The 72,089-nt window shown below is 33.4% G+C and overlaps 2 protein-coding genes across 2 annotated transcripts in view; both read left to right on the forward strand.

Moving 5' to 3' along the window:
* LOC129740164 (uncharacterized) overlaps positions 1–799 on the forward strand; it is a 5,509-nt gene extending 4,710 nt beyond the window's left edge. The window contains exon 3 of the mRNA XM_055731773.1: positions 1–799. This exon is cut by the window's left edge and continues 1,091 nt beyond it. The gene's annotated coding sequence lies outside the window, so the exon portion shown is untranslated.
* Positions 800–26,517: 25,718 nt separating this feature from the next.
* Positions 26,518–56,874, forward strand: LOC129739755 (uncharacterized). The gene is made up of 3 exons (XM_055731273.1): positions 26,518–26,937; positions 56,220–56,375; positions 56,456–56,874. The coding sequence occupies exons 1-3, from the start codon at positions 26,640–26,642 to the stop codon at positions 56,632–56,634; spliced, it is 633 nt and encodes a 210-aa protein (XP_055587248.1). The 5' UTR covers positions 26,518–26,639; the 3' UTR covers positions 56,635–56,874.
* The last annotated feature ends 15,215 nt before the right edge of the window (positions 56,875–72,089 follow it).

Raw genomic sequence — 72,089 nt, forward strand, 5'->3', positions numbered from 1 at the left:
ATCACCACAGGCAAATCATCACTTAATGGCTTTCCGTTCTGTTGACTTGTCGCCGCCAGGAGGCCGCTCTGCCGAAAACTTTCGCCGCAAGCGCCTCTAGCACGACGAGACCTTACTTACTATAATTTTCCGCGCCAGGTGCGCACGAGGCACGTGCGTATTCACGAACGCACCCTCTCTGTTCTCCTCAATATCCGTACCAATCTGGAAAACTCATCACATTTCCGAAGAACGCAACACCATATCTCTTCCGATTGTTTTTTTTTTTTCACTCCAGTTTTCCTTTTAGTGTGTAGTAATTTATTTGCAAAAAAAACAAAACAAACGCGCGCGAGCAAGAATGATGAGAATCTTAAAAGTTTAGAAAAATCGCGAAGGAAAACCGATCCCAGCGCCAGCGAAGGCGATCGAATGTGTAATTAATTTATTTTTTTATTTATGACCCCCCTTAATAAGTAGAACGTGAGTGAAATGAGTAAAAGTAATCTTAGTGCGAAGGAGAAACGAACAAGAATCTTGCGAGAGCAACTGAGAATAACGTAAATCCCAACAACGCTTTAATCGCCCCTGTTAGCAAATAGGAACCTCTTACCCTGTGTAGATAACGATGAAAGAAAAAAAAATCCGAGTCCATACCATAAACCGAGAACCGAAAAATTCTGATCACCATAAATAGAGCTTAAACGATAGGAGTCAATAGTTTTAATGCAAATCGAACATAAAATATTGTTGTTTCAAAAGAGGTTTCAATAAACTAAAGAGAAGATTTGATTCGAAAAGAGAGAGATTTAAAAATATAGATTGCTGTTTTTATTTGGCGAATTCCAGTTGCTATCCGAAACTTCTTATGACAAAATGGTAAAGAACAGTGGGATTAGATGCAACGTTTGTATACCTCAGACCTCATAATTGTTTTTTAAATGTAATTTAAAATGTTATCTATTTATCATCTGGTGATAACAAACGGCTATTTTTCGTATCTCAAACAAGCGGTTTATAATCTTATATGCTCTTTAGAAATTTATTTATTTATTCAACAAAATATATAGAGTAAAGTAATTCAATTCCTTTTAAATTACTACATTTAGTTCTGCTAGGTTTGCTTTGAAGTTTCGATTATTCTATACTAACTATTCTCTTGGTGTTTTTCTGATAATATTACCAACTGGTCCCCCCATTGAAAAAGCTATGAAACTCTATGCAGAACGATTTTAAAGATCTACTTGTTTTAATACTGTTTGGAAGGTCATGTCAAGCAGCTATGCCCCTGGGGATTTTTTTTAATTATCTGACGGGTTTGCGCCGGGGGTCTTCAGATTTTCCCCAAAATTGAAAATTTGGTTCATTTTTGCGACTTAAAAACACATGTATTTTTTTCAGATTTCTAACATTTTTATTTTTTTGAGTTAGCTTCGGTTAGATTTTTTTTGTACATAAATAAAAAATAACCATTTTTCAAAGCTACATAACTCTGTCGTTTCTCAACGGAAATTATAAAATAGCACATCAAAATGCATTGAAATTTTATCAGTTTTCCAAATAGAATAGTTGAAAAAAATAAAATAATGACCCTCAACATGCAAAGTTGTAAATAAACTTTATATGGCGTCTAAAAGTACCGTCTGCACCACTGAATATTTAGCAAAAAACACCATTGTGTGGCTCGATTTATGATGCAACTTTCATCTGAAGACACCAAAGTGGGCCATCAACACCTTGAAGAGTTATGAAAGAAATAATGACAATAAATCTCTTTTTTTTGCATCGAAAACAAACAATGGACAAACAACTGCACTCACATATGGAGATAGCGCGCACTTCTAACAACATGGAAACAAAAGAACTTATCAAAACTGGTAAAAAAACACTATTTTTTCGTCCTTTTCAGACTGCCCCTACTCGCATAACAGTCCCATATGAATTTTCGTCATTTTAGGTCAACTTAAGGCTTCAACATAAAAGACTAAAATAAGAGGTTTTTTTCTAGAAATTTCGAAAAAAAATATCAATTCCTATGTCCTAATATCCTGTCCTATATGAAATATACCTGAATAACAGTCCCATATGTGAAATACCACGGATTTGGATACTTTTCAATGTTTTTTTGGCGAAATAGTCTTTGGTTTATTGCTGTGAATCATTTAAACATTTTTTTAACTCACTTGATGTCGAATGATGCACACTAGTTTTCGAAGGCAGGTCTGACTTTCTTAGGAATGACTTCCTGAGCGAAAAACTATCGGATGCAATCAAAAATCGTAAAAAGATTCAACTCACAATGTGGAATTCATGATATTTTTTTTTGCAAAAGTATGTTTCTTTTTCTGACAATTGCATTTAGAAGTTAAAAAATGATCAAATTTAAGTCTTAGAAAGTAGCTTGATGAGAAAAAAATATTTTGTATGGGTCTGTTATGCTAGTAGATTCGAAAAAGGTTTCAAATATGGTCGATTAACAGTCCCATAATGAATAAAAAGGGTGCTCTCGACCTTACCAATAACCCAATTTCGAAAATTTTAGGCCTAACGATTTATTATGACAACCTAGAAACGATTTTCGTTTATGCTGAAAGTGGTGGTCACAATTTAAAAATATATTCCAAACAGAAAAAGCTGATTGTTTCGCTTGTTTATTTTTGTATATGGGACTGTTATAAAAAAAGGGGCGGTAGATTGTTGCAGCTGTTGACTTCATGTTATATCCAAAAATCTAATAACGTATTCGTTTATACCCAGTTTTGCACCAGGTCACAACAAGCTATGCACATTTTACTGTCATTTTTAGAAGTTTATGCGCTAAGTTTAGCATCCGTAATTCCCCAGATTTGATTTAAAATGGACGGTGGAACACTGAAAATTCGTGTGTGAGCGATCGAGGTAGCAAAACACTACACTGACGACGAATTATGTTCGTTCTAGTATGGTAAACCTCAAAACTGGCCGAATGTAGAAAACGAATACGGTAAAAGTATCATATTTTCATCATTTTACAGCCTGGGCTGGCCATACTGAGCTCTGTGATTATTTCTACAACATTTGTGCCACTTTCTCACACTTTTTTGATCAATGGGAAAGGATTTTGGTGTCCAGTGCTTAGCTCCCGATATAAAAACTATGTAAAGCACGTCTGTATATCAATTTTCTAATCACATTTTTGTGATCCCAAACACAGGGACTGAACCTTCTACTATTGGCATTGATTATGCTTCACAATGATCTTTGATCGAAAAATTAATAAGTTATATAGTATATGACCAGGTTGTAAAAGCAACATTCCCATTATTAGTTATGTCACTTAAACAATACGATACTCAGAATTTTGGTTAAAATTTTAAGTCAGTTTTGCTGCAAACACTCTACAAGGAACGAAAAAGTAGTGTTTTTACCTGCTTTGGTAAGTTCTTTTGTTTCCATGTTGTTAGAAGTGCTTGCTATTTCCCAATGTGAGTGCAGTTGTTCCACCATTGTTTGTTTTCGATGCAAAAAAAGAGATTTATTGTCATTATTTCTTTCATAACTCTTCAAGGTGTTAATGGCCCACTTTGGTGTCTTCAGATGAAAGTTGCATCATAAATCGAGCCACACAATGGTATTTTTTGCTAAATATTCGGTGGTGCAGACGGTACTTTTAGACGCCATATAAAGTTTATTTACAACTTTTCATGTTGAGGGTCATTATTTAACTTTTTTCAACTATTCTATTTGGAAAGCTGATAAAATTTCAATGCATTTTGATGTGCTATTTTATAATTTCCGTTGAGAAACAACAGAGTTATGTAGCTTTGAAAAATGGTTATTTTTTATTGACAAAAAAATCTAACCGAAGCTAACTCAAAAAATAAAAATGTTAGAAATCTGAAAAAATACATGTGTTTTTAAGTCGCAAAAATGAACCAAATTTTCAATTTTGGGGAAAATCGGAAGACCCCCGGCGCAAATTGTCAGATTATAAAAAAAAATCCCCCCCTGACAAAAATGGTTTTCCCGTAGCTTTCAGTTACGTGGAATTAAAAAATTAGTTAAACGCTTTTTAGCCGAATAAATTTGTTCACTAAATAAGATGGATTCCTTGAAGTCATTATTTTATGAATGAAAATAGAAGATCTTATTTTATAAAAATTCTCAAAGGACGTTCCTAAAATTTGTGATTGATGGTGACTAACTCTATACGAGATAGATTGAAGACGTAGCGGATGCAGCTATGCAAAGCAACTTTAACCCGATTCATGATAACCAAAGGTGCACCTACTAAAAATTCGGCACCAAATATTAAATGCGGTATAATGAGTGTTTTAACCAGTTTTCATTTTATTTTCACGGGTAAGAAATATGAAGTAGTTTTAAGCGTAATACGCAGCGTTTTGTAAATTTTTGAACATTTAGAATTTACGAATAATGTCCATTGCAGGTTGTTTTGATTCACTACACCAAAATTAGTTAGGCTTTCTACGTAATGGATAACGTCATTACCAACGCTCAACAGTGGTAGATTAGAAATATTGTACGATGCGGGGAAAAACATAGCCTTAGTTTTATTGCTGTTGATGGGCAATCGATTCGTTTGAGATCAACTATGAACATTTTTTAAGTCGGTATTCATGATATCTTTTGTATTTCCTGATAAATTACGAGCAGCACAGAAATAAATTTGAACATTGTCGGCAAACATTTAAATATTACTACTTCTACAAGACGCAGGCAAGTCATTTATAAATAAAGAGAAAAGTATTGGTCCCAGATTTGAGCCTTGAGGAACTCCTGATATAACCGGACCAGTGCATGACCGAGATTAATTACACGAAACAAATTGAATTCGATTCTTCAAATAGGAATCCAAAAGCGAAACCGCACTTCTTGAAAACAAAAATTGGTGCGACAGTAGACTGACCCAAATTTGTATGGTAAATTTAAAACCTGTGAAATGTTCTGCGCTGCAGGCTAAAATTGATCCTAGTCCTAGTACAAGATCTGATGCAAAATTTGGAGCAGATCGGATCACGGGAAGGGGTCGCTCAACGAACCTGAAGTTTGTATGGGATTTTGAGACATTTTGTTCGGCAGAAACATGAAAAACCAGTTTTTCATCAATAACTTTGGTTTCCTTCGAACGATTTCTTTTAAAAACATGTTTTCTTAAAGGCCAATTTATGACAAATATTTTCCCGACGACTGAAAATCGATTCGAGTTGAAATAAAAAAGTTATTAGGCTTCAGAAACCTTTGAAAATCTTGGGAATTCTAGAAAACTCCATAAAATGCAGTTATCTATTCAAGTAATTCGTAGAAGCATGATTATTCACTTTTACACGGTAAATTTTTAGAAATAATCTTGTTTTTGTTGAAAAACATAAGTGGTGCTATTCTTATTTCGCACCCTTTTTCCATAGTTTTGGTCCTCAACGCCAATTGCAACGTCCAAAAAAAGAAAACTTATGCTTGATTTTTCCGTTAAACAATTGAAAATAGTATAGAGAAGAAGATTTTTGTGATTTTCAAACATTCATATTTTAACAAGCAAAACACATAATGGTGCTATTCTTATTTCGCTCACTGTAGTATCTTCTTCTTTATTACTAAAAATTTTGATTTTCAAAAAATCGTTTAATTACAAATATTATGCTGATATGAAATATTAAAAAAAAATCACTTTCAAATTTATTTTGTGTTTCTTGTTTTTTTAATGCTTAACATCACATTCAAAAAAGATTTGATAAATTACACAAGGCCACAAAATTGACATTCTTCCGCACAATCGAAAGCTATTTTCGACTAATTTTGGTGTCCTGAATCTAAATATGCAGTTTTTCAATCAGCTTTTGTTATTGAATTTACTTTAAAAAAAAAGAAAAAATCATTTGAGAAATTTATGCACATTCATGAAAAAAAACATTACATTAAGTTTTAGCCCAATTATCAACTTTCATCAAGACTTTATAATTTTGTTATTTTTATCTGCGAAAAATGTTACAGAAGTTTTTTATTTGTTCACATTTCCTCATTTTACGAATTTTCAAAAAATGTTTTCAACAAAATTGAATTTTTGATAGATTATAAAGCACAAATCTAATCATTTAGCAGGTTTCAACAAATTTGATTTTGAAAATAAAGTTTTTTTTTATGTGTCTGCGGAAATGTCAGAAATACTTGTAATAATATATTTTCAAACTTGCCTAATCTATCAAGTTTAAATTTTTAAGATTATCATCAGAAAAATATTATTCCTTAATTGAATGAAGTATGAAACACAAATTCAGAATCAATTTTTTTCTAAAATGTAATTTTTTTTAAATAATCGTCCAGCTAACGCGGTAAACTTCGTTTTACCATTTAATAAATAAATCACAAACAAATGTTAAACTTCTTCTACACATCTATAACTAATTCGTACTCGAGAAATCATCCTAATGTTATTCGAATTGTGTCCCATTTCAAGTTGGTTTTGTATGGGAACTTACCTTCCATAAAAAAAGAGATTCTTGAGGCTATTATACAAACCATCTCTGACCCGAAAATCCCTCGGATACCAAATTTCACTTCATTCCGACCGTTCGTTTATACGTGAAGGTGTTACACAGAAAAATATCTATCTATAATCGATATCACTAAAAACTAACTCATTTATATATATATATATATATATATATATATATATATATATATATATATATATATATATATATATATATATATATATATATATATATATATATATATATATATATATATATATATATATATATATATATATATATATATATATATATATATATATATATATATATATATATATATATATATCTATATATATATATATATATGTATATATATATATATATATATATATATATATATATATATATATATATATATATATATATATATATATATATATATATATATATATATATATATATATATATATATATATATATATATATATATATATATATATATATATATATATATATATATATATATATATATATATATATATATATATATATATATATATATTTATATATATATAAATTTCAAATCACCAAAACTAAAAGTGATAAACCGAATCAATCATTAAAACATTGATGTTAGCTGAGGACATTGAAGATTCTTAAATGTTTAAAAACTTATCTTTTCCATCTTCCTATTTATTTTTTTTAATTTTCAAATAAATTTTATCGATTTTTCAAAGCAGTTTTTTTTTATTTAAAAAAAAAATTAGCTAATTTTAAAGTCGAACTATTTAAATTTTAAAAAATATTTTTAATAAGTTAGTCGCCGTTTTCAAATTAATTCTTTTGTGTTCTGAAATCATAAGCCTTTGAATCAAAATTTTGAATTTAAAAAAATTGTTTCTAGCTTCTGTTCTTTCCAGGACCCAATATTTCAATTGAAAATTACAAAATCTTAAGAGCTTGAAATATTCATGTTATAAACCCACGATTTATAAACTTTTGTTTTTTTTTATAATAGTTAATCATGTTTTTCGAATCGATCATGATTTTTGAATTGATCTTTGAAAAGTTCGCAAAATGATTCGAATTAGTAACTTTTAAGCTAAATTTTAATGCGCAAAATTTACTTAATTTGCATTTGCTTTGTGCTTTCAATATTTATTGGAATTTTTTATTTTTATTTTTTATCAGTTTATTTTTTTATTTTTTATTCTTGACACGACATATTATTTGTCAGTATTATTGAACATGGTGTTTTATTAGAAATATATAATATATATTTTAATCGTCCAAAATAAACTTTAAGCTTTTTTTTATATCTGTAAGAATTTTATTGTAGAAAAAGTTTTTATCTCTCACTTTGATCACTGGCACTTTCGAAGTCATGTCATATATTTTCCTTTTTTTATCACATTGAATTCAATCATCAACTACATCATCATCGTATAGCAATTCGTGATTTTTTTTTTCAAATTCCAAATACTACAGTGGAATTTTAAAACCAACCCTTCAATTGAAAATAAAGCAAAGAAATGTAAATTATGATGAATATTCAACAACAATCATTATCATTTTCTTAACAAGTTTAAGTCATGGATAATTTTTGACCTGATTTAACATTTTTTATAATTCGATTTTTTATAATCTGTATTTTATACATATTTATTCCAAATTCGAAAAGTAGTATGCTTAGAATATATTTTGTAGCAAATTTCTAATTCAGAATAATGAATATCATTTTGATAAAAATACCAATGACTTACAGGAAATAGCATTGGTTCAAAACTTCCTTAATGATTTTTTTTTTTAATTTTTATTTAATTTATCAGTAGGATTTTTAATTTTTGAGCTCGTGTGATAATCATGAGTAAGAAAAAATAATTAGAAATCAATTTCTTTATTTATTGTTTGTTAATGTATTGTTATTATTTATAGCTAAATTTAAATTTAAAAAAACAAACCTCATATTTGTTTGTGCCTATACCAACACTGTTGGTGAAATAATATAGTTTAAAAAAAAGTTGCATTTTTTATGTGTTTAAATGTTTTATAATGGAGTTTAATATCTGGAAAACATGTTGTAACATTTAATGCATTGTCAATTATTATTCCAGTCGTTTTTACAAGCCCTAATATGATTTTTTTTGTTACACACGCTTGTTAACAGTTAAATTTCAACCGTTGAAAATTTTGTTCTAAGGTTTCAGCTACGTAAATCAGTTGTTGTTTTTTTATAATGGTTACCCCTAAATGTGGCACATTTAAGCATTTTCTTCTGTCAGCTAAAGCGACAGAAAAACTTTAAAATTTGGTTCGGACTGAAAAATCAAATACTGTAAACAGTGTTTTGAAAACTCATGGCCCTCATGGCACATTTATGCGAAAATTATTGAAGGTTTTCATGAGGCTTCTCGTTGAAATACCGTCAAGCGGGGCATCTTGCAACAGCGGAGATAGATGCAACATTTATATAACACCACACTTAATCAATTTTTAATAAAATTTACTTTTATAAAGTTATCTGTTAATGAATACAAAATGATGACGACATCATTTATCGAGCAATCGAGCAATAAATGTACAAATTTTATCATTTTTTGATGCCTTCCTAGTATGACGGATTAGCTTGTTAATACTACCTGCAAACTTTTTACTGGTTTCCTCAAGTTATACCAACACTGTTTCTGTAAAAAAAATTCAAACAATCTCTCAATTTTTTTAAATAAATATTTTTATAATTCAGCTAATTGTCTGGGGTAAAATGCAACAAAATGCAAATCAACGAAACACCTTGTAAATCTTGTTTCCATTTGCTGGAATATGAATGTTTTGCTTCACGCGTTTGTAAACATTGAAATTTCATTTATCTAATCATTTATTTTTATGATTTCAGCTTGTAGAATTTTTTTTAGTATTATTTAACCCCTAAATGTATGCAGCATCCTTATTTTCAGAAAAAAAATATGTAAAATAATTTTTACAGACCAAAAAATTACTGCATTTGGCGGTTTCATGCGAAAATAAAAAAAACTTAAGAAACCTAATATTTTTTTTCTGACTGTGTCAATTTGATGTTTCATCATCCTTAAAACTTTTGATGCATAAGGGGTTGGATTAACTGTGGACATAAGTTTTTTAGAAGCCATTGAAGTTGAAAATTGTTGCAAGTTGCCCCAGTTGACGGTACAAAGTCTGTTGCATGTAATCCTTTTCTCTAGGTATGGTGACAACCAATGTTTTCGAGTAATCAAAATACGGGAAAAACTTATAATTTTTCGGAAAACGTCAATGTGATGTCCATCAACCTAAAAATTTTTGATGCATAAGCTGTTTGATTATCTGCGGACATAAAGTTTAAATAATGCAAATAGCCCGTCAAATTTGTATTGAATCAATACAAAATTTGGGAAAGATCTGGTCCGGTCAAGAATCCCGGATATTGTTGGAAAACTCCCTGATTTTTGCCTAATTTTTACACTTTATTCGCAAAATACAACCAAAAAAACTTAAAATGAATTGGAAATTATCATTTTTCATATTTGCGTCCAAAAACAAAATTTTCTTAGCAAGTTTTATCAAAATAAACTTGGCCGGATATTTGTAAGGCGAAAAAACGATTTGAAATCTGTTGTTGTGATGAAAAAATATGTTGTTCTTCTTGAATTTTGTTGAATAATTCCAGAATTTCAATAAAATTTGCTTGGGTATTGATCGGTTTTTGAGTTGCGAATTTAGTTATCGAATGCCAAGATTTCGCCAAATTTCTAGATAAAATAGCCTAAATTTGCCTGGCCCGTATACATGCGCGAAAAATTCTGGCAACCTTATCTTAAACTACAACGATACAACCATTTAAAAGCGTGTATTCTTGAAATGTACTGATACCTATTTGGCTCCAAGGGCCTCATTCGATCCTCAATGTGGTAAAAGGAATTTTTATTAACTAACTGACAATTTGCGCCCAACTCCAAACTCCCCCAAAATTTCAAATTTGGTTCACTTTTTTAACCTTCAAACAAATTTGTTTTTTCAAATTAAATTAAAAAAATTCAGGATAGATTAGGTCAGGTTTTTTGGTAAATAAATAAAACCATATTACAAAGTCACAAAACGTTGTCATTTTGCAACGGAAATCATTACATCAAAACGCATCGAAATTTTATTAGTTTTTTTTTTAAATAAAACTCATGAAAAAAAACTTAAATAATAACCTTTAAGGCTAGAAGCGCACACTACCCACACTACTATGTGCAGTTGTATTTTTGCAGAATATTCGGTGATGCAGACGATACTTTTTAACACCATTTGAGACTGAAATAAAAACAATATTATTGTTAAAAATATAGCTGAAACTTTTTCCTATACGATTTGGACGATATTCGACACCATATTCATACATACTGAAAGAATGCAAGAGAGCACACGTCTTTCTCTCAACGCATGCACGCTCATATTTTATTAACCATTAATGGCTTTTCTTGAACCATTTTATGAGATTTTCGATAAAACTGCCATTATTGTTGTTTTTCAAACATAGTGTACGGTTGAATTTCAAGCATTTTGGAAGTTCTGACAAAAAATGTTGAAAATGGTTAAAATTCAACCGCAGTATGTAAGAAAAAACAGTTGCCATCTTTGGACGCGCAGAAACTTTTTTGTTTTTAACTGTTGTGCGTCGGATTGACTGATTGTTTCAGTTATTTTTTCACTCCAATTACCTGATTACCTGTAAGTATCTGCTCGATTAAACCAAATTGGTAAACATTGAAACTATCTTTCTGACATCCTCCAAATCCCAATGTTACTAACATTTTTTTCTCTATCAGAACAATAAGGAAATTGTCCACTATTGTACAATGGGTCACCGGCTGCTCCACATTGATCCGGATCAGGAGCTTCCAGTAGAATCCTGCAGTAGCAGGCAACAGCAAAACCAGCGACAGCGATGCGAAAGGAGTCAAATTTTCCGATAAGGATGATTCCAATTCCAATAGCGGAGGTGGTCCCAAATTCCATCCGTGTTCCTCTGCTGAACACCGGAGGGGATACGAAAACGGTGTTTTTTTGCTTGAGACCAGTATGCTTAGATTGTGGCATTTTCCAAAATGTAAGTCTCCATGTTATAATGGATTTTTTTAAATTTTTGATCAATCTAAACATTTTTATGTTTTTTTTTTTCATTACAGCAATGATAAGAAAAGGATTTCCTCTCGTTCAGCGGTCTATCTGGTTCGAGAAGCTGCAATTGAATTAAGGCACTAAACCATGGGAGAAGCTGTCCCCGGATCGGGTGCTTTGTAATTACCGGAAAGCAGCGGGGCTTCATTCGTAAATGATGGCAACAGACGAGGCAATCAGGACAAATTCTATAAGGATTACAATTACGATAACCATGTTTTACAATAAAACCTCTATTTCTTAAATTCAGATTGATTCTCGTCATTCTACGTTCATTCGGATCATTTTTCCCTGAATTTCTGCTCATTTTTTCTTTTTTTATAATGCTTGAAAAATAACCATTATCGAGGTTCTCCTCAGAATCTCATTTTATGAGTTTTCACTGAAAACTCATAACACGACTTGATCCACAAAACTTCGATAATGGTTATTTTTCAAACATTTACGGTTCAATATGGCCGAGCGTGTGCGAACCGTTGTCGGAGACAATATTTGCTGCCTCTGTCATTAGGCAATTCTTGCCAATTCATCATCTGATTTTTAGCAATCTGGTTGCACTGATGATCACAGAGAGAACAACAAAGCTGTTCTCTTACTTGTCCCACGCGGGAGAAAAAAAGGAACGAAATCGTCTACAAAATTTGCAAACATGGCGGACTTTTTATCATATCCGATTTAAATAAATTTGGTTTGCTTATCATTCCCTTGTGAAAATTTCATGACATCGAAATGGCTGCGATTTAAATAAAAAATTTCGAAGGAAAAAATCGTTACGTACCGATGAGCATACGTTACTTAATAAATAGATGCCCCCTTACTATCTATATGAAATTTCTCACCGCCTTTTTGATACAAAGCATAAGAAATTGTTTCATGGGAAAAATGGATTGTATTTGTACAAAATGGTCAATTTTTTTTCTTGTTGCTTAGGATGTCAAATATCAAATGGCTGTGTGAGTGAATTTGTTTATTTGTTTTGATTTCAATGTGGAGGCATGCGACGAATTCACGCCCATTTTAAGTTAAGCGAATTTACGTGCGAAAATTCAAAAAGTGGTTCAAAATTCAGCCAAAAGCTAATGAAAATCGTGTAAAAAGTAAATCGGAAAGGGTAACGATAGATCTCCTTCCATTGAAAACTGTGCTTCAACGTTTCTCATACTCTTATAACTTGGCCCGTCTTTATCCGATCACTGCATTCGCGACTTTATATTAACGTTGCAGTTGGGGAACAGTTATTGAAAAACTTATCCAGTACAACTGTGTTCGATGTTTACTTTTGGGCTTGATACTCGCGGACATCGGCTCAGGAGGCAACTGACTTGCCATCTGAGCTACATTTATCACAAACCCAGTTCTTTCACGTTTGCTCAAATTTGCCACACTTTCCAAAAGATGCAAGTTTGTAAATGGGATTTACTCATCCATCCATGTATAGATGATGAATCAGCTGTGATGTTAGGTAGGAAGTAACATTATGTAAGCTCCAATGGTCTTTAGAAGATGTAACTAAGGTTTATTTTGGGGTTGGACATGATTAGTGAACAAATGAGTGCTGTCCAAAGATGTGCTCCATATGAGTGAACGAAAGTTCACGTTAAGATGCTAAAAGGTTGAGTGTTGAGGAAATCATAAAACTGTTACATACTAACTTATGTGTTGGCGAAGTACTTACTTCCTAGCGTGCTCATCCGCTTTCAGCTAAACGATGTAAAATTTGATAGAGTTGAGGTTATTGAGATGTGTAGCATACATCATCTTTCCCATGTTACGAAGAAGTGTTAACGGCATTGCATCAATTTCGAGATAAACCCAATTTTCGTTCGATAAGAACAGCTTCAAAGTTATTAGCTTTCTTCTAAATAGTCTAAATGAACGAATATTCTATTTTCTATTATGACCTGCTTAACCCCACCAATTTATTCAACGAATTTTTGGTGAAGTGTGTTGTCATTAGAACCAAGAGTGCTAGAACCACTGAAGAACATCATTTTTTTCAAATGTTACTCCAACTCAATTCATCCAGCAGCAAACAAACAAAAAACGTTCCTACCAACGATCAATCATCGTCGACCAAATGTGTGCGACAATTGGCACATCCGATCGAAGGTGCCGAATCGAAACGAATTTCTCGTTCCGGAGATTAAACTCCGATTAGTTTAGCCTGATGTTTTATTTGCTGGCGTGAGAAACTGTGCGATAATTGGCAGACCACTGACAGTGAGTGTTTCATCCATCAAACAAACACACACTTAATACCCCCTAAGTACCCTAATACCTACTTCTTGAGGAGCCAGTCTCAAATTTAAAAGACCGCCAACGGAGATGTTGAGGCTGCCACGGTTTTGCGAACCGACGGAAATTGCTCGAATGCCCATTCTCACTTTCAACGCGATTCGCATCGGTACTTGCGAGTCCGGAGGAAGATGATGTGGTTGTTAGCTCAACTGACAAACGAGGAAAATTAATTGTTCCGTTATAGCGAACATGTAAGATGTTTTTAAGAGACATCGAAAAATTAGGATAAAAGATTGATAAATCAACAAGACAACAAGCGGTTTTATTTGCATTAACGTTGCTTTTTTGCCAAGATATAATGGCAGGTCAGTTATAGAATTAAATTTAATAAATGACTATTTACAAACATGTATTCCGTCCATGCCAAACGTTGCAGATTTCTTGAGAATGATTGTGCCGTGTATATTTTTCATCTTTTTAAAATCCGTAGAATATTTTCCTATGTTTCTGTCTTTTATATTCACCACGATCTTTGTAATTTCTAAAACTTTTACTCTTGAACTTCATTTTATTTAAGGTCAACCAGAGCTGAATTTGAAGATACTGGCGGAATATGCCAAGGTTGGATAACCCAAAACATTATTTCCGGCACCATTCATTTTTTTTAAATATGTCTTTATTTGTACCAATTCATCTTTACATTTGTATTACATTATTATAAAGAGAACGAATCTCTTTGATGGAAGACTGCATCGATTTGCCTCTGAAGATAGAAATGGTTTTATTGGCCATCTCTTCGATCGATTCTATTCAACGCAATTATCATCGCGTTTTCTGTTACATCCGGGGTTTGGATGCGAAACAGTACGGTCGATAGTCTGATGGTGATCTATCACTGATGCTATGATGTCGTGTTTTTATTTCTTTTTGGCCAAAGTTATTTTAATATTATGACTTTGGCCAAAAAGAAATAAAAACACGACATCATAGCATCGGTGATAGGTCACTATCAGACTATCGACCGTACTGTTTCGCATCCAAACCCCAGATGTAACTTACAGAAAACGTGATGATAACAAACTGAGAAAACTATACATCGATAGATGCGTTTCTGAGTTAAAGGGAGTATATCTGAGCGATCACATCCCAAGTAACACAGATCAAGCTAAATAACATTTCGATGTTTTATTATGGTTTTATTGTGTTTTTTTTTGTGCAGCTCTTTTTATGATAGTTTTATTATGGTTATGCAAAATGCTTATATTCTTGAATCGACCATCTGTTTTCAGATAGTTTTGAAAACGCTCGTAAATCTTCCATTAAACATACTGTTTTAGTTATTTAGAAAGAGTGTTTAGATGGAATGCTATATTTAAACTATAATAAAACACAAACTTAGAAGTTTGCTCCAAGCTTTCTTTTGCATGTTTTATAATAGCACTCAGTGCATGATTATCAAGGCCGGATTAAAGGGGGGGCAAAGGGGGCAATTGCCCCGGGCCCCCCGGCTCAGGGGGCCCCCCGAGGGAAAAAAGTTTTAACATTACTTTAATCATACTACTACAAATCCATGAAAAGAAATCAAAACTAGCAAATCTGGATGAAAACTTGAAATATAAAAACTAAAGAGCCCCCGTGAAATAATATCTAGATTAGTTTTCGTCTTAAAAAAGTTAAGGGGGCCCCCTAGAGTAAGCAGTGAAGAAGCTCTCCCACATTTTGCAAGCTGAGAATATCAAAACCTTCTGGACAAAAGCGAATTCGAAAAAATATTAAGAAAAATATGAGGCAACACACCTCAAATTTTTATTTTTTTTTTTTTCGAAACATATCAGTTACGATATTCTGTACAGAACAGGTAAAATAAAGAAAAAACATCTTTTCATTTTCATTACATTCAAACGTCTTGCACAACAATAAAGTTTGTTGTTACGTTAGGTTTCTAAGTTATGGTTTACTGCGCTAAAATAGCAACTAATTTTGCTTTATGATAAACATTTAAGAATTTTACCCGGGTAGTATCCAGATTCATACCGCGTATTATAATAACTTTTCACCTTTCAATCATTATTTTTGAAATTTTCATTGGTTTATAAATTCTAAACCCTTTTCCCTCCCTATTTTTGAAAGTAGAGTATTAAAAAAAAACTGTAGTTGCTTAAATTGGACCAATTTCAGTATTGAATTTCCATCCCAATTTCTGTCTTAGACTTGAAATTTGTATTGGAACATTTTTAACTGATTCAACCAAAATTTCACCATCTACTGAAGTGAATATCCTGAATTCAGTATATCATTTTCCATATCATCATTCTCAAATTATCATAAAAACGATCTGATAGTTGAGTTGCTAGTATCATAGCGTGATTTTCTCAATATGAATATTTCTCTGATCTTAATCTTATCTTTTTCCAGATTGAATTCATTGGGATTTTCAAGTCTTGTGTTTTTTCTTCAGTTACTGAAGTTCAGTTTCATGATTTTCCTGAATTTTTAGGATCTTTGTTTAAGGTACTAAACTCATTTGTATTCCTTATCTGATTTTTTTCAATGATAACTGATTCTGTGTTTTAAACATTTAATCTTTATTCTCAATTTTTTCAACCGATCATTTTTGCACTAATACCCCTTTGGCTTTGAGGGCGTCGAATGAAACTTTCGTAACATTTAGAATAACTATTTGATAAAAAAAATTTATCTGATGAGAATCATATTCAAAAACATCTCAGGAACAGATTTTTCTTGTAATTCGAAGACATAAACATTTGTGAAATTTCTGCTTTTGCTCTGATTGTAACTTTGTACCTTTTTTTATATTTAACTAGCTGACCCGGTAAACTTCGTTTTACCCGTTACCTAATAAATCGTTGGAAAATTTTTACAGTTCTATAACTTTTCGTGCTCGTGAATCAGTTTTCATTAAAATCGTCTACAAGTTGTTCGAGTTTTGTCCCGTTTCTAGTTGATTTTGTTTAAGAGCTCCCCTTCCATAAAAAGTTAGATTCTTGAAACCATTATACAAACCATCTCTGACCCGAAAAACCCTCGGATACCAAATTTCACTTCATTACGACCGACCATTCATACGTGATGTTGTTACAAAGAAAACGCCTCTATTTTTATATATAAGATTCATATTTTGATTCTCAAAACTTTATTTGAAATTATGATTTAAATTTGAAACATTGAATTTTGGTTCTGAATATAACGTGATTTAAAATTCTGAATTCTTAAACTCTTATATCTGTATCTCTATGGAATTTAATTATTTTGTTTACTTTTTTTTTAAATTTTGTTTTCTATGTTTTGAATCTTCATGATACTTCCTAATTGTCAGTAGGTAAATTTTTCTCGAATAAGCACAAACCAAACGATCAATGATAATATGAAAATCATTTAAAATATTTATCCGTTATTTTTTTTAAATTAGGGAATTTTAGTTGGTGATAAAGGTTTAAAAAAAATGAGAATTAAATTTTGCAGCTTTATTAAATCAGAGTTTTCATTTCAAAGAAATTTCTAAACTCTTACCCAATGTTTGCACGTGATTGATTACCAATTTTTATTTGAAGATACCAAAAACTATGTTCTACGCAAACAACATGGCTATTTGAAGATAGTAGGGGAAAGGTTTCCTAAATGGGCCTATCGGGTTAAATGACCCTACGGCTGTTTGGCGAAATGGCTAACTAGACAGCTTATCTGACCAATGTATTTTGAGGGTGATACGCTTAGAACATAAGGCAAGAAAGAATTTTATGAATTTATAAACTTAAAAAAATTTAAAAAATCATACAAGGTTTTGATACATTTTGATGTAATATTTCGACTTTTAAAAATTATACGTAAAGAAGCTTAAAACAAAAACTAGGATGGTTTTTGTTTCTTACTCAAATGAACCTTAGAAATTAAACATATTTCAGCTTTCGTGGACGTTTAATAATGATTATTTAGTGGAATAATAGAGTGTTTTTGTATGCCCCTGTCATGTTTGTAAAATGCCTCCATTCTAAAATAACAGGTTAAATAGAATAAATAAATGATTTTTATCACTGAACCTTCAAATCTAAGCTCTGAATGACATCTTAAGAATGAATTGAAGATCTAAAGACAGATTTGATAAAGTTTTTCTCATGGATGATCTGCCTCCATAGTATGGCAACCCTAACTTTTGTTTTATTCCACAAAATTATAATATACATAGATTTTTATAAAACTTCAGCTTTGTCGTACGGAAATTATTACTTTCTAGCAGTTTCAATGAAATTATACGGAAATATTGCCCAAAAAACAGAAATTTTGTTCAAAACATAAATAGGCGCATTTAGCCCGCACGGTTTGAGGTTCGGCATTTTAGACAACACTTACAATAAAATCGTTTTCTTGGAAACAGAAGAAAATTTTAACATAAAAATTACTCCATCGTATAGAAAACAGATGCCTGCACACGTGTATATAGTTTTTGTACACATATTCGACGTGATATTTGATTAAATCAGTGTTCTGCTTAATAGGCGCATATAGCCCGCTCCTCCCCTATACTGCACTCATCTCCAGTTTTTTTACACGTTTGAAAGGTTTTGTATTTTCTGGGCAGCATTTGAAAGAAAATCGGATTATTGGGGCCCCCCGAGTAAAATTGCCCCGGGCCCCCCGATGGCTTAATCCGGCCCTGATGATTATTAAACCGCCATAAAACTTAGTAACTGTTCTCGATCAAGATGTCAAAACAGGACACGCTCAGATTAGATAGCACATATTTGAATTGGAATTCCCATTTTTACACATTTTTGATGAGTTCTGTGTGTTGATTTTGAGTTAAAATAATAAATAATTATAAAAATCTATGAAAACTTCAAATTACCGGAAGTGGAATGAATAACTCTACAATATGAGTATTGAGTGAAAGGGTTCAAATAGGAGGAACAAAATTTTTTGCTTGACGCCATGATTAATTCAAGATGGCGGCTTCCGCTTTTATTTTCAAAGTTGTAAATTACTGAAAATATCATGAAACCTTCTTAATATTGTTATTAGGTGAAAGTAATAAACGAGTAGAAGCCAATTTCTGTCCGTCTCTTTTCGTTTTACTCTGAAATGCTGTAAGTGACCCAAAATCGCACAAAACAACCACAATACAGACCCCGATCGTTTTTGGCAACAGCACTGGTTTGGTGATGACTTGTGTTTTTTACTGCTCGTTCGAATTGTCTAAATTAATATGTAAACTTAAATTTTAATTATACTTTTGTGTTCCAAAACATCGAGTAGTGTGTTAATGTGAATTTTAAATTAACAGTTTTAGTGATTTTTGTGTTTTTTTTTAGTTTTCTTGCGTTCAAAAAGTTCGCCAGTAAAGAACTGGCTACACAATAGGGGCTCACTGACAAAAGTCGAGTACCCGAATCAACTGTGGTAAACCTATTCTCCCTAATAAGAGTCTCATTAGTGAGTATAGTACGGTGAGGTAAGCGTCCAGTAGTTGTTTTCTATTCTTTGGCTCACTTGTAATATTTATTTGCAGATTTTTTGTCAATAAATAGGTGTACATCAGTTCCAAATCATTGTTTGTCTGAAATGTGTTAATTTATGTTTTTGTCTCAACGTATCACTACAGTGGCTTCAGAGCCAGTTCAGATCCACCGGAACGTAAGTAATGCTGGCGCAGATTTAGCGGCCTAAACCCTGGTAGTACGTACAACGGTTCTGTGACCAAAATAAGGCGCAGATTTAGCAGCCAAGCTCTGGTAGCACGTACAACGATTCTGTGACCAAAATAGGCTATTATTTGATTGCTGATTGGATCTTTTTTTGGGCTTCTAACTTGGCTAGTAGATTCACGAGAATTATTAGTAGATGGAACGTGATTGGAGTTTGTCTACTAGCACGCTGCAGTGAATTTTGTGTTGTGCATGTTTTCTTATATGTTTATTTATTTATTTGGTTCGAATGTTGTATTGCTTTTATTTTTTGACTTAAACTGTGTAAATTTAGATTGATTTTTTTGCGTTTGTTTTATCGATCTTCTGTTGAACGCTGAATGGGTACTCTTTTTCCCTGCGTTTGATAATCGTACGTTGTTTTCGCTTATGCTGAATGGTTATCTAGTGTCTCGCGTTAATACATCATTGATGCTGAATGGATGCTTGGTAGCTCGCATATAGTGTTTACATGTGGTCTGACGCTGAACGGGCTCGTCTAGCTCCGCGTAGATTCGTGCGATGATCGCTTCCTCTCACGCATTGAAACACTCAAGTTGCCTTGTGTTTTAGAAGATTTTACTGATGCTTGTTTCCACCTAATTATACTTTTCTTATTCCTTTTCTACACACAACTTTTTTCTTGAACTTTGCCTTTACTGAACAACAAAAAAGATACATTTTAATAATTATTCAGGTGTTTAATTCTCGTAACTGATTGTGAGCTTGAAAAATATTTGGTTTACTTTTTTGCTTAGAGTTTTTGTTATCAGTTTGACTTGGAAATTGTTTAAAAAATGAATCCGGACAAAGATGTTTTTATATGTATTGATTGTCAGGGGACCGAATCAAACCCCAACATTCTGTTAACATGCGCGTACTGCTTTTCAAAATTTTTTTTGTAAACCTGACTGTGCTGAAATTTATTCAAAAATAATAGGAATGAAAACTAATCAAATGAACATTGTAGACGCAATAAAAAATGATATTCAACTTGCTGTAAAAAATGCGGTAGCAAATGAGATGCAAACTTTAACATCAAAAGTTGAATCAGTATCTTCAGCAATTGAGGCTTCTCAGGATTTTCTATCTGCAAAATTTGATGAAATCCAATCAGATTTTAAGGACCTAAAAATCGAAAATGAAACACTCAAAACTGAGGTTTCTGATCTCAGACTTTCTCAATCAGTTTTGACAAGTAAGGTTAACAAATTAGAAAGTCATTTGGATAAAGTAAGCCGTGATTCAATTTCGAAAAATGCCATGATATTCGGACTTCCTGTCAATGCCAATGAAGATCCTTCAAACTTGGCCTGTAAAGTTTGTCACACATTGGGATATGATTTAAGATTTGATCAAATAGAACAAGCTAAAAGATTGAACTTTGGAAAATCAAATTCGCTTCCACCATTGAAAATAACATTCAAAGACGAAGCAACTAAAGAAGCAATTTTCTTCAAAAAACGTCAGTTTGGCAAACTAACTTCTGCACAGATCGATCCCTTGTTTTTAGTAAATGGAAATTCAAGCTACGTTTGAAGTTTTCCGTTTGTTCACTGTTCCCAATTCTGTAATATAATAGACCTTTAACGAGTGTTTAAAGAAGTAATGACTACACTGAATTTAAGATACCTCTCAAAGCAGAAACCAAATCGTCTTTCAGACTTCAGCAAATTTTTTCAATGAAATTTAATCTTTGATTATAAAAACTTTCTTAAGTAATGTCAGAAATACTTGTCTATTCAAATTATAAAAAATTGTAGTTTTTTTTTAGATCATTCATCATCTTAAAAGTATTATTCCTTAATTGAGTAAAGTATAATATACCAATTCAGAATTCAGAATTTTTTTTCATGTTAATTCTAAGTTCATCAGTTATCAATGATTGATTTCACTCAAAACTGATTCATTTAAAAACTCCATATCATCAAAACGAGAGGTGATAAACAAAATCTAGTTGAAGATTCGAGTTCAGCGCACCAAAAACTACTAAATCAATCATTAAATCATAGACACCAAAATGCAATTTCTTGAATTATTTTGGTAAGACGTTTTTTTTTTATTTTATTTTTTTTTTATTAGAAAAAATCTTTTTCAAATGTTAAAACCTATTTTTTTCATCATCATATTATATTTTGATTTATGAAAGTTTAATCACTGTGAATTTTTTTGTTAATTTAATTTATCGGCCTTATCGGTGAATATTAAAAGAACATAACTAAGAACATTTCAACATTATGAAAATTCTTGTCAAATAGAAAGTAAGAATAAATGTGGATATTGAAAATGAGAGAGTAAAACATTTTAAGAAGCATTTTAATCACATGTCAGCAATTCTTTCCTCGAAGATAAAAAAAAAATTATTGAATAAATAAATAAATAAATAAATAAATAAATAAATAAATAAATAAATAAATAAATAAATAAATAAATAAATAAATAAATAAATAAATAAATAAATAAATAAATAAATAAATAAATAAATAAATAAATAAATAAATAAATAAATAAATAAATAAATAAATAAATAAATAAATAAATAAATAAATAAATAAATAAATAAATAAATAAATAAATAAATAAATAAATAAATAAATAAATAAATAAATAAATAAATAAATAAATAAATAAATAAATAAATAAATAAATAAATAAATAAATAAATAAATAAATAAATAAATAAATAAATAAATAAATAAATAAATAAATAAATAAATAAATAAATAAATAAATAAATAAATAAATAAATAAATAAATAAATAAATAAATAAATAAATAAATAAATAAATAAATAAATAAATAAATAAATAAATAAATAAATAAATAAATAAATAAATAAATAAATAAATAAATAAATAAATAAATAAATAAATAAATAAATAAATAAATAAATAAATAAATAAATAAATAAATAAATAAATAAATAAATAAATAAATAAATAAATAAATAAATAAATAAATAAATAAATAAATAAATAAATAAATAAATAAATAAATAAATAAATAAATAAATAAATAAATAAATAAATAAATAAATAAATAAATAAATAAATAAATAAATAAATAAATAAATAAATAAATAAATAAATAAATAAATAAATAAATAAATAAATAAATAAATAAATAAATAAATAAATAAATAAATAAATAAATAAATAAATAAATAAATAAATAAATAAATAAATAAATAAATAAATAAATAAATAAATAAATAAATAAATAAATAAATAAATAAATAAATAAATAAATAAATAAATAAATAAATAAATAAATAAATAAATAAATAAATAAATAAATAAATAAATAAATAAATAAATAAATAAATAAATAAATAAATAAATAAATAAATAAATAAATAAATAAATAAATAAATAAATAAATAAATAAATAAATAAATAAATAAATAAATAAATAAATAAATAAATAAATAAATAAATAAATAAATAAATAAATAAATAAATAAATAAATAAATAAATAAATAAATAAATAAATAAATAAATAAATAAATAAATAAATAAATAAATAAATAAATAAATAAATAAATAAATAAATAAATAAATAAATAAATAAATAAATAAATAAATAAATAAATAAATAAATAAATAAATAAATAAATAAATAAATAAATAAATAAATAAATAAATAAATAAATAAATAAATAAATAAATAAATAAATAAATAAATAAATAAATAAATAAATAAATAAATAAATAAATAAATAAATGAATAAATAAATAAAATGGAACACATTTTCATTACCATTGTACTGGAATAAAAGTGTTGTAAATAAAGAAAAAAATATATCTTGAAATGGGCTTGTGATATGGCTCTGTTGGTAAGTCAGTTGCATAATGAGCCGATGTCCGTTGACTCATTTTCAACACCTTTTATGCTTGTTTATCTAATCTATCCGTCTATAATTTTCATTACTTTCATTTGATTCCTATTAGAAGGCTCATTTCACCGAAATTCCATTAATCATCCAATTTTTTTTTTTTTTGTTTTCTGAAACATCATCCTCTTGGAAGAATATAAATCGAAGTTTTGAATGAGAAAGTTTCCTGCATTTGCCCTTTCCAGGGCTTAATATTTCAATGGACGGCGAAAAAATATTCAGAGATTGAAATTTGAAACTATAACTTCGCTTGAAAATTTGATAGAAATTCGCTTATTTTTATTATTATAATCTTTTTCCAATCGATCATGATTTTTATTTAATCTGTGAAAAAAATCGAAAATACGATTCAGTAAGATGCATTTATTTGAGATATATGAGTTTATTGGAACCTTCAATCAGTTGCCAACTGGCCAGGTATATACACGGATGCCGGAATACCTGTTGTAAATGTTGAACATTGAAAATGTTATACATTTTGGGATGGTAGTGTATCTGATTGAGTCGTTCGTCCAAATTATATTTTCATGAACACTTTAGACATTCATTCCATAACAGCTCACACGAAACCATGGTGTCGGGTATAGTGTTAACTGCATTGTAGATTTTTTTTATATGATAGTATTATAAAGAATGCATGAAAGCACATACTTTGATAAAACTGCGGTGAATCCGTGCACCCATGGTGGAAAAAAATCGAAAATACGATTCTCGGTAGCAACTTTCAAAAATAATTTTAAGCGCAACGTAATTTTAATCAGTTTTTGCTTTGTTTTTTCAATATTTATAATAAAACTTGAAATTCCATGATTTTATTGTGCTTTTGACATTCGAAACCCCCCACCCATCGACGTGTGACGTGTGACGTGTGGTCTGGTGTGCAGCAAATATTTAAGTCTCATTTGAAACTGCACACCCCTCTCCCCCAAATCTCCCCACTCGCACTCTCCAAGTGAACGTTTTTTGCCATATATTTACGTTATTGACTGATTTTTAAAAATTTGAAAATTGGTAAAGTCGTAGTAACTTCGAAAACGGAAGGAGAAGAAAAGGTATTTGTATTTCGGGGATTTTCCCAAGCCTCCGCATGTACGTTGAGACTTTGTGTTTTTCCATTAGTTATACCCGAAGCAGGCAACCCATTTTCAACCATCTCTGAGAACGTTAAACAACGAGTCTGTGGCGCTGAATCAGCACAGGTAATATTAAAATCACTTCGAGCATTACCAAGACGTGATTCTAAAGTAGGCCGAGGCTGACTGCGAACAGGCATATTGAAGAATCTTTTCTGACGACTTTGGGATTTTTCCTTGAATCAATAATTTTTGCCTTAACGAGACAGCGTATGGAATTGGAGGAATGATTACCTGCGCAATTCGCACACTTGAAAAATTATGTTTGTGACATATCACCACCAAAAAGGCATTTATGTATGTTAACAGTTTTGAGATCGATTCTCGTGCATGGCACACATAGTGCTTTCTCTGTGGGTTGATGGTTTCAAAAAGCTTACCATCGTCTCCTCGAAAGATGCACCCCTAGTGTTTCGCCAATGGATTACTTACTTTTTTTTTTAAAAACGAACACAAACACATACAGGGTCTCAATGAAACTTGATGTTTCCTCGAAGAGAATCCCTTTTCTTAATTCTAAGCGTACATCTTTCGAGGATATGATGGCTAGCATCTTACAAATGCTAAAACCACCAACCCACAGAAAGTGTACTATGTGTGCCGTGACCGGGACTCGATCTCATACCCGCTGGCTTAGAAGACTGGAAGGCTATCCTCTACGCCACGGGCTGCGGCGATTACTTACTTAATGATCCCGCGCCGATCCTCCGGTGCATAGGGCCGTGGTAAAAGACCTCTACTGTTGACGATCCGGAGCCAGCGTTTTCACCTGGTCCCAGTCAAGATTCTCGTCGACAGTTCGGATTTCAGCGGCTAGGCTTCGCCGCCACGAGTTTCTGGGCCTGCCTCTTCTTCGATGACCTTCTGGATTCCAGTCAAGCGCCTCTCTGCAAATCTCGTTTTCATCTTTTCGCAGCGTGTGCCCAATCCATCTCCACTTACGTTCCCGAATCTCGATTTCTAGCGCCCTTTGATGACACCGGCGATGTAGTTCCTCATTCGAGATCCAGTTGCCAGGCCACCAAGCGCGGATGATATTCCGCAGGCAGCGGTTTACAAATACTTGCAGTTTTCGCCTCGCTACCGCATATGTGCACCAAGTTTCGTCAATGGATTCTTCAAGGATTAATGTATCCACGGATCAATTATGATCCTAAATGTGTTTGGTCTTTTTATAGCATGCAATTCAGCGCTTATCAAACTGCATTCAATCCAGGCAATGCATATGCATATTTTCATTATCAGATTCAGCAGATGCTCTTGGAGTCATTCTTCAAATGGTCAATACCGGATTTTTTTTTCTTGTACTTGTTTTTTTTAAATCTAATTAACTTTGCTTCTTTATTATAACCTAATTGCATCGATTGAGAATTCAGAAAAAAAATCAGTATACGATTTCCTAACTAACTTCCGCTGTCAGTGTGTCACCATTCCGATGTGTCTGTCAATCAAAGAGTTGAAATTTCTTTCCCAAAACACAATGCAAACGAAATCGAAACTTCTTTCTCCATGCTCAATACCCAGCCGTCTCGGAGACATTCGACGTCGTCGTCACTGATCCCGTTCCATCGATAGTAACCGGGACCGACCTAAGCTACTGGTTGGTATGAACGCTATTTTCTCACCGCATTGGCCATTCCGGGCACGTTCTACTGGCACGAATATTTCGACTTTGGCTCATCGTCGTCATACGGTCGGTAGTAACACTATCCGATGCGAAAGAAAATTTGCCATGCATACCAAATACGCTAGGATTACAGCGTGCCCCGGTAGTTTGAAGCGATGAAGCACCCGAAATCGGGCTTGCGCATGCGCGTGTTCATCGATGGCAAATTAGGCAGTTGCGGGTGGACCCCTGGAATATCTGCTGGTCCCCACGGAAATTCCTCCTCCGGTATCGAACTTCAATAAATAGCATAGTAATATTTGATTTAGCATCAGTTAAGCTTGCACCAACATCGGGAGTGCCCAATCACTAATTACCGCCTCAAATAATCGATCCGGATCGAATCGCGTTAAACAATTAGTTAAAACAGTTTAAAAATGTTCCTACAACGAAACATGATCGTGTGCTGCGTAGTTGTGGCCGTACTCGGATTTGCGGCAGCAGCTGCCAACACCAAGGAAGAGCAACAGATGATCAATCTGATTGACGAAATCGATCGGGAGCGAAATTTCCCACTGTTCGGGGGGTTGAGCGTCCAAAAGGTCGAAGGATTCGAAGAGCGATCGTTTGGTGCCGAAGAAGGATTGGCTGAACGAGCTATCCGGTATCTGAACAGTCATTCGCTCAAGATCAACATTCCGGCCACCGAAGAAGCTGAAGGTCGTCAAATGGAAGGTTTGTTGAAACGTGATAATGGCAGTGAAGAAGATTCGTTATAATGGGAATGTGCAACATTTTCGGTGATTAGAAGCCATGGAACTGTTTCTAGAAACTGTTAAATAATTGTTGGGACATAGTTATCATTTTGGTGTTAAATGTGGAAAAGTATCATAAGTGTAACGCCTAAATACACTTAGACGATGTTTGTCTTAAAAAAATAGTGAACTTATGGCGTCATAGTCATAAAAAGACAAATGTTTGTTATAGTGGTGGTGGCAATTATGGAGTTAAACATAATTAAGCCAAAAAAACAAAAACGTTGAACAGTTCCACAGTGTGATACATTTCAAAATTAATTCTAAGTACTGAATCACCAATAACAAGGGAGTAACAGTACTTTCTGGTGCCTATAACACATTGATAAGCTGCGGTGCATGGAAGTTTCAACAATTTTGAGTTAAATCATTCATTGACAATCAATGAACTAAACCATTTTCGAGTAAAACAAAAACTGATCTTGAATCGCTTTACTGTCCTCCCCATTCAATCAAGGATTTGCCTACATATTTTAGTTTCAGTAATACAGTGCAAAAACGAAACGTTTTTTTATTTTTGATATTTTTTTAGGTTTTAATTTAGTATTTTAACATTTTGTTGAAGACTATACAAACTTTTTGATAATTGACATATTTCAAGAGCTTGTATCAGTCACAAGTGATTTTTATCCGTTCGCGAAATTACAAAATATTGAACTTGTCAATAAATTAGATTATTCAATCCTCCAGAAAACAATGTAGGGTAAGTGTTCCTAATTTGGCATGTGTCCCTAATGTTAACATACCGTTCGATTTTGACTGTTTTTGGCGATATTTTTCACTTATCACAATTGTAAAAAAAAATATAATGTATCGGATCATGTGAACTTTCATTTTACAAACAAATTAGTTTTCTAACTCACAGGATTTTTAGTAAAATCCAGATTGTTTCAAAGTATGTTCAAATTGAATAGAGTTGTTAGCAAATTTCTTAAAAACACCTATTCAGAAATGGAAGATAAAAGCTGAATTTGTCAACCGATTTTTTTGAAATTTTTTGTCGGATTGTTTTTTCTCATGATTTTAGTATTTAGTATGTTAGAACCATGATTTTTTCGTGTAAAAACTAAAAAAAGCTTATGTCCACAATTAGGAACACTATTTTCAATGTGTTCCTAATTATGGACATAATCAAAGTTTTCCAAATTATATCGAAGTCATAGAATGTATTTGAAATAAATTTGATTGATTGAATTGTGTTTTAACTCAATTTTCAACGATCTGTTAAAATAAACTGTTTTGAGTTAATAAAACATGATTTTTTTTTTACTTTAGTGTACTCAAAGCTTAAAATGTTGAAAAAATATTTTCGCCAGGTTGTAAAGAACGTACCCTACGCGACAGAAAAGGAAACCATCAAGTTACACAGAGTTTCTCAACAGAACAGAATCGAAAGGAAAAATTAAAAAAAAAATCTAAATAAAATACGTTATATACCGTCACATGGGGCATCATGCAAAACTTTTCAACTTAAATGACTTCTTAAAACCTAATGTCCACAGATAACCATACCGCTTGTACATCAATAGTTTTAAGGTTAAAGGGACATCTAATTAACGTAGTCAGAAAAATAATTGGTTTCCCCAATTATTTTAAAACGTACAAAACATATATAAGATATTCACCCTACTAAGAAAAAGGGTTGAGTTGCAAAAACCTTTGTTTTAAATGAAAAATCAAATGAAAAAATGTGAAAAGTTATAGTTTATGATTTATTTGTGATTTCTATACGCATAAAGCACGATCTGCAGTTATTTTTTTATTTATTTTTTTTTTCGAATTAAATTTGATACTTATTTTTTCGGTAAAAAATTTTGGAAAAAAGGAAGCATAAGAGTGCTGTATACAGTAAGAGATAAACACTACTACAAAAAAAAATAAAAACCATATTCCAGCATACGGAAAGATTTAAACTTGGAATCATTGATTTGCATGTCGATGCATTTTAGCGCGGACTGGGAACTGAATTTTGAAAATATTCATTTAAAAAAAAACTAATGATTGTCCGAAAAATATTTATACACCAACAGTGTTGATATAGGATAATAAAATCAATATAAAGTTTGTAGGTGATATCATTAAGCCAATCCTTCATACTGTGTTAAGTATTTAACGGCATCAAAAAATGTAAAAATTTCGATTTTTCAAATTCTCTATGAAAAACTTCAAAAAACTATTTCACGATTTGAGAAACTATGGCATCATCGTTTTGTTATCATAAAATGTTAATTTTATTATACAATATAAAATAAAAGTTAAATAAGTGTTGTGGTATACAAATGTTGCATCTAACCATGCTTTTGCATGATGTTCTGTTTGACTGCATCTTATTTGTAACCAATACAATGAATTTTTTTACTTTTTGAAATATAATAAATGTATCCATTGGAAAAGTCAAAGTAAGAATTTTAATAAGCTCAACATCTACTACTTTCTTCAAAACTAGCGTGAAGGAATATTGTGTAGGATTTAAATAGTCCTTATTTATCAATGCATATTCAAAAAACGTTGTAAAATTTATAAAAAGGTGAGTTTTGAGATTTTTCTCATTAAAGTATTAAAAAAACAGACCCATATGCAAAATCAGGAACAAAAAGTGTAATATTGGGTACGCGGATACATTTTTCCTCATATGTTAACATTAGGAACACCCATATGTTAAAATTAGGAACAATTATTGCCAAATTAGGAACATCGACACATTTTATAAAACATGATATTTCTCGTAAATTAATGCTTGAAATGATTATTTCAAACCATGGCAGAGTTCAAAAAAAAATTTGGTACTTAGTTATCAAAAAATTGTAAATATAAGAATTAAAGATTCGGCCTACTAATATCAAAGCTAAAAACCTCTGACATAATATAGCGAAATTAGGCGCATTTACCCTAATAAAGTGAAAATAATTTCAAAATGTATTTTATATGGTTTTGAGCTTTAATTTTTTAGATGAAAATAGTGTTATTTTTGACAAGTCTTGCGGAAAAATAATAAAAAATATTGATTCAAGAAGCTATCAAAAACAGGCACAAATAAGTCAATTCACGCCACAAGTAAGGGAAACTTAATAATTTTACATGGAGAAGTTGACATTTTTTTATTAAGGTATTTCTTGCACATGACGAAACAATTCTGAAACACAGAACTTTATAGAAATCAGTTGAAATCTAAATGAACTTCAATAGCAAGGACGACTGAATCCGCATCACAAAATTTTCTACATATTTGAATTTTTTTTTAAATGAAACTCGCTTATTAAGACTCATTTATTGATTAATTAGCCATTTTAGTTGATTTTATTATCTACAGTGGGCGAAATCAGAACTGTACCACTATGTGTTTTGCTTGTTAAAATATGAATGATTGAAAATCACCAAAATTTTCTTCTACAATTTGTTTTTAATTGTTCAACGGATAATTCAACCATAAGTTTGCTTTTTTCGGACGTAGCAAAAAAGGGTGCGAAATAAAAATATTACCACATGTGTTTTTCAACAAAAACAAGATAATTTCTCCCGTTTTAAGTCGTAGTAGGCAGCACTATCTAAAAATTAAACAAAATTGATGCCCATTTTCAAATATCCGGGGTTAATTAAGGTGTGCTGGATGATTTTGGTCAAGAAATAAGTACTTGGTACCGTATGAACGCCATGTAAATTCTAAGATCACTAAATCAAAAAATTATAATTGCATTAAGGTCACTAAAAAGTGAATTTCTTGGACCGATAATCAGAAAAATGTTGTACTTTCGAATGGAGCTTGATGGACGAAACGGCTAGCAGTATTATTGCGTATGATTTGCAATTGATTCGGAAGTTGAGATGAGCAGGAATTTTGGCGGTGGTATATTCTTGTGCTGGTGTTTTTCTGCAAATACGGAGAAGCTTTCCGCAGCGTGGACTCCAACAAAAATGTGTAGGAAAGCCACCTCAGAATGATGAATATGGACCTAAATACACCTGGAAAATCAATATTGAGACTGAATTTGGTTTTAAATGCAAGATAGTGCTGCCATCTACGACCTGAAACTGGGAAGTGTGGTTTTCTGAAAAAAATCTGAGTTTTTGAATTCCAACCTGTTTTTTTCTGATTTGAAATAAACCCAGAATGTTTGTTTCATCATTTCAACTCATCAAGGCCGGATTAAAGGGGGGCAAAAGAGGCAATTTCCCCGGGCCTCTCGGTGGAGCGGGGGCCCCGAGGGAAAAAAAAGTTTTAACATTACTTTTTCCATACCATTCATACTACCTCAATTTCTACAAATCTATGAAAAGAAACCAAAACTAGAAAATCGGAATGAAAACTTGAAATAAAACAACTAAAGGGGCCCTTGTGAAATAATATTTAGAATAGTTTTTCTCTTACATAAATTAAGGTGGCCCTTAGAGGAAGCAGTGAAGAAGATCTTCCGCATTTTCTGGCTGAGAACATCAAAATCTTGGAATTGCATTTGAAAATTTTCAACCAAAAATCTGAACAAAACTAATGTTTACCGAATTCAAAAAAAAAAAATTAGAGAATATCAGGAAAAACACCTCAAATTTTCTCTTTTTTTATCGAAACATCTCAGTCAGGATATTCTGTACAGAACAGGTAGAAAAAAGAAAAACAACTCCTCATTTTCATTAAATACAAACGTCTCACATAATTATAATGTTTATTATTACGTTAACTTTCCAAGTTATGGTGACTGCTCTAAAAGCTATTTTCGTCAAAACTGGCTCAAGGTGCTAAGAGGGAACAGAGAAGCTCTATGATAAACATTTCAAAATTTTATCCGGGCAGTATCCGGATGAATACCGGGAATTATTTTAACTTTTCACTTTTTAATGATTTATATTTTTCGTTGGTTGATAAATAAAAACCCCACCCCCCTACACCCTTTTAAATAATTGAAAATAAAATATATAAACAAAATTGGACCAATCGACAGTACTGAGTTTCTTAATTGAATTTCCATTAGGTTTAAAATTCGTATTTGAACATTTTCAACTGATTTCACCAAAATTTTACTATATGCTGAGGTAAATATCCTGAATTCAGCATATCATTTTCCAAATGATCATTTTCAAATTATCATTGAATCAATCTCATAGTTGAGTAGCTAATATCATTGAGTGATTCTTTAAACATGAATAATTCTTTGTTTTTTCATCTTTTATTTTCCAGATTCAATTCATTGAGATTTTCAAGTCTTGTGTTGTTAGTTTAGTTACTGAAGTTCAGTTTCATGATTTTCTTAATTTTGGGAACTCATGATCTTCGTTTTAGGTTCTAAACTCATTTGCATTCCTTATCTGACTGTTTTCAATGATAACTGATTATGGATTTTAAACATTTAATCTCTATTTTGAATTTTCTTTTTTCAAACGATCATTTTTTCACATAAACATCTTTGGCTTCGAGGGCATCAAATGAAACTTTTGTCACATTCAGAATAACAATTAGATTTTTTTGATCTGATGAGAATCATATTCATAAACATCTCATGAAAACGTTATGCTTGTGTTTCATTTGGTGCAATTTCTGCTTTGGCTCTGATTGTAACTTTGAATCTCTGTTTTTGTTTAATTCAATTCATGTTTTGTTTCTCAAAACTTCAATTGAAATCATAATATAGATTTGGGACACTGAATGGTGGTTCTGAATACATCCTGATTTTAATTTTTGAATTCGCAAACTCCAATATATGTATCTCATTGGAATTTGAATTTAATTATTTTGTTTATTTTTTTGAATTTTGTATTGAATGTTTCAAATCTTCATGATACTTTCCAATTGTCATTAGGTTAACATTTCTCGATGAAGCACAAACCAGATGATCAATGATGAAATGAAAGTGATTCAAAAAATATCTTTCCTGTCATTTTTCTAAACCAGAGAAATTTAGTAGGTGATAAGGGTATTAAAAAAATGAAATAGGGTTAGATGCCCTACTTTGGACCCTTTAAGCGGTGGTTTTTAAATAATCATGATTTTCTCAAAAATGAACGGGAAAATTATACCCTTTAGGAAATTCTTATATAAGTCATGATCTTGTCTGAAAGTTTCAATGAAAATTTTGCGGTACGCCGTTTTTGAGAGATTTGCAAAGATATGGATGATCAAAAGTTCCAACATTTAACCTACTGTTTTAATGGACCTAGAACTAAAATTCATATAAAAGTATGATTTTTGGAAAATAAATAAACAAATTCATTGAAAATGTAATCTTCAATCAATTATTATCATAAAAAAGTATTACAGCTTTTTAACATTAATAAAACAAAAATTTCTGTTTGAATATCACAAACACTTCCATTCCCCGTCAGCTCTATCAGCAGAACAAAAGCTGAAACTTGTTTGTGTCTACTTACTTATAGTTTATATCCGTAAAGCTGGCAAAAACTGTTAAGAATATTCAATATTGGTTCAGAATTATGCCTCAATCAAAAATTCGCACCTTTGTTGATTTATTGGTGTTGATACAAAGTTTTGGTGATGTTAGGTCTAAACATGGAACATCAAAGTCGATAGTTTCCTATATTTGGACCCTTTGCAAATTTTCCGAGATTTCCATTGATTTTGATGACTTTTAGGAAAAATAGGTAGGATGGTTCGCATTCTTCACTATGAAAGTAATTTTCTTCTAAGCTTTGGATTGGACACCATACTGAGGGGTGATCCCAAACTTTTGGACGATAACTTAAGTGTCTATTTTATTAATTAAAAGAACATTTTTTAATTTTTGCACAAAATTTTTTGATTTTGTTTGAGAAGTATAGAATAAGGATTCTAATGCAACTCAAATTTTGGATTTTGGTTCACCCTATCGCGAGATGATTGGCTTTGATTATTGAGTGCGATTTTTTGAAAATGTTCTAACTTTAAGTTAAGTTTCAGGTGCAAAACTAAAACATTATTTATGGGCAAAATACCTCCGAAAAAGCTATTGCTCATTATCTTTCAAATGAGATCAGAAGGTTTGCAATATGTAATAAGACGGCTGAGATATGAACGATCAAAATTTGCATGATTTTTAGCGGGTGATCCCAAACTTTTGGCCGGCAGTATAACCGAAACTTAGCTTTCTAAAGTTGTTCTCAAAATATCTGTTCACAAGATATCCAATTTCTACTTTGTTTCAATGTGTCTTATTTTGAAAGAATGGATTGTCTATACTCATTTTTTAGTTTTTATCTCGAAAATTGAATTCGTTAGTTTATTTGATTAATTATTTGAATTTGTGCGCTTGGGGTCAAATTGTCCCGAACAACTCTTGGAAGTAACGACAAAGTCAGTTATATTAAAGAAGATGCCTTAAATGACAGATTTAGCTAAAAAACACTGTACATTGCTTAGAATCAAGGTGTTTTTGAGGAAAAATCTGATTTTTTGTGATTTTATCCAAAAATTCTGTGATACATTTTTGCAATACAAATCTTCTAATTTCATTTGAAATTCATGATAAATTTAGTCTGTTTTATATTTGAGTTTGGAAAATCATCTTATCATACTTTTCAAATTCAAAGTAAAAAACCTTAAAATAAAAAAAAATATAATTATGAAATCCAATTCGAATTAAAAAATCCAGTGAAATCTGGTAATATCCCTAAACTCTGTGTTCTGTGACATAGATTCTGTGATAAAAGATTGCTCAAAATTCAGTGAAATAACAAATGTTTCTTCGGCAACTTTGCTCTACACAACTCATTCATAGAATAAAGTTTGTAATAGATTCCAGTTTCTTATGAATCACGATAAAATTTATTTATGTTAAATTTTTTTAAACATAAAATATTTAGCTCAATTATTGAAACAATTATTTCCCAAACCGATTTCCATTTGTTCGAGCTCAAGCGTAAACATCATACACTAGGGAATCGGATAGGTTTTAAATACCAGGCCACTAATTGAATCGTAAGCTATCATAAAATAGCTAACCTGCTACAATTTGCTACACTTTGTAGATCTTAAGGAATTTGTGTTAAAAATAATTTGAATTTTTGTTTATTAGTCTATCGTTTTCATTTGGAATTTCAACATAAAGAACAACCTCTTTAAATGAAAGGTGCTTCTTGGAACTTTATCTTTACTTCATTGGCTTCAATAGATCTCGAATTATGCCAAACATTTTGTATGAAAGCCTTCCTCCTCCTTCTCGTCGTCCCTCTGAAAGGAAGAACCAAAAATCAATTCTTGTACCCCAAAAAATTAAACTTTTTTAGTGCCTGGTTTGGTAAGCTGTGACACCACTTAAAATAATTTTTGGTTCAATTTGAACCTAATTTTACATCTTTTCTCTCCCTAAAGCTAATACAATGAGAAAATTTCAAAGGTGCTGCATACATCAAAGGGTAAAAACTGCATGCGAAACATAAGGCATAAGGCAGCATACCTAACGGTTTATTTTGGAAGCTAGTGGTTCCGCTCAAGATCATATTTTACTTTCAAAAACTACGTGATTAATCGATATTTTGATGGAAAACTTGTTACAAATACCCGTATAATGCTTATTTATGAGTTTTTCTACCATTTTATTCATTAAGAATCAGTTTATAATCGTCAAGGGTTATATAAATTGACGTTCAAAGTCAGCATGGATTCGTGAAAATTGCAGCAGAAATGCGTATGTTTTTTAAGCTTCTAATAACATTTTTTCATCTTATAAATTTTAGCAAAAATGTCAAAGCTTGTATGAAAATATCTTGAAAAAATGATTCATAAATAATCATTGCTTACATCTTAGAAAAAGTAATAAACTCGGAACTCTAAAAATTACGATCTAAAATTCACTTTAAAACTTATCTGTTCATTTAATGAATTTGCTCTTCTAATCCGATGCCAGACGATTTGGATATACAAAAAGAACCATCAAAGAAAAGAGTGAAACTTTCACTTTCTAGGTCTTTCTTTCTGTCTGTCATCTTCTAGCTCAAGGTAGCTTCTAGATGATGATGACGGCCATCGACCTTTGTTAAGCACATTGAGTTCTCGATTCTGTCAGAATTCGTTTGTCAAGGTCGTTGACTTGATAGGGTGGAACGAAACCTTCGGGAAACACGTTCTTGAATTTATTGTAGTCAACGCATGACTTTATGTGAGAATCGTGTCTTTGTTAATTTTATTTAATTTTATTTTATTTTAATGAAGAATTCGAGTGATTTGAAAATTAAAGTTGATAATGTGCCCTGGCTATGCCAAAAAAAATTAATGTCCAATATTCGTTTATCAATCACATTATTTCTGAAATGTGTTACATCATACAGTCTTTCATAAATTTAGGACAATTTTCTCAGCAGCATTTTTGAACAGTTGGATCAGTACCTGTTGTAATTGTTTCATAATTACAGCGAAATGAACCTGTCGTTCTTACACAACCGTTGCTGTAGTCCATCCAACTGAGCAACCAGGATGGAACCAATAAAAAAAAACAGCATCGAAAGGGAGAAGCCAGAGCCCAACAACGACGACGTTTGCCCAAGCCGAGGCGTCCCCAAGCGTTATGCAATGGGGCCACATTCCCAGTCCGTCGGAATGCCACCAACAACGGCCGAGCTCGAAACCTGGCAACGGACGATCGAAAACCTGGTGCCGGTACCAGTTTGTTTCAATTTTTTTGTTTTGTTTTTGAATCATGGGAGAAGGTTTAAGATTTACCCGTTGCCCAAGTTCGAAAATCAACTCCACTAAAACTCCGAACTTCTCGAAAGGTTCGTCGCTTATTCGGGGCAAATGTTCAAGTCTCTTTGCCAAGCCGATCACTGGCGGAAACGACTTTTATTGAAATTTCGCAACGATCCAAAAACGAGACGATCCTCCCCCTCGGGCCATTTGAGGCAGCCATCCGAGGTAGGCAGCGGGTTCTGGAGAGGAAGGGACAAGGGAAGGACAATCATACCGTTCATGTACACTGCACTGCTGTTAAGCTGAATGGCTGGAAATGTCAACTCTTCACTTGATGGGCGAAAATCGAAGAAAACAACAACATTCGTTTTTTTTTGTTGTTGTTCGGCTACAGTTATTAAAGTGCCTCATCGATCGATGATGATTGGCCGGCTGGATTTTTGATGGCACAGGAAAGTTTGGAGTGTAGAGGAAAAGGTGCTCCCTCCCCCATTTTCCCCTTCCAATACGAATGGGGCCCCAAAAAAAATGGAAAGTTGTTTTCGATTTCTCCAAATATCCGGGTTTTGACCAGGCTGCACCCCGAATATCGACAACCATGCGTGAGTTTGTATGTGAGGACCGAAGTGTGAACAATACAATCTTCCAAAAGAATTCTCCTGGAGCATTGGTGGAGCGGTAAAAGTGGGGTCAAAAGAATTCACAAATTTGTTTCGACAACTAAGTTCCCGATGGGGGTATTTTTTTTTTAATTATCTGACCATTTGTGTCAACTGTATTTCAAATTTCACAAAATTTCCATTTTTTGAATTTTTGCCATTTGTAAATATACTTTTTTATGTAAATTTAAAGAAACGTTGTTTTCAAATTTTTTTTAGTTTAGATTGTATCGCGAAAAACATTATACTATATTTCAAATTCATACAACTTTGTCATTTATCATTGGAAACAATAAAACATCAAAACGCATTAAAATGTCATAACATTTTAATGCGTTTTGATGTTGCTTAATGATGAAAAATATGTAGAAAACTTCTACACGTATAAATCGTAAATTGTCTTTAACAAACATTTAAATGTACCACCACCAAGTGTTATAAATTTATTATTAACTACCTGAATTTTCCCGGCCTTGCTCGGATATACAGAAAGTATAAATCAAATTGAGTCGTTTGATTCTTTTTCAATTTTTGGAAACTTTGTTTTCATCATTAATAGAAATTTGGCCCATGTGTGGCCATGTAAACTTTGAAAGTTTTGATAGTCTTTTTAAAGTTTTGATTGGGATTAAATACCTATTTTCATATTATTGAACAAATAGCTGTGAGTTTTGTATTAATAAAAATTCGACATAATTTCCCATGAATGCTTGAATCATGAATTCAAAAACAGTGGAAATTTCGTGAATTAGCATCGTTTAAAATTAATACTTTTATCGTCTCTATAGCGTAAACTAACAGTGATTATTTTATTTATTATATCGTGCTTAAAAAATGGTTTTCACAAAAACATTTTTCAATAATTTGTTTTTACGTAGCGAGATTTTTAACACAATAAAGTTTCGAAAATTCGAATCGTGATTAAATATTTTTTCAAATTCCAGATTTAACACGAAATTTTCAATCAACATCTCAGTTGAAAATGTAGAACAAAAATGTTTAGTAAAATTAATAATAATTAACAATTTTCTGAAGCATTTTGAATCATCGTTGATTTCCAACCTCGTCTGAAAAAATTTATTAAATAATTTTTGTATTCAATGTCTGTGCACTGATTTTTACTTCCGAACAGGTGTGGCCCTAGAGCTGGGGGGGAGGTGTTGATTTTCCAAATTTAAAAAAATCAGCCAATATAAAGGAAATTGATCAAAAAGAATGGTTATTAAAATGTCGATGAAAAGAAAATTGCCGTAATTTGTGTATTTGGTAGTTTGAAAAACCACTTTAAAAACTCTATAAAAAATTCTTGTAATAAATGTCATTTTATAAACAAAAATAATACACATGTTGTTGAGACATGAAAATGTAGTTATCTATAATTTTTCCTGATCTTTTGAAAAGGCAAAAATTTCTTAATTATTGCTATGAATTTCAAACTGATTGTAAAACTCTGAAGTTTTTTATTGTTTTTTCTGATGTATTTCACTTTTCACCGATAAGGCCGATAATTAAATTAACAAACAGAAATTATGGTGATTGAATTTTCCATTCGAGTATTTAACTGAATCGTGATTTGGAAATTTTGTATTATCATTTTTAATTTCGAAACATAATTCTCGTTGAAAATTTTTTTTCTGATTTTTTAATTTCCTATTAATGAAAATTAACACTCTATATATAAATAAAGTTGAAAATAAGATTATCAAAATCGGACTCTGAAGTATGAAATTAACTTTACTTAATTTTAATTGATTTGAATTTCACGTTATCATACAAAATGTTCAATTATCATTGTATTTAAATGAATGAAAAAGTTTTAAATTTTCAACAAACAAATCATAAAGAAAATGAAAAAAGGTTTTTTTTCTTCATGAAATAACATATACATTATTCAAATTTTTGGAATTATTTTAAATTTTAATAAAAAAAATATGAAATGAAGGTTTAATTCTAATAGTTAATACTATTCTTTAGTAAGGGGCCTTTATACATTGGAATTGAAACAGCCAAACTTTCAGATACCGAGCATCATTTCCTAAACTGGATTTCAACTTAAAACTTCAATATTTTTGTGTAGATATGTTGAAAGCATTTTCGGCGACATGATTGGTGACCATTATCTGTCAACGAGGCAATCTATCAAGCTGAAATTCAAAAGTACTAATATCTCACTATTAGTTCTTTTGAATGTTCAGCTTGATAGATTGCCTAGTTGACGGATAATGGGAGTGTTTTTATTGGTAAGGGAAAAATAAAAAAAAAAAAAGTAACCTGACTTTGGAAGATTTTTGCGTCCTAAACTTGATATTTTTGTCAGACTGTGTCTATCACATTCACTTCTAGTAATTTGGAAACTAATCAATTAAGAATTGAACCAATCAATAAAATGATGAAATAACTAACCTAAATGAAAAAAAAAAACCTATTTGCAATCTATTCATTATTCTTTATTCATTCAACAAGGGAAGAATACCACCAGAAAGTGGAAAATTCCGGGAAAAATACGATACAGATTTTGTCTAGATTATCTTGTTCCGTACAACGATTTGAAAATATAAATTCAACATTTTCTTTCTAAAAATGGAATAGATAACATAACAGATTTTGATAATATCTCAAAAGGCAGGTTTGTGTTGTTGAGTATTTGATATTGAAAATTTGGATATATTTCACAATTTTGTTGAAAGTGGAAAAGCATTTTCACTTTGCATAAAAAATATCGAAGATTTATTGTTAAATGTTTTCACAATTCCCGTATTTTCTGAATACCCGATCCGGAGGGAAAAACCAAATTATATCAAGATGAGATATTTTGATACTCATTATTTCCTATCTAAATGAGTTATTATTCAGTACTCGTAGGATGTTAAAATATCTTAAATTATATCAAAAAATCTGTACGATCATAGCTAAATTATGTCAATTTTAAATATGCTCCTTTCAAGATTATATCTCGTTCAGATTTCATAGTTTGATATTGGGCAGAACAACACCTATCAAAATTATAACTTATCAAGATATGAGTGCTTCAAGGAATATTTCTAGTGGATAGTCTATTAATCATATTATTTGTCAAAACCATCTTCCATTTTTGGTTTCCCGTAAATTGGATTCAATTCAATGGATCTGTTGAGCGAATGTACGGTTGGGCCGTTGACTTCGATGCCCGTGTTTCATAAAAAGTTGTACTTATGTATATCAAAATAAGATATAATCATTTTATTTTAGGACAATTCGAAAAAAATCTTCATCATTGAAAATGAGCTCAATCCCATTCAAGTCTGTTAACCAGAATAAGATATAATTCAGATTGGCGAAACTTGTAATCGAAATTTTTGATTACTTAATTATAACTGAATCAGATGTGAATATCTTGGTGAGATACGTTTGTGTTGTTATTTTGATATGCTCTCCTGATCGGGTACTTACTTTTATAATTTTTCGCCTAGAAGTCACGGAAAAATAATTCAGTCTTCAAGAAAATTAATCATTTAGTTTCAACTTCTTTTCTAAATTTTTTGACATTTTACACTTTTGCTAAAAAGAGCACAAATTTTTTCATTGATTTTAACCTTTAAAAAAGTTATACCGCAAACAAGAGCTGATAGAAAAATCCATATTTACAATCAGTGTCTCGTACTGTGGGACAGTATTCAAACTATTAACACCTCAAAAAATGTGAACTTTGTTCCCTTGTGTTATAACTGTGAATGAAGATTTTGAGTTCTGGATATGAATTCAAATTTCTTAGCAAACACCAATTCCTTCATATTGAAACAGCTTTTATAAATACTTTTTATTCCTTTTTGGCTCTATAAACTCACAGGGAACGCAAAATTTACAAGCACACAATCTCTTCTTCTGATTTATTGTTGCTGAAATCTCTTGTGTTATAGCACCTGAACTTGAATCTAGAAAACTTGAGAAGATTTTTAAAATTTAAATACTTAATATTATATATTATATCTATTATATAAAATTCTCTTGTAACGGTGTTTGTAGTACTACTCCTCCGAAATGACCCAAACGATTCGAATGAAATTATTTTTAGAATATTCTGTAGCCATGCGAATCGGTTTATATCGAATAAAAATGACAAAAAGTCGCATCAACTGTCCACAATAATTAAATTTGTAGTTATTTGGATCAAATTAAAGTCATGGCATCCATTTTTTCGAGGTTTTCTTTACTTTGGGCGGTTTGTTTTTCGTCTCCAAGGTCGAGGCGTCGCGAGCCAATGTCGCCAGAGGATAGTAACCATGGCGTAGCATACTGATCAGTGAGAATATTCTGGCGCGTATTTCTCAACCAAGCATATTTTCAATGCACGTGGTGGCGATATGAAGCCTTGATGTGATTTTTTTTCCTTCTTGATTCCTAGCTCATTTCTACAGCACATGGTTATGAATGACGCCAAGATGTGACTCAGATTGACGTTTTGCCGATCGAATACAACAAATACATTTTGTTTTGCCTAAATCTTAAATTGAAAAGTCAGGCATCCATTTTTAGAAGTTTTCTTTTCTTTGAGGGATTTGTTTTTCGTCTCCATGGGCGAGGCGTCGCTATCAAACGTCGTTGCAAGATAATAGTAACCAAAGCATACTGTTCATTGATCGTTGGAGAAATTTAAAAATTAGGCGCCTGTTTCTCAACCAAGTACCTATATTTTTTACGCACGTGGGGGCGATATGCAACCTAGATGTGTTTTTTTCCTTGCTGATTTGTACACAGCACATGGTAATAAATGACGCCTAGATATGACACGGATTGGTATTATATCGATCGAATCAAAACCATGTAAACGATTTCAAATATTAAAACCATTTTTAATTCGTGTTAATTTAAGAAGTAAACTGTTGTCCAAAAAATATGAATTTGGTAATGATAAATATAAAATAATGACACTTTACGGACGTTTGAAAATAAGAAATTGGGAAGCTTAACATTCAATTTCGTATAATCCAAAACGCCTAGAACGCTAGACACTTTAACTTAACAATAGTCTGTTCTTTGAAATAGATTAGATAGGATTGAAGTTTTTAAAAGCAGAATGAACTTTTTGATTTTTTGCAAACGTAAGTTGAAGTTATCAATAAAATAACCTACTTTTCAATAACAAAAACTGAGGATATGCATTTTCTGGAAGAATTTTCAATTAGGAAAGTAGACTAGAGCAAGTGCAAACTTTCAATTTTTACAACAAGTGTATACATTATTTCTTCATCTAAAAATTGTTGGGCCCAAAACAACCATCTGATTAAATAATCTGAATTCTTTTATTGTGATTGATATTCCAGGGGCAGCAGATTTTTATGATAAACTTTTAATATGACCTGAAAGTGTTAAAACAATATTAATTCCTGTAATTTCTTAGGTGGAATAAGTGAAAACGCGCCATTTAGCTATGAAACATCTACAATTTAAGAATTTTATCTCCAAAATGGCCAGAAAGGATATCCCGAGTGTTGAATCTGAAGCGGATATTCAAAATTATTGTAAATGTCTTTGTAAATCGAGGTCTTTTGGTTGAACAGCATTCTGTGAAATTGAAGTACCAAGCATTAATTTATTCTGGAGAAAAACTTATTAAGGATATAGCAATGAAAGTTGATAAATAGACAAACAAGAACAAGTATTAAATTCATTTTAAAGTCTTTTCACTGACGCATCTGAAAAAAAAAATGTTATTAAATCTTAAAAATATAACGTAATCCTAAATGAAATCGCAGATCACCACCAACAATGTTCAGGAGATTTTGAAATCAGAACTGCTTCAATTAAAATCTTTAAAATAATGGGTGAATATATCTAAACATATGTTTTCCTCTTTTCAAAACCAATCGTTTCTTTGATTCATCGGGTTAAAGTTCAAAGGAATTAATTTGCATTTTTTGCTTGCATAAAAAAAAGGAATTTGCAATACACAATATCGCCAGATTTAATGCCATGACAAGTGCTGTTTGGGAACAATTTAAGTTGAAATGTGTAAAGTCTATAACTTAATTACCAGGCGAATCTTTTTGGAAATGATTTTGGTGAAAATATGAATTTTAATTCAAACTGCTTCGAAGGATGGGGATGGTGAATAAAAAGCTGTTTGAAAATGGTTAGTAAAAAATCTTTTATTATGTTTTTTTTCTTCAGCTCTAAAAAATACACCATACAAAGCTAATTGGGAGCTGAAAGCGCTGCGTTAGGCAAAATATTCGGCAAATACTCCAAAAATTGTCCCGATATTAAAAACAATATAACAAAACGGAATAAATCTACTGAATGGAATACGGCAAATGAAGCATACATATTATCATCATACAGTTATTCATTGAACAAGTTACAAAAATTGAATTTGAAAAGACCCGTTGAGTTTAAATTCTTTGGTTTAATTTTGATAGAATTGAGCGGGACGACTCGAGTACAGGGAAAGAAGGGAAATGTAAAGAAAACTAGGAAAAATAGAAAATGGACGCCAAATTGAACATGGTAAGACGAAGTTTACCGGGTCTGCTAGTATATATTATATATAGCTTAAAAATTCTCGATAAACCAACTGTAAACAAGAGAAAATACAGATTTCGAAATTTTAATTTATATTTAATTTTCAGATACATATTTGCTGTTTAATCTTAAGGAAAAGCTTTATTGGAATATTAAGCCCTAATTCTGTATTGATCATTTTCCTTCGATTTGGAAAATATTTTTGAAATTCAAAAAACTATCCTAATGAGGAACCCTCCGTGGCCGAATCTAACTTAAAAATGGTTTTTTGTTGTATCAACATTAGTTGTATATTATACGTTCGAATTTGTTTTGGGTGAAATTTGATGACTTTGTTAAAAGAAAGATTAGAAGAAGACTACCAATGGAAGTCATACGTTTCACAGAAGCCTTCTGGAAAGCTGATCATTTTAAAATTTGTAGGTCAAAGATCTTTTTTGAGAATTGGAAATGACATGTTTCCGTATATTACTAGTGTTGAAGGATTTCTTATTGTTTTTTCTATCAGGGCGAATAAAATAGAAACTGTACGGTGAAGGCATTAAATGTATGAAGTCAGCAGGGGCATATAGTCAAAGTCACTGGCCCTTAACCAGCGCTGCCCTTGAAGCAGATCAAGTAGAAGTAGAAGAAGAAAAATGTCAGCAAAAAAAATGTTTCAAGTATTTCAGTGTTATATCCATTTTCACCTCCCAATTTGACATTTTTATATTTATTATTTCTAACAAAATTAGGAATTTAGTTGCCCAGAATTTGAAGCAATTACAAAATTCATGATTATTTGGTCATGTTAATTTAGGCATATGAAGGAAATTAGTGACAATTAAAAAAAGTTGTCCGTTCATTTCATTACATAGCTCAAATGTACAGTAGATAAATAGTCAGCAAATTCGAAGTCAACATTCTAAGTTTCCAAGTAATTCAACAAAAGTTATTTAGATTCAGAGAATTGGAAATTACAGCTGATTGAGATTGATGGACAGACTTTTTTTCAATCTTGAGCCTCTTATTGATAAATAACCTTGTTTGTTGAATCAACACTCGCACGGAGTGAAAAAAAATGTAAATTTAAAAGTACATCTGCTAGGAAAAACCTTAATTTCTAAAAGAAATTTGAGCATTTGCGGGTTTTGTAAAAAAAATTTCCACATGGGGAGGGGGGGCGGTTTGGGTTTGATCACTTCGATCATCTTTTCTCCCCCCACTTCATAGTATCGCGTATGTTTCTGAAGCTTTATGGTTTTATTCGGAATTTTAATTCGTATTCGTTTTCTAGTGTTCGATTTCATAATTTGGATGCTACCTGTACCCGTAGTTCTCGGTTACAGGAGGAAAATATGCTTTTCCCCAATCTTGATGTGCTTCGAAATGAAAGCTTGTTTTTCACTAATCCTGGATCACAGTTGAATACCCATTTTTTTCTTCTCAAAAACTCTTCTAGATAGGATAGTAAGCAACATTATCACTACTTAATCTCTTTGATTTTTTTTCCACGAAAATCCATTATTTTACGAATTTAGCACGACGCCCGTGCTTCTTATATTAAACTCTCATTCCAAGTGGAGTCTACGGTTGGCGGGGCATGTGTCTGAATATTGGTCATCTTTCGTCTCTCTCGTCACCGCAGTGGCTTTTAATAAGTGACAAAATACCACCGCCAAAGACATCGATTTTGGTGTCTCTCTTTTACGCCCTCACTTTCCCTACCAAATAGACCGGTGACCATCAATCGGAGCTCTTTTCCAGGGACCTTCTGGATCCCACCTATTGCACACCGGTCCGAAAACCTAGACATAACGGCATTCCTCCAAAACCCAAACGAAAGTGAGATGATTATGAAAGATCTGCGTTCGGGTTGTAGGTATGATCGCTTCAACTCCTTAGTTTTCCTAGCTTCTGCTGTTATCATTGACGACGACGCATAAATTATGCGCGCCCAAAACAACAACAACAAGAAACAGTCGCCGCCGGCAGTTGATCGGTAGCATAAATTTTTATTGAATGGTTTTTTTCTGTGTGTGTGTGGAGAGAATTCTCTCCACATGTTTACAGGTATTCAGGTTTTTTTCTGTTAGGAATATTACGTAGTTTTTTTTTATCTCATTTTAAATTAACTCTTACAGTAAATAACAAAAGTGAAAGTATCTGTTGGGTTCATAATTTTAATCTCCCTGCTGATCAAACATGGATAAATTTGGGCATTTGAATTGTCGCTTTGATAATTAAATTTGAAACAAGCTGATGCACAATTAACAAATACGAGAGTAAGATTTTTTTTAGTTTTGTAATTAGATTCCTACAAATGTTATAAAGATTAGAATTCGTAGAAAGAATATAGTTGGAGGCAATTAGACAAAATTGAATGGCTTAAATAACTGCATTTTTCATACAAAACAGGTAATTATTTCTTGCTTACAATGTTTAAACTGGATACTTAGCTACTTACTCACTTGATGGTTCCGCGTAGATTCTCCAACGCATAGGGCCGTGGTGAAAGACCTCCACTGTTGACGATCCGGATCCAGCGTCTTCACTTGGTCCCAGTCAAGATTCTTGTCGACAGTTCGGATTTCGGCTGCTAGGCTTCGCCTCTACGAGTTTCTGGGTCTGCCTCTCCTTCGATGTCACTCTGGATTCCATTAAAGCGCTTTCTGGAAATCTCGTTCTCATCTCTTCACATCGTGTGTGCCCAATCCAACTCCACTTAGGTACGTTCTCGAATCTCAATTTCTAGCGCCCTTTGATGACACCGGCGATGTAGTTCCTCATTTGAGATCCAGTTGCCAGGCCACCAAGCGCGGATGATACCCCGCAGGCAGCGGTTCTCAAATACTTGCAGTTTTCGCGTCGTCACCACAGATGTTCCGCAAGTTTTGCACCCGTACAACAATACGGATTTGACGATTGAGTTGAAGATTCGGATTTTTGTTCGTAGAGACCGCCAGATGTTTCGGAGGCTCTCAAACGCAAATCGGGCCTTTCTTTTTCAATTTTTTCTTAGTACCATCATCAGGCTTAAGCTAGCTATCAAGATACTGGAAGCTCTCCACTTTCTTAACTCGTTGACCAGCGGCCACGAAATTGGACGTGTTGACCGTCGTTGACCGTCCCTCCATGAAGCCGGCCTGATGACTTCCCACGAATCTGTTTGCTTGTGGTGTTAGGCGGCGGAGTAGGATTCGGGACAAAACTTTGTAGGCGGCATTGAGAACAGTGATCGCTCGGTAGTTCTCACAGTCCAATTTGTCGCCCTTCTTGTAGATGGGGCATATTACCCTTCATATTACCTACCTCCTTCCACTCCTCCGGTAGCTGTTCTATGTCCCAGATCCGGACTATCAACCGGTGTAGGCAATCGGCCAACTTGTCCTGGCCCATTTTGACGGATTCAGCTGCGATGCCATCCTTCCCAGCCGACTTGTTTCTATTCAGCTGGCGCATGGCTTCCTTAATTTCACTCATCGTTGGGAGTGTCTCCTCTACGTCGTTGGCTACGCCGGCGATGTACCTTCCCCCACCGTCTTGATCTCCTGTATGTGCGCCGTTCAGGTGTTCATCGAAGTGCTGCTTCCACCTTGTGATCACCTCACGGTTGTCTGTCAGGATGCCCCCGTCCTTATCCCGGCACATTTCGGCTTGCGGCACGAAGCCTTTGCGGGATGCGGTGAGTTTCTGATAGAACTTTCGTGTTTCTTGGGAACGATGCAGCTGCTCCAGCTCTTCGAGCTCCTCCAGGCGGCGCATTTTCTCTTGGAAAATTCGGACTCGCTGCCTCTTCCGCTGTCGGTGATTTTCCATATTCGACGGGTGCCTCTTTGCACAACTGCCGCCGGCGCGGCTTTCTCTTCGTCCATCACTTTTATCTCGTTTTCGGCGAATAGTGAATAATAATCGGAATTGAGGTTCTGCGACCTCTTTTTTTTGGTGCAGTTTTGTTCAATTCATTTTTCATCTTTCCCGACAACATTTCTTGAAGATGGCTTAAAAATAGAACATCAAAACAAAGGTTAGAGACTGTTTTACGGAAATTTTTCTTATATTTATTTTTATTTTTATTTACATAGTATTCCGTCTCACGACATAACTTGACGAACATAATTCCTAAAATTCACTCGGTTCATAGCAACCGTTCTCCAATTTCTCGGGCACCCCACGTTTCTTATATTTATGTTTCCTGAAAAAAAAGAGAAAAACCTTCGCCATCTGAAATCAATCTTTGACACGATGACGATGATGATGATCAACGATGGTCTGTTTCACCTTTGGCCAAATCAGTACTTAAAATATTTAGCGTTTTTAAGAAAATGGAACTGAAAATTATCATATCTTTCTAGGTTATAAAAATTTAGGATGAAAGTTATTTCACTTACCAATATTTCGTGGACCAATTTGCGGACTAAAATTTCTTGTCAGACATTTCAAGATTTATAAAATAATCAAAGTTCTTAATACAGATGCAGAGCGCTATGCCATAATTACGACAGTATCGCGAAAACAATAAACAATCAATATGAACTAGTTTTTTCCAACCCCGTCCTAAAATGTAATACTTGAAATCAATTGTCCGCCCCTTAAAATTCCCATCTACAAATTTTTATCTCCATCGGATACATAATTTCGACAATTTCACTAGAACACTGAAAAGCTAATATAGATGACCTCTTTGGCCGATCCCTGATCCAAAATATTAAACCTGACATCAATTACTCATCCCTTTAAACCTCAATGTAAAAATTCTCATCTCAATCCCATGTATAAAAAGTTTGACAATTTCCATTGAAAAATCTTGAAATCTGGGGTGAAATTATGAATCCTATTCGATTCGAGTTACCCGTTTCGAGTTGAACGCGAATCGAGTTAGAATCAGTATTACGAATCTCGTTCGAGTTCTAAATTTTAAAGTACTAGATTTCGAGTAAATCGGGAAGTAGATCATCGCGAAACGTTCCATTCAAATCGAGATCGGTAATGCCAAAGTTGGTCGAATCGAATGAAACTCGATTGTTTCGAGTTCCATAATCCCGCCCCTGATCCAAAGATGTAAAAATGATTGATTTACTATAAAATAGTGCCGGATAGAAAATGATGTTCATTATCGCCCAACAGAAGATTACATTCTTTTTCGGACGGATGTTTGTATAGAAAACATCGTGTTTTTTCACGGATGTGGACTTTCGGGGCAATTAATCGACACTCTATTACTGGGCAAAACGTACACAATTTATTAACAAACGAACGAATTAAAGTACAGCGCGACGGTTCGGATCTAAGTTAGAACTTTATTGCATAGCTAGGTACGGGACGACACAGGACAGACACAAAGATGCGTGTGATCTGCTGGCCGTTTATTGCAAGTCTGTTTCTGTCTCTAGGTACTATTCTAATTGCCAGCAGAGTACTAGCTATTGTGTGGCGCATGGGTAGTTTCGAGTGGCGCTAAATTTTCTTGTCTCTTGGAGACTGCGAGGTAGAACGTTTGATTGATTGAACTGATTTGTTCAATAGGGATTGCAATACAACCTGATTTTCAGACAAACATACCGGCCGCCTTGCAATACTACCTATACTAACTAATCCTAATCTTTGGTTTCCTAATCTAACCCATGCGCACGACCCTATACCTAATGATGCTAATTCTAACTAAACTAACATGTATTGGTAACGAAGACTGCGATGACGAAGACTACGCTGACCAAAACTAAGATGACGATACAGGTAACGGTGATTCACAGCCCAGGACCTCCAACGCAACGCCGACCCTGTGAGGGAGAACAAGTAAGTTCCTAAAGGGATGAAGGTAACGCAGAGTACTTAACGTTGGGTGGGGTTGGGGTGACAGGTCCGACCCGTCCGATCGCGACCGCGTCACCCCCCATGGCATTAGGGCTGGAATCCTGCTCAGACTGGCTGCGTCTGGTTGCGCTTCTGCAACTACGGGGACTGGACGATCTTTACCAACGATGTACAAACGACAGGACACGGAAACACATATCGCTTGTAGTACGGATGGCGGTTGAACGGACGATGTGGTGACTGGACGGCGTGACGACAGGAGAACGGAACAACTGGTTGACTAGATGGCTAGATGACTAGTTGAATGGATGACTGGATGTGGTCCACCGGACCGATTCGACCTAATAAGATGAGAGGGTGCTTTTTTATCTTTTTAATCACACATTACAAAAACTTCCCTGGAGCGGAGGCCTCCTGGCCTCCGCGAGCGCCCCAGGCGCTGATGACGATGACTGACTGCGATGCAAGACTACGACGATGGTGGAGGGTTGCTGTCAGCTCACGATGACCCCCAGGTAAAGTTGGCCAAACTCGCTGAAGATCTTGTTTGCTGACTACGTGCAGAGAACATGTAGCATGGATTTGTCTCCGACGTACTTGAAATCCACCGGTGATGTAGCTCGAAACAATAGGTCGTCTCAATGGAAAAACAAGAACAGGGTCGAATGCGGTGGACAACATAACTGATGATTTTTAAACTGCTTATTGTGATGGTGAAGGTAGGTAGATGATGGCTTGCTAATCGACTGGAAAGTTTGGCGTTCTAGGGGGATGAATTCGGTTTCGTCGTCTACGGCGGAATGGACAACAAGTCTCTGGAACTGTTCGTTGCGAAAACGCTGATGAATTTCATCCAATCTTCTCAATCCCTCACGCATGGAATAAACAAGCAGCCGAGCTTCGGCACAGAATACCCAGTGGTTGTGGTGCTTGATTTTAATTTTCGCATGAGGATGTTTACTCCACAGGATCATCGGATGCTTCCTGTCTTCGCTAATCGGTACGTGCGCTAGCCGGCCGCCAACACGAATTATGCTAACGACAAACACATGAATCAAGATGAGGATCGCGGATGATGCCTTCAGCGGTCGTCCTCTCTGGAGAACGTCGTATTCCCCTGGGAAACATTCAGGTTGACGATCAACTCGAAGGATGGCTGCATGCTGATTAGGTTTCCACACTAAACTCAAGTTCTTCCCAGTTGAAGTTGAAGAATCTACGTTCAAGGAAGCGCGCTCGTCTCTAAGGTGATCTGGTAATGCAGACAGTACTTGTGCTGAATTTGAGTTGAATTTCCCCAACAAAAAACAACCTGCTGTTACAAACTCAATCACCTCCTTTCCTAACTTCTTCGCACTGTCATCTGAACTCGCTACAGTTAGCGAATCATCGACATGCGTTCCGTATTGAAGACTATTTGCTGCTCCAGGATACGATTCCTCCCCACTTTCTGCTAGCTGCTGGAGGCACTTCTTTTCGCTGTTGGTTAACTGTTTTTCTACGCTGGAAGACCGCCTCAGCACTGCGTGGCGAGACTCCCCCAGTTGCCGAATTACGTGGTCACATTTCGGCAAAAAGACACCTTCTCTATCGCAGTGACGGATGTTGGTTTCAGCGAAAAACTCCTCGCTAGGCGACCTTTCAATGGATTTGTTACTCGCTGCTACTGGGCATGAAACAGTGGAAAACGAATAGGTTGCAGATTTCTCCGGAATGGTGCCTGCGATGATCCATCCAAGCACGGAATTTTGCAGACTAGGGCCATCCTTCGTCACTCTAAATCTGCCTTCCAGAAGCAGATCGAAAAAGTACTCTGCGCCGATAATGATGTCGATCTCTCCTGGTTCCGAAAACCTGGGATCGGCAAGCTGATCTTCTGTGGGTAAACTCCAACTCTCGAACTCTACTCGTTTTGCAGGAAGTGTGGCTGTCAGTTCAGGCAAAACAAAGAAATTCATAGCAGTGTTGAATGCTGAAATGTGCGCGGTCCGAGCACTAACGGAAGCTTCCACCAGTTTGCGTGACACAGCTCGTGATCCACCGATGCCTTGAACGGTGAGGTTTTCTGGAACGTGTCGCAGTTTTAGTTGTTGGCTGAAGCGAGTGGTCATGAAGCAAAACTGGGAGCACGAATCGAGCAAGGCTCGGGCTAGACGGGTGTTTCCAAGAGTGTCTTGGATTCGAACTATGGCTGTGGACAACAGGACTTGTTTCGTGAGGTTCGGTGTGTGGGAGGGAAGTGCTATGGTTTGCTGAGGGTCTGTGGTGAGAATGGGCTGTGTAACTGGATACGAGGTCGAAGGTTGAGTGTTGGGAGGGTGGCTTGGGGTTGGCTGGTTGGATATCGGTGAGGTGTGTGATGATGATGAAGACTGGCGACGAGGCTGAGACACTGAAGGTGTAGGACGAGTTGATTGCTGCGAGACGGAGGATCTGGGGTGTAGAAGCGAATGATGACGCATACCGCAATGGTGACAGGAACCTTTCCCACAATCACGAGCTAGATGACCGGACGACAAACAATTGTAGCACAATCTAGCTCGCTTCACTGATCCACTTCTTTCACTGACAGTTTGTTTAAGGAATTTAGTGCACCGGAAAGCTATGTGAAACACATCACCACAAAACGGACACTTCATCAGGGAGGGAACTGCTGGGTTGCTTACACTGAACTTGACACTTTTCTCACTGTTTTCTGGTAGCTCTGGTCTCCGATGAGCGATGGACTCCAACACCGAACAATGATTACGCAGGAAACTCATCTGGTCGTCGTACAGCGGAACCTCTTTGGAACTGTGGTGGGTTTCCCACTGGCGCAGGGTGGATTGATCCAGGCGAGAACACAGCATGTGAACCAGGAGCGTGCTCCACTGGTCTGGGTTCTCGCCTACCTTTTGCAGCATCTGGAGGTTCCGCTCGAATTCGCTGAGCAACTTGTTGAGAGAATCGTAACTCTCCTTCCTCATCGGCTCAATGGAAAACAGTGAGTCCAGGTACGATTTTACCAGCAGCTTCCGGTTCTCGTATCGCTTTTCCAGGATTGACCAAGCGATATTGTAGTTTGCGGCTGATATGTCCACTGAAGCAATCGCTTGTAGAGCTTCACCTGTCACGGCCGAACGAAGGTAGCAAAACTTATCGGTCTCATTGAGTTGATTACTGGAGTGGATCAGGCTTTTGAACGAGTCTCGAAAGGTGACCCATTCTTTGGACTTCCCGCTGAAAATCGGCAGCTTGATTTCCGGCAACTTCACCCTTGCCAGAGTTGAGGGAGGACCTGATGATGCGGTTGCACTTGGAGCTGGAGTTGCGTTGGTTGATTCCCGAATCACTGACAGCTGGCGCCGGAGTTCACTTTTAACCACACAGTAGTCCTCCTCGAAATACACCAGGATGCCTACATTCTCGTCCTCCCTTGCTTGATCCAATGCCTCTTGATCACTAAACTCGTCCGTGGTGTTGCTCAGGTGGTCAGTTTGCAGTTCAATTTCCGTTCTCACCTTTTTAAACTGTCTAAACGTGTCTTCAAGGAGTTCTAAACGCACACTTATCAGTTCACTGTTTTTGCTTCCACTGGCAGCAAACTGACGCACCGAGTCTAGTGTCCTTCGCAGGTTTCGCTCCTGCTTGATTAGCTCACGCAATTCACTAGGCATTGTCACAAGCAAGGGATCACTGTTTCACTGATTTCGCTTTCACTGATTCACCGAATTGACACCCGATCGACTCAACGTCTCGCGCGAATTATTGACAGCAAGAATTCGGGGCTGATGTACCAAAAAAAATCAGCCAAGAGTGTCTCAGCCTAGCTGTTATCACAAAATCAGCCAAAATCAACTCTGGTCCGGATTCTAATCCAACCAGCGTTACTTTAGTTATTCTTCTCGACCAACACTCAACGAGAATTCCAAAACACTTTACATAAGCCTACTGTGTGGGATCCGAATTCTCGATCACCACAACCCTTAATAAAGCAAAATAGTACTTCCCTGAATTCCTGTTGGCCACGAAGATCCTCTGCGATGAAGAACAGCTAGAGCGACTCGTCCAGGATCGCACACACTAGCAATGGGTTACGAAAAGTGCAGCACGGGTGATCAAATGGCCAAAATCCGTTGAATCGGCAGTCAACGAATCACGAGCGGTGAACAGCAACAGCAACCAAAACGAAAATGCAGCTTTCCAAATTTCTGCCAATTTGGTTAACTTTTTGTTTGGTCACTTTTTAATTCACTGTAGGTTGATATCACTTTGCAAATGTGCATATCACGCAATAATCGTCAGCGTACAATTTTTGTTTCACACAAAGCAACACCAAAATTTTTCCCCACACAAAGCACGAATAATTTGCTCATGAAGCAATTTTCAACGAGCCACGGAAGCTTCACAATTTCCCCCGAAGTGGGAACGTATTATTTTTGTGCGACAATAATTCGCCAATCAGCCAAAGGAAACGGATAGCATTTTATTTCCCCCCAAGAGGCACAAAAAAAACTTGAGCGGCACTTCTAAACCCGCAAAATTCAACCACGGGAACGAATAACTTTTTCGATTTCCCCCAAGTGGCACACGCTTATTTTGGCGGCAGTGTTAAACCCGCCAACCAGACAGGACAAAGCAATTTTCTTCTTGTCCTGTTAACCGACGCGCACAGATCACAAAGTAAGTCCTTTTGTGCACACGTACAAAAGGTCAACGACCGAACGACACACGCTTGCCCAGCACTTTGTCGCAGCACACGGTATCCACAACGATCACTAGTTCCGCGGCGGCTTGTAAAAGTCCCGACATCCGGCTATCGAAGGACCAATGTTTTTTCACGGATGTGGACTTTCGGGGCAATTAATCGACACTCTATTACTGGGCAAAACGTACACAATTTATTAACAAACGAACGAATTAAAGTACAGCGCGACGGTTCGGATCTAAGTTAGAACTTTATTGCATAGCTAGGTACGGGACGACACAGGACAGACACAAAGATGCGTGTGATCTGCTGGCCGTTTATTGCAAGTCTGTTTCTGTCTCTAGGTACTATTCTAATTGCCAGCAGAGTACTAGCTATTGTGTGGCGCATGGGTAGTTTCGAGTGGCGCTAAATTTTCTTGTCTCTTGGAGACTGCGAGGTAGAACGTTTGATTGATTGAACTGATTTGTTCAATAGGGATTGCAATACAACCTGATTTTCAGACAAACACATCGTAATCCATGAATTTTGGTTTTTTGTATCACAAAATCAAATTTTGTTATTTCAACATCATAATACGCTTTGTCGCATATTTCTCCAAATCCAAAACTCCGGATGTGTATCTAGAAAAAATTGGTGGTTTTTTTGCTTCCACTAGAACGAGGAACAGGCAGACTTCTAAAGACCCTACAAAAGATCAATGAACTCGACTCGTTCCGAAGAATGAATTCAAACGGAAAGGGAAAACCAAAACAAACAACCTACACCTACGTACGGCAGAGGTTCCATATAGGCAAAATCCAGTGAGAGAGCAGGTGCCGAATGCCTCTGTAGTGGTTTAGACCTTAGAGGTACCAACTTCTCACTGAGAGAGTGGGTCATTCGGCATTAGAGAATAGGTGGGATGTGATGGCAACAAAAACAAGCCGGTAAAATGCTAATGTGAGATGAGATCGATGTCAAGCTCCAACTACGGAACCAAAAAAAGATGGATAGGTATATCATCCAGGTTGTGGTAGGCTTTCTCTTTTGCTTTTCTGTGCAGTCAAAAAGCTTTAGGAGAAGATGAGAAGCTTTTTTTCCGTAGGTGTGAAGATTTGTTTTGAATTGAATTTCAGCAATGAACTTCCCCTCAATTTGTCTCAGTTAGCCTTTTGTATTCAAATGTTGCTACATTTGGAGAACCAGAAGCAAAGTCTTGCTGTTAAGCTTTGTTTTTTTTTTTTTTTAAAGGGTTATTTCCTATCTTTCTTGCGAGGTAAAATGGTCCCTAAGTTGGTGTTCTTCGTTTGATTGATGTTTCTTCCGTTCAAAACTATCTATTTTAGCTTTCAGTGTTTCTAATTATTATTGGTGAATGCTTGCTATTATTAAAAAAAGTAGGTTGTAGTTTCAAAAGTGCTATTCGGTCATATTCTTGAGAGAGCTGCACAATTGAATTTTTATCATCGCATTGAAAATAAATTCTGTTTTCTTGAAATTCATGCATTCACCAAATGAAAATCCATTGTCCATAAGGAAATTAATTAGAAATGAGCTCTGATAGAAAGTGTGCTACGAATAATGATTTTTGAACTAACAGATCACCAATACTGAAAGTACTCATCTTATCTCGTATGGCATTCCTCCTGTACTGTATAAATTGAGTAATAATCAATGAATATGTTTTCTTCAATGAGAAAAAATGTTTCAAGAGAGCCATAGTTATATCCGATATGGTTTGATTCATTGATTGATAGGAATGAAAACTGAAACAGCTCAAGGCTTTTTATTATATTCCCAAAACTTTTGATATCGAAACTGTATTTACATCTCGTAAGAAAATGTTGCATTTTCCCCTCCAGTAGCAGTAGCTAAACTGAAAACTGAGCGCAGCTTTCAACGAAAAAGCTCATCTGAACTGAACGAATCAAAAGCTCTTAGCCTTATCGTTTCTTCTTCCATTCCATCTCCAACAGCTGAAGCTCGCAGCAGCCGTTTGAAGAAAGTTTTCCTGCCGCTACTTTTGGCTCTGAAGCTGAAGATGTCGATCGTCTTGCCCATTCTGTTGACCATCATCAAGCTCATCTCTCTGAAGGGTCTGATCGCTGGACTGATTGCCCTGAAGCTGTCCAGTGAGTATTTCGTGCCATACCGTTACCGCAGGTCAGACTTATATTTTATAACATTTTTAAAACACATCTTATATTTCCAGTCTTCACTTTCCTGAAGGATCTGTTCAACAAGAAGCAGGAACGCGTGACTACCGCTTACATAACCAGTGCCCAGCCCGTGAATGCCGAAATTGTCCACCAGGACTGGCACCGAAATGGCCAGGCTTCACCCCAAGAGTTGGCCTACGGAGCTTACAATCCTTACGCTACTTTGCAATAATTGCAACGGTTGCGATGAGTCGTCCAACTAAAGGCATTCTACCAAAAATCCTGAGAACGATGTAGTGGAGAAATCATGTTAATTTATTTATTTAATTTATTCAATATCGTGTACGAGTAATTCTCCACTATCATTTCGTGAAACTTCAATACTCATTAACTTCATCACGTTGTGTTCATCCCCATTTTGCTGCCCGAAAGTGTAAATATATGCACTCATAATAAACTGTATCATTCTGAAGTACGGTTTTTTTTTTGTTGAGAAATTCTCGAACAATATAACAATGAATGAAAATTAGTCATGAAAAGGATATAAATATGTATTTTTAATTAATCTCAATTTTAGAATGCAACCCAAGCAGGGCTTTATAAGTGGGGTAATTATGACCATGGTGAAATTTACTCGAATTTATTCGTAGTAGAATATACTTCCATGATAAATTTGTTCCGTTTTTTTGTTCGATTAATTCTCGAGTAATGCACTTTATGGGAAGTCCCTTACCCCTTCTTATTTCCCCAGTAGAAGAACATATTGATCTCAAACATCGTAGATACTTGTCTCGTAACCTTTTACTTTTCTATATGAATTTTGATTCATTTGCATGATTATTTATCGAATTAACCATTAAATTGTATGGATACTCCCTTCCCCCCTTTGTCTTACCCCAATCGAAGAGGATAATAATCAAATAATCATAGAAATGTTTCTCGTATACAAATAACCACCCATGCCTAATTTGGTTCCATTTGCTTGATTAGTTCTCGAATTTTGCAAAAAAATGTATGGGAGGCCCCTCCCTATTTTCTATCTCCACATTGGAAGGAGGGAGGAGTCTCAATTAATCTTTGAAATATTCTTCCTACCCATGTACTATCGCATGCCAAATTTTATTCCGTTTGCTTGATTAGTTCCTCAATTGAGCGGAAATTTGTATGGGAGCCCCCTCTCCGCTTCCGATATCCTCATTGAAAGGAGAGAGGGTTGCCAAACCATTCTAGGAACATTTTTCTTATCCAAATACACTCCCAAACCAAATTTGGTTCCATTTGGATGATCGATTCTCGAGTTATTCAAACATGTTGCCCGGGTTTGCCAGGATATTTGATACAAAAATTGGGAACAGTCCGGATCGGCCCGGTTGCCCGGGTTCCATTAAAAAATGCCAGGATTTTGCATTTAAAAACTTTTTTTTTGGCAAATCAACGAAAACTAAATTTTTTGAGCAAATTTCATAAAAAAAATCATGAAAGGTTTTTTAGAAGCCTTGAATACAAGTTGAATCCCGTCGATGAATTTTGACGGAAACAATTTTTTCAATTTTTATTTTATTTTTGCTGAGTAATTTTTAAGTTTTGCCGAAATTGCCCGGATTTTGCCCGGTTTTTGGTCGTCAATTTTTGAATCAAACGCCCGGATTTTGCCGGGCTCTTATATAAAATTGCTCGGATTTGCCGGGCCCGGATACGTGCTGAAAAAAAATCTCGCAACCTTAGTTTAAGAGGCCTCCTCTCCCCTCCTAGAGAGTGGGAGAGGTCGCAAACTATTATAAGAACCTTGCCCGGCCTTCAAAGACTAGAGTGTCCGTCCCGGGATTCCCCGGGAATTTGAAAAGTTCGGGAATTCCCGATTCCCGGGAATCATTGTTTTATTCTCGGGAATTCCCGACATGTATGAAATTATTCCTTTGGGAAAACCTGATAGCCGCCGGAACCATTTATAATGTTCTTTTTGAAAATGTAGTCATACAAAACTCATTGAGAATATGTCGATTACTGTAGCAGTAGACATTTTGTAGCCATTTGGTGCAACTATTTTTTTTATTCAAATAGATAGGTTGGAAAAGATTATATATATTTCCACACCGTTTTCATTGAATGGAAACCCACAATACTTCGAAAAATGTATGAAAAATCGCGCAGCAGGTAGGCAGATTGTATTTTTTCGTCGAAAGAAACAGCAAATATGAAAAATGTTCAGAAAAACGAAGAAAGGTTGGAAAAATCATACAAATAGAAAGGTAATATTTTTTTTCATTAACCCCTTATTGCCTGATTGAATTCTTCATTCTACTTATTCAGGTTATTTTATAGTTCGTTTAACGGATTTGATTTTATCATTGTTGAAAAAAGTTGAATTTGTTTGATTAAAAATAAGTTAAAAAACATTATGAAGAGTACATTTTGAACAAATCAAGTGATTTATGCAAGAACGGTTCGATAAGCTAAGTATATTTAAATCAAAGAGCATATATTTTACATGTTTTTGAATATTTCCCGGGAACTCCCGGGAAACAAGCCGGGAATGGGAAAATAGCCAGGAAATGGATATTCTACTCAAAGACCCTTCCAGCTAAGTTTCACGCAAATCGGTTCAGTAGTTTCCGGGTCTATAGGGAACAGACAGAGAGACAGGCAGACAGAAATTCATTTTTGTATATATGTATATAGATTTTGGAAAGCTTCCAACAACTTAGAGCAAATTTTTTATGTGGTCGCAACCTATATCCTTGAGACGTCTGTTCATAAAATTACCTCGTTTGTTCATATTTACCCAACTGTCTTGGGGTTAGTTATAAACACCAATTACGAACTTGTTAAACGATTAGTTTTACCACTGATCACACTGACATGACACTTAGAACCAAAATTCAACCATTTTCTGTCTAAATTTTTTTGTCAGGTTTTGTAGGTTCGCAATACCACGGCAGTTGGCGAATCTGAAAAATTTGACAAAAAAATGCCCTGTAGGAAAAATGTACCTCTTTAGCCCGATTTTATCGTAGAAATTGCCTGTTTTTATTTTAAAGTTGGGTGACATTTCCTAACTGGGATAGCATTTCTTCAAATCGATCGATGCGCACTCTGGAATCGATATTGCGTACTTTTAGAAAAAATTATCCAGAAAACGAAATCGAGTGTCCAGTCAGTATGGTCAGTGGTTTTACGTTACATTTACTCAGAGTAAGCAGATGTTGGTGATTTTTTCCTTAAAAAAATTATTTCATAACTACCCCAAACTCTGTTCATGTTCACCATGAAACTAGTCTAATTTGATTACAATGTGTTAATTTAATTTATCGGCCTTATTGGTGAAAAGTTATGTCCTTTTTAGTAGGGACATCTTAAGATTATGAATTTTTTTTATAGACGTATACTGCCCTTCCAAGCAAGATTGTCCCATTTTGATCTGTCTCTCGCATTTTCGTTAAATTTATGGATCTTCCGCACCTTTGGGGCCGTTCATATACCACGAGGACAGAAAAATGAGATTTTTGACCCCCTCCTCCCCCTCAGTGGACAAGCGTGGACATTTGGCAAACCCCTACCCCCCTCCTCCAATGTTCACGTGGACAGATTTTAAATTGTTTTTTTTTTTCAATCTTATTTGACAGTTAGAAAACACTACTTTTTGCCTTTTTGATATTAAACTGGCTGATTCTGAAAAAAACGAATAAGCATTTCCTGATATAAATTTTTTTTATAAATATTAAATTTCTAAATTTTTATATTTTCGACTTGCTTTCAAGTGCCTACTGATTGATTAAACTTAAACTGGAAAGCTTTGAAATTTTTTGATTTTGATTAATATTCTTAATATTTATTCACATTAAGAAAATATTTTGGAAGTAAGTATGCCCACGCGGACATGGCCCAAACCCCTACCCCCCTCTCCGTGGACAAGCGTGGACATTTCCATACAACCACCCTCCCCCTAAGTTGTCCACGTGGTATGTGAACGACCCCTTTCATGTATGTTGTTTTATTTTTAAGTTGATCAATTTACATTGGAATCTATACTTATTTTTTGATTTTTTCCCTCAAAGCAGAAGACAATCGTCAAAAACGCTTCGTGTGACACGTTTGTGTAGAATATGAGTGTGTGTTTTTTGTTTCTATGGAAAAACAGGCACACGAGCTCTGTGCGGAAATGGGAAGGTTTTTAAAGTGTTCCGGTGAAGAATTATAATTGAGCATACAAAACATTGGTTATTGGAAACAATGCATGAAAGTTAGAGTACAAGTCAGGACGTCAATCCATTCAGCGGGACAATTTTCGAATTTCGACCTGAAATCAAGTTTTTCGGCATGTACCAAAAAGGTACATATGCGTACCTTCTCTCAGAATTGAACGTACCTCAATAGTTTCAGAGTTATAGAACTATGCGATTGTCCCGCTGAATAGACGGTTCGATTTCAGGATCTCTCGTTTTGAAAGAGCTAAAAACATACTTTTTTCAGAAAACTGATGTACCTCGGAGGTACATCAAATTTCAATAACAATTTTTTATCAAACTTTGAAATTTGTCATACTTAGTTATATAAACTTTTTCCAGTGACTTTATATACTCGAACAAACATCGTATTCGAGTTGCTTGAAGAATTTCAGGGTGATTTGATGCAACATTTGTTATACTTAAGTGTACTTAGTATGAAATTTTGCTTAAAATTCATTTTTATGTAGTTAAAAAACAAATGTTGAATAACTTTGCTGTTTCTTGACCGATTTCCTTCGTTCTAGAAAATATCTGATGTACCTCGGAAGTACATCAAATTTCAATAACAAATTTTTATCAAACTTTGAAATTTGTCATACTTAGTTATACAAACTTTTTCCAGTGACTTTATATACTCGAACAAACATCGTATTCGAGTTGCTTGAAGAATTTCAGGGTGATTTGATGCAACATTTGTTATACTTAAGTGTACTTAGTATGAAATTTTGCTTAAAACTCATTTTTATGTAGTTTAAAAACAAATGTTGAATAACTTTGCTGTTTCTTGACCGATTTCCTTCGTTCTTGTTTACCTATTCTCGTTTGGTGCTTTCCTTATTCGGGTGTTAAATGACATGGATTGGACAGAAATAAAAAAAGATCAAATTGACTAAAAACATTCAAGTTGGAATATCCTAATACACATCAAATCTGCCTACAATCTTCCGAGTAACTCAAATAGAATGTTTATGCAAACAGAATTATTGGAAAAAGTTTGTACAACTATGTATGGGAAATTCAAAACATGAATGAAATTTTTAAATAAAGTTTTTCATTGTTATTCTAATTCACCATCAGTTATAATAATAAAAAATCCATCACATTTAAACGAATTTTTTGGTCAGTTTAGTTTTGATAACAAGCTTTAATCAAAAATTAAAACACTTTATTCAAAAATTTGGTAACTAAAGTATCAAATAACTAAGTATTCCTCAAATCGCCCTGAAAACTTTAGAGCAACCTAAATATTATGTTTGGAAGAAGAAATAAAGTTGAATATTAATATTGTGAAACTATGTATGAGAAATTCAAAAGTTAAATAAATAATCAAAGTTTATCAAGGTTCATCCGAGGTATATCATTTACAAAAAAAAAGAAAATCCCCAACTCTGAACAAAATAACATATCCTTGAAAATGCGAGATCACTTAACACATTAAGGATCGCGAATAAAATTTAGCCGAGAAATTGTTATTAAAATTTGATGTACCTACGAGGTACATCAGCTATTTTCTGAAACAAAGGAAATCGGTCAAGAAACAGCAAAGTTATTCAACATTTGTTTTTTAACTACATAAAAATGAGTTTTAAGCAAAATTTCATACTAAGTACACTTAAGTATAACAAATGTTGCATCAAATCACCCTGAAATTCTTCAAGCAACTCGAATACGATGTTTGTTCGAGTATATAAAGTCACTGGAAAAAGTTTATATAACTAAGTATGACAAATTTCAAAGTTTGATAAAAATTTGTTATTGAAATTTGAAGTTCTTTCGAGGTACATCAGATATTTTCTAAAACGAAGGAAATCGGTCAAGAAACAGCAAAGTTATTCAACATTTGTTTTTAAACTACATAAAAATGAGTTTTAAGCAAAATTTCATACTAAGTACACTTAAGTATAACAAATGTTGCATCAAATCACCCTGAAATTTTTCAAGCAACTCAAATATGATGTTTGTTTGAGTATATAAAGTCACTGGAAAAAGTTAATACAACTAAGTATGACAAATTTCAAAGTTTGATAAAAATTTGTTATTGAAATTTGATGTACCTCCGAGGTACATCAGATATTTTCTAAAACGAAGGAAATCGGTCAAGAAACAGCAAAGTTATTCAACATTTGTTTTTTAACTACATAAAAATGAGTTTTAAGCAAAATTTCATACTAAGTACACTTAAGTATAACAAATGTTGCATCAAATCACCCTGAAATTCTTCAAGCAACTCGAATACGATGTTTGTTCGAGTATATAAAGTCACTGGAAAAAGTTTATATAACTAAGTATGACAAATTTCAAAGTTTGATAAAAATTTGTTATTGAAATTTGAAGTTCTTTCGGGGTACATCAGATATTTTCTAAAACGAAGGAAATCGGTCAAGAAACAGCAAAGTTATTCAACATTTGTTTTTAAACTACATAAAAATGAGTTTTAAGCAAAATTTCATACTAAGTACACTTAAGTATAACAAATGTTGCATCAAATCACCCTGAAATTTTTCAAGCAACTCAAATATGATGTTTGTTTGAGTATATAAAGTCACTGGAAAAAGTTAATACAACTAAGTATGACAAATTTCAAAGTTTGATAAAAACTTGTTATTGAAATTTGATGTACCTCCGAGGTACATCAGATATTTTCTAATACGAAGGAAATCGGTCAAGAAACAGCAAAGTTATTCAACATTTGTTTTTTAACTACATAAAAATGAGTTTTAAGCAAAATTTCATACTAAGTACACTTAAGTATAACAAATGTTGCATCAAATCACCCTGAAATTCTTCAAGCAACTCGAATACGATGTTTGTTCGAGTATATAAAGTCACTGGAAAAAGTTTATATAACTAAGTATGACAAATTTCAAAGTTTGATAAAAAATTGTTATTGAAATTTGATGTACCTCCGAGGTACATCAGTTTTCTGAAAAAAGTATGTTTTTAGCTCTTTCAAAACGCGAGATCCTGAAATCGAACCGTCTATTCAGCGGGACAATCGCATAGTTCTATAACTCTGAAACTATTGAGGTACGTTCAATTCTGAGAGAAGGTACGCATATGTACCTTTTTGGTACATGCCGAAAAACTTGATTTCAGGTCGAAATTCGAAAATTGTCCCGCTGAATGGATTGACGTCAAGTCAGGATGTAGTCCAAAACTGCATACAAGCAATGCTTGTAAAACAAAAATTGTATTCAAGCTTGTACGCAAGACTCATATTTTTGCTTTTATCCTACATGCTCATATTTTTTTAACCATAAATGATTGTTTTTCATACATTTTATGGTATTTTCAGTAGAGCTGCTAAAATTGTTATTTTTCAACCTTTATGAATTGTTTAACCTTCCAAAGCCGTTCGCTAAATATCCGTTTCGGGGAAATATGAGTTGTAATTTGATTTCGTTCTCCTGGCTGTAAATGTTAACCGATTTTAATGATATTATATTCATTGTGTAGGTAATTTATTCTAATTACTCAACATTTAAAAATAAAGTCGATATGTATTACCAGATTATCAGAAACTGGCTCAGAAAGTAAAAAGTTCGAAAAATCAATTTTATTTTTAGAATACTCATAACTTCTGACAGCTTTTCTGTATTTAATTATTTCATTGATGTTTGAAATTGTCAAGAATCCATCTATCCGACAATGTATAGATATGTTGGGGTCCAATGAAAGTTTTTAACGCTATGACAGATCTTCCGGTAGAAAAAAGTCTTGCTTTAAAAAAACGTCATCCAGTTATGGCTTTGCTTAGCTGTATTTCATTTCTCAATTAACCGATTTTAAAAACTCAAATTTTAATATTTTGGCGTTAATTTGATCATTATTTTCATAGAACATACTTGGTCTGTCAAAACTACCAGTACATCAGTGTATTGGAATGATGATAAAGATGTTTGAAATGTGCGCTTCGGGTCATATTGACCCGAACGGCTTTGGAGGGTTAATTTCATCCATTTTCCGAGTTTATGAAGAAAATTTTGATAATGGTTTTAATTCAACAAAAAATGGCTGAAAAAACAAGAGCCATGTTTGCATTCGCTGAAGTGTTTGTTTTGTTTGTGGTTCTACGTGGGACTGAGTTTCTTAAAAATCTCCTGAATTGTATGATATACAAACTGTAAGTATTTTCGTGATAATATCTGTTAATTGAATTAACAGAAATTGTGTTCAGATAGATCATCAACGCCACTTTTTTTTTAATTCAATTTTCAGACGAGAGTTGTAAAGCAATTATAGGTTATTTTGGGGTCGGAAGCAGCAGCAGTTCAGCCTCAGACAGAAATTTGTCGGCTATCAAGGCGTGATATAATTAAATTATGCTTGTGTGGACTTTTTGTTAAAATTTGAGATATTTTAACATCCTACGACTCGTAGGCTACGAGAACTAAATTACATCTCATTTTGATAGGAAAAAAAATATCAAAATATCTCATCTTGATATAATTTTGTTTTTCTCTTCTGATCGGGCCATGTGCCACGTAAGCAAATTCTGTTTCAGTCGAGTGGTTTTTGAAGAGTTTTTCTCAGTAGAACATTCTTGTATAGAAACATCAACATAGAGACATTCACCTAGATGAAAATTTTGTAGATGTTCAAAACAAAGTATACTTTTTTGCTGTGCAGGATTATAGGATGTACATTAGGGTGTCCAAAAATTGCATAATGTCTGGGAATCTAAGGGCTCATCCTCCAAATGGTAGATTAAGGTGTGGAGAATAAAACTTTGTATGGGGCCAACTAAAAAAATCACGTTTAGAGGTTCCGCAAACGCCATCTTTGAAAAAAGTCTACTTTCAAAAAATTTGATTTTAAATAAATTCTGGGTTCAAAAATTTTTACAAAGTTTTTTAATTTTACATTTTTTAAATTTTGTTTGGATTGAATACTACACGTTAAAAATGAAAATTGAACCGAATTTGTATCAAAATGAAAAATAAGCAAGCTATTTCCATGAAAAAAAATTTATGATCAAAAAATTTTGTATTCTCTTGAACAAAATGTGTACCAAGCGTAAAATATTTTTGATACCAATATGCCATCAAAAGATACGAATTTTTGCGCACTTAAACATTGCTAAATGTTGTTTGTATCATCGTGTGAAGAGTTATTCACGGTTTAATCCTTAATAAAAATCACAATTTAGGATATTTTGTCAATTTTGGTCCAGTAATCTTTGAAACATAATTCTCAAGCATGCCAAATTTCGGCATTTTCCGGTTAAGATTTATTCGCGGCCCTTAATGTGTTAAGTTATGAACAGAAGTTTTGGGTTGGACAGCTGTCCGGTGCGCACTAAAGAATTCGTTTTGCTGTCTATAGAAAAGTCATATTTTTCAATTTTTAATATTCTTTATAAATCTTGTAATTTTAAGACAGCTTACGACTTTTTTAATATTGTCACAAACACTAACATACAAATGTAAACGAAAATCAAAACAAAATGTTCTGAATCAAATTAGTATAGACGAAGGCCAGTAGTTTGTAAGATTTTAAATTGTGTAAATTAGATTTATAATTAATTGTTCAAAATATAATTGTAGTGTCTACTGAAGAGGAGCGAAAGCCACAGTAGCTTGAAACGTCTGGTCAACTAGTAAAAAACGTTTTTTGATTCTAAAATCCGCCGAAAAACGTCGATGAATGAAAATCACAATAAAGCGCGGCGATTATCAAAATTCCAATATGAAGTTTTCTTCACTTTTTTTAAATTCTCTTGTTTAATCTATTTGAGTTTGTTTTGTTTTGTTTAGTTTTGTCTTGTTTTGCTTTATTCTATCTTTATATCCCTTATTCAACTTGCTTCAAGCCAATTCTTTTAGTTCGTGGTCAAATTTTCTTTTCGTCTATTTTTTTTTTGTTATTAAAAATAAAAGAAAGATACTTGTAAACATCCTCTGAACAACAATTATTAACCCATTTAATATTTTTTTTCAGATTTCAATAGTGAAACTAAAGTCTGCGAGATTTGCAGCTCATAACAGTTGCTTTTATTTGTCTCATTTTCCCTGACTTAACGTTTGAAATCATAATGGGAAAAAAAATGGCCCTTTCCTATAAGGTGTCGACATACCGACAGAAAAACGTTACCAAATGAAAGGGAAATCGCCATCGTACTCCAGTTAATCTTTTCCCTTTTCCAAAAACAAAAACAAAAACAAAAGTGTCTTTACCATCATAATTGATTTATGTTTGCATCTTACCTCTGCTACTTTCTTGAAGCGAGCATGGTGGACAATGCTTCACTGCTGCTGTTGCTTGAACTTGAAGGTTTTTGGAGATTTTTTTCTTTGCCGTTCGGAGTCCATTCGGTAGGTTTCGGTTAGTTTTTTACGAGCTCCAATAATCTAATTGTACCGCAAAACAATCGATTATTTGCATTTCACCGGTGTCGCCTGTTCAGCGCGCAAGTAGATGGAATTTCTGGAAATAATCGAGGAAAGTTTTTCTAGAGATGCTCATTCCTGTTAATCTATTTATAAAGCACTCATTGTGGAAAATGATGCATTTAAGTTACATTTTCAATAACATTTTTTAATAGATAAGATTGATAGATGATAACGACAGATGAAAATTATGTACAGTTTTTTTTTAATATAAAAATAAACTGGGTTACTTTGAAAATTTAATTTCGATTTTTTAAATATTTCTTGCTTTAAAAAAAACCACACAAGGTAAACAATAGGCCCTGATCTCCCAACTTTCTTGAAACCTATCTCCCATCCCTAAACCAACCAATGATAAGAACATCGCCAGCGGTGAGTGCTATCCCAGGTGTTAACCCGGGACACATCCCAAGTAACACAGATTAAGCAAACTAACCTTAAGGTGCTTTATTATGGTTTAATTATGGCCTTTTCTTTGTACAGCTCGTTTTATGACGGTTTACTTATGGTCATGCAAAATGCTTATATTCTTGTACCGACCATATATTTACAGATTGTTTTGAAAACTCTAATAAAGCTTTTATTAAACATAAGGGAGATAAGGGCATAACGAGCTCCCGGGGCATATCAACCACGTCCCTTTTCTACAAAAGTACGCATTTTCTTAGATAAATTTTCATGAGGAATAGTTTCGTACTTCTTATAGAAATAATTTTTCACCGAAAAAGAAATATTCTTACCATCTTTACAGAAACATCTAGAATCTCAAGTGACGAAAATATTATAATTTTCAAGGCCCAGGAAATAATCTTTTATGATCTTTGAATCATTATGATCTATCATGTGCACACTGCAACTCTGCACACTACATTGTTCCTAAATTTTCACCATCATTAATTTTTTTGATTTTTCACTTAAATCAATTTTAAACGCGTTTTTACATTTAATTGTTGACTCGGGGCGAACAGAGCACAATTAATCAGGGCACGATGAGCGTTTTTTGTCGTGGATTCTTGCAGCGAATTTCATTCGATGAAGTCAACTGAATAATAGAGCTACAGCATGTTTTGTTTTCATCTGACGATTTGGCCTATCGGTTAGATGTCAGAAGTGACAGACTGTCATTGACAGTTCCCGATCAAGATAACAAAACAGGACACGTTCAGGTTAGATAGCACATATTTCAATAATAATTCTCATTTTTAGACATTTTTGATAAGTTATGTGTTTTGGTTTTAAGTTGAAATAAATAAAATATATGAAAATCATTGAAAACTTCAATTTACCGGAAGTGGTTTGAATATCTCTACAATATGAGTATTGAAGGAAAGGGCCAAAATAGTAGGAAATTTTGTTTGCTTGACACCAGGCCCGTGCGAAGGACCCGTCTTTGGGGGGGGGGGGGGGGGGGAATAGATTTCTAAACAACAACTTAAAAAATAATAATTTTTTTTGATAAAATAAATTAAAAATTTCAAAACAGATCTGAATGAATGTATCAAATCAATGTTTTTTCCTGTTAGTCATTAATTTACCGAAATTATGTTCCTTTTACTGAACTAGAATTTTGCTTGAAAATGAATTTTTAGCAATCAAGTTTTCAAATATCAAATCAATAATTCCGAAACACCAGAAAAAGGATGAAAATCAAAATTTCGAATAAAGTCTCGGGCACAAGAATTAGTGCACAGAAATAGAATACAAACATAGAATATATCACCAGATTAAAAAAATCTGAATGCTATAAAGCTCAGGTCAGGTTGAAAATTAACCATCATTGAAAATTGTAAGAAAAATGACAATGATTGTAATTTACTATTCATTTAATTTAACATTTCTTATCTTCATTTTCAGCGGAAGAATTGATTTAAAAATCCAATGTAGTAACTTGAATTTGAAAAAAAAATCACGATTTGAAATGTTGATTCTCGATTAGGAAAAAAAAATTTTGAACTTAGGATTCAATAGTTAATAATTGAATTTTATTTGGAAAAAGAAGATAATATTTAATTTTATTTCAAGACTGCAAGTGATCAAAGTCAAAGATAGAACCCTTTTCTTCATTTAAATTCTTGTAGTTATTAACATTAAAAGCTAAATAAGTTCTGAAGTTCAAAATAATTACTTTATATATTTATAACACAGTTTATAATACAACGTGTTCAATTAAACTGACATATTACAGATTAGGAAATGATCAATAAGAAAATGATAAATTGAAAATAAAAATAATGAATTCCAAGTTTTGTTGTAAATATTGAAAGCACAAAGTTTAAACAAATTTAGTTGACATTGGGCATTCAAATTCAATTTTTAGGCTGCTACTTTAAATAATTTTCGAACTTTCCAAAGATAAATAGCAAATCATGATTGATTAAAAAAATGATTTAGTAGAATAAAAATTTTAGAAATAAAATTTATCTATATATATAAAAATTAATGTTTGTCTGTCTGTCTGTTCCCTATAGACTCGGAAACTACTGAACCAATCATCGTCAAAATTGGCATCTGAGGGTTTTTGGGGCCGGAGATGGTTTCTATAATAGTTAAAACCCCATCCGACTTAAGGGAGAGGGGGCTCTCATACTAAATTTGTAGTTTTTCGAAACAAATTAAAGTCATGACATCCATTTTCTGGAGATTTTTTTTTCCTTTGGGCGGTTTGTTTTTCGTCTCTATGGTCGAGGCGTCGCGAACATACGTCGCAAGAGGATAGTAACCATGGCATAGCATACTGATCGGTGGGAATATTTTGGCGCGTATTTTTGAACCAAGTATATTTTCAATGCAAGGGGTGGCGATATGAAGCCTTGATGTGATTTTTTTTTCTACCTGATTCCTAGCTCATTTGTACAGCACGTGGTTATGAATGACGCCTAGATATGACCCAGATTAACACTCTGCCGATCAAATACAACATATACATTTTTTTGTCAAAATCTTAAATTGAAAAGTCATGGTCATCCATTTTTAGAGATTTTTCTTTTCTGTGAGGTGTTTGTTTTTCGTCTCTTTGGTCGAGCAAACGTCGTCGCAAGTGGATAGTAACCAAAACATACTGTTCATATTGATCGCTGGAAAAATTTAACAATCAGGCGCCTGTTTTTCAACCAAGTACATTCTTATATTTCTTATGCACGTGGGGACGATATGCAACCTAGATGTGTTTTTTCTTGCTTAATTGTACACAGCACGTGGAAATAAATGACGCCTAGATGTGACACGGATTGGTATTTTATCAATCGAATCAAAGCCAATTGAAAGATTGGCAAGAATACTTCCATATTTAGTCCGTGTTAATGTAGGTAGCATTTGTTGTCTAAAAATCATAAATTTAGTTCTGATGCTAATGAAATAATGGTATGACACTTTGCGGACAATTGAAAAAAAAAATACAGAAAGTAAAGAATTTACATACAATTTTCCAACCCTTATCGCCTACAAGGTTATTTTTGAATCATATTGATAACAGAAATTTGAATAAGATGTTTTCTACAGAGGTACATCGGAACCATTTTGTTGAACATGTAAAAATGTCTGAAGTTTTATCAAGCGCCATTTAAATTTAAAGAAGATAAAAATATCCGATCCGACACATGAACTGATCAAGAGCTTTTTCTTTAAATTAGATAAGACAGGACTGACGTGTGCATAAGTGAAAGGTATCAGTGAAATAAATTGATTTTTACTGACCAAAAGTGAGGGAATTCATTTTCCGAAAGAACTTTCCTTCAAGGAACACTAGAGCATGTTCAAACGTTCAACTTTTATCTGTTACAAAAAATAAAAAATAATGTTTACTTCTAGAAATTGTTACTTCGGCCCAAATACACAACTGAAACGAATTTAGAAATGAAAATGAGAGCTTTTTATTTTAAATAATTCTGAAAAAACATCGTATTTTTTGCTTACATACCAATTCAAGTACGTACTTAACATGAAAAATGTTTTTGTGTTTCATGGCTGCATAAAGAGACTTTTGATCCGCTTCTTATTTGGACAGTGAGACTTTAGACCAAGGGTTAACGTCAAACTTTTAAGAAATTCACCTAAAATATGATTCAATATGTTGGAAAAACCAGAAGGGATATTCCGAATGTTGAAACTGAAGCCAATATTTAAAATTCTTAAATGTCTTTGTTGATAAATGTCATTTGCTTTGAACAGCATTCGTTAAAAGTGGAGTAACAAACATAAATTTATACTGCTGGAATACTGCAAATATATTAATGACACTTGATAAAACAGAAACAAACAGAAATACGCACTAAATCCATTTTAAAGCCATTACTCTGACGCTTCTGAAAATAAGCTTTGCATTTACACTTGCCTCAAAATACGAGACAAATGTAAACTTAGAAATTTGTTCTTGCCAACATTTTTGAATATTTGACTTTTTTTCTGGGGGGAAAAGCCCGCGGGAGTCGAACTGCTTTCAAGTTCATACTCCCGTAGGCATAAAAGCTCTTCTTCATACTTTATTTTTTGTTTTTTTTTTACATATTTTTTTTCATGCACTGGGTTCACAAAGGTATTTAATTGATATGTGCACTCATTCACAATATTTAAAAGTTCATCAGTTCTTTTTCTTTCAATTAGAAATTTATGTAAACTCGAGCCGGGTAAATCAGCCTACCTTCTTCAAGCAGCGGGGGACAAAATTGGAAAAGATGGGGGAGCTCCCGTTTAAGTTTAATATAAAGAGCTTTTCAAAGAAGGGACCATATTTCATAAGAGGGTTTTTGCGTACGGATATTTGGCATAACTCAAAACAGATGTGACAAACGTTTTTATGGAAGTTCGTAACTTCCCGCTTTGGGAAAAAGGTGGAAAATCCATAAATTTTCACATTATTTAAGTCATTATAATAGCTTTAAAAACAGAGTACAAATTTTAGATTATGATAACAAAATTAGAGATCAAGTTTCAGTAAATGATATATACCATCTTTGAATTGCAATTTGGAACTCCAGCTGCAGCTCTCATTTCAAAGTTGTTGATTCTGAACTGTGATGAGGTTTGATTTAAAAAATGCTTACAAAAATCTAAATTTGAATAAATTTTTACAAATA

Source organism: Uranotaenia lowii, chromosome 1 (genome assembly GCF_029784155.1).
Source record: "Uranotaenia lowii strain MFRU-FL chromosome 1, ASM2978415v1, whole genome shotgun sequence".
NCBI classification, from domain to species: Eukaryota; Metazoa; Arthropoda; class Insecta; order Diptera; family Culicidae; genus Uranotaenia; species Uranotaenia lowii.

Excerpts from the sequence above, each read along its gene's own strand:
- LOC129739755 (XM_055731273.1), top strand. The coding sequence starts at position 26,640 with ATGTTCCTACAACGAAACATGATCGTGTGCTGCGTAGTTGTGGCCGTA. Across the intron at positions 26,938-56,219 it reads TGAAGGTCGTCAAATGGAAG|CTGAAGCTCGCAGCAGCCGT; the intron begins GTTTGTTGAAAC and ends CATCTCCAACAG. Across the intron at positions 56,376-56,455 it reads GATTGCCCTGAAGCTGTCCA|TCTTCACTTTCCTGAAGGAT; the intron begins GTGAGTATTTCG and ends TTATATTTCCAG.